The 71,709-nt window shown below is 42.2% G+C and overlaps 1 protein-coding gene across 1 annotated transcript; it reads left to right on the top strand.

The window, feature by feature from the left end:
- The first annotated feature begins 11,076 nt into the window (after window positions 1-11,076).
- Window positions 11,077-36,050, top strand: LOC140077254 (G-protein coupled receptor 143-like). Its single transcript, XM_072124256.1, has 9 exons — window positions 11,077-11,329; window positions 19,748-19,839; window positions 21,177-21,271; window positions 22,884-22,982; window positions 29,415-29,524; window positions 32,657-32,765; window positions 32,849-32,960; window positions 33,991-34,225; window positions 34,609-36,050. Exons 1-9 carry the CDS (start codon window positions 11,113-11,115, stop codon window positions 34,677-34,679), a joined length of 1,140 nt encoding a protein of 379 aa, XP_071980357.1. The 5' UTR covers window positions 11,077-11,112; the 3' UTR covers window positions 34,680-36,050.
- The last annotated feature ends 35,659 nt before the right edge of the window (window positions 36,051-71,709 follow it).

Here is a 71,709-nt window from a genome sequence, read left to right as displayed (position 1 = left end):
ATGGAGAGTCAGGCCAGTGAGGGGAGTGAATTGTTGCACGTTGGGACTCTGGCTGTCACAGTCTCAGGGGAATAGTCAGTGGACTCCCTGGACCACCGCGGGAGATAACAATACTAGCCACAACCCGGGAGCGGAGTCTAAGTGAACTCCTGGTCTTCGCCAGAGCCTGCCGCAAAGCTGCGGCAGGGAACCATCAGGTCGCTCTGTGGGGGCGACTAGTCCCGCGGCGGCATTCCAAAGTTGGGACATGGGGACCACGGGAAGGCAGGACCACAGATGGCAGGCAGGACCACGGATGGCTGGCAGGACCTCGGATGGCTGGCAGGATACCAGGACCACCACAGAATACCAGGACCGCCACAGGATACCAGGACCGCCACAGGAACACGGGAACAGCACGGAACACCACAGAGCACGGGAACAACACAGAACACGGGAATCACAGAATCCACGGAGACGTCTGGAAACTCTCGGGAACACGGAGGGCTTTCTATTCAGTAACAGGACATGAAGATCCGGCAGGGAATGCTGGAAGTCGCCAGGCTATATAGCAGAGTCTTGATGCCAGCACCAATAAGGAGGACACTGGCCCTTTAAGTTCCTGGAGAGTCTCGCGCGGGCGTCCTAGCAGCGGGAGTGCCCGTCCGGGTAGGAAGGAGGCGCACGGACCAAACGCCGGGACCCAAGCGGAGCAAGGGGCCTGGAGAGGTTAGTAAAGGCAAGGGGGAGAGGATCGTCCTCCCAAAAGGGGAAAGCTGGAGTGTTAACACTGCTGCACAGGTCATTCCCAGGGAAAGTGTTGCAAACCACGCACGATGCAGAGGGGAGGTGGGTTTGGCTGCAAATAGAGTACCAAGGGGAAATCTGGTCAGTCTACAATGTATACGGACCGAACACGAACAATAGACCCTTCTTTATAAAGATAACAGACTCCCTCTTGGGAGATGGAGAAAGCTTCATGATATTGGGAGGAGACTTGAACGCAGTAGTATCAGCTGAGGAAGTCCATAAAAAACAAAATGGACAGGCGCCATGCCAGGGTACTGGCACAGACAGGGATGAGGGACGGGTTGAGCGATACACACCCTGACGGGAGGGAGTATACACATTATTCGCACCCTCACAATAGCTGGTTGTGAATTGACTACCTCCTTCTATCAAATAAGGCAAGCCAAAGGTTGCTGGCATCAGAGATAGAGGAGCTGGCAATATCTGATATTGTTATGCTCCGGTAACAATCACATTGCATGATACACAACCCAAAAGAAATGACATCCTATCGCGGGACACTAGAGGGATGGTGGACAGAAAATGATTTTAAAAACGGGATAAACGGGGGGGACCCGACGACGTTCTGGACGTCCATTAAGACAGCAATAAGAGGACGACTAATGGCATATACATCCACACTATAAAAGAAAATAGAAAAACAATATAGACAGGCCAGTGACAACCTGCGTGTAGCTTACACGACATTCCTGAACACTTCTACACCCGCCTCAAAAACAGCATGGGACAAGGCCAGATCAAATTATGATCTCTGGCTAGAAAAAGAGGAACAGTACTGAAAGTCATATGAGGCAGAGCTTTTCCGCTTCGGAAACAAGTCAGGAAAATTATTAGCCAGATTAGCAAAGGGTAGATTTAAACCAAACCACATTCCAGCGGTCCGGAATGGCTCAGGGAGGGTGCTCTCTTCCCCCAAAGAGGTGAACGAGGCCTTCAAAGAATACTACACCGCACTATACAAAGATGATAAGCGAGGGACAGGTGAAGCTGAAAATTTCCTAGCTACCGTCAAATTACCCACACTTAGGCAAGACCAGCTAGACGAGCTGAATCAAGACATCACAGAGGAAGAAGTAGGCAGGGTGATTAACACACTAAAAAATGGAATGGCCCGATGGGTACACCTCAGAATTTTACAGGCACTAAAAAAACAAATAATCCCCATATTGGTGCCATATTTTAACAGAATTCTCCAGCACGGTAAACTCCCTCTACACTCTAAGACGGCTTATATAAAATTAATACCCAAAGATGTTAAAGATCCTCTAGATTCTAATCACACTTTACAAACCTTGGAAGGAGTCTGGGGTAGGGAAGGTGGGAGACCTCATTCATGAAACAGAACCCAGATGGTGTTCAGTGGAAGAGCTCAAGACAAAATTCTCCATAAACAGAAATATTGGGGCAGATTTACTTACCCGGCCCATTCGCGATCCAGCGGCGCGTTCTCTGCGCTGGATTCGGGTCCGGCCAGGATTTATTAAGGTAGCTCCTCCGCCGTCCACCAGGTGGCGCTGCTGCGCTGAAGAGCATCGAAACGCACTGGAATACAACGAGCCGGGCTGAGTGAAGGTAAATGCAATTTTCGCTACAAATTTTTTTTTTTAAATGCGGCGGTTTTTCCGATTCCATCCATTTTCGTTCGGCCATGCCCCCCGATTTCTGTTGCGTGCATGCCGGCGCCGATGTGCCACAATCCGATCGCGTGCACCAAAATCCCGGGGCAATTCAGGGGAAATCGGCGCAAATCGGAAATATTCGGGTAACACGTAGGGAAAACGCGAATCGGGCCCTTAGTAAATGACCCCCATTGAGTTCACATATCACCAAATACACAACTTTCTAAGATCAAGGTCGGGAGACATCTCAAAGGAGGCATCTGACAGTGCTTTCAACTCACTCCTGGGCACAGCTCAGAGTATTCGCAATATCACCATACTATATGCGGATATAAAAAGTCATATGTTAAAAGGGACACAGAGTAAGGTGGGGAAATGTTGGGTCAAGCGATTCCCGGAGAGATTTATGAGGGACTTATGCAAGGGTGGGCCAAAGGTAGACAGTGCGTGATAAGTGAACAGTGGAGGGAAACATATTTCAGGATAATGCATCATGCCTATTATGGCTTTAACCTACCCAGAACAACGAATATGCCAAATAGAATGGTCGCCTGTCCAGGTGCAAACAACCTAACACTGACGTATGGCATGGGATTTGTTTATGCGACACTATACAAACCTTTTGGAACCAAATAAGGGATCACATTAGATTACATTGGAACAAAAACCTACCCTTAGACCCGCTGCTCTTAATTTTTCAAATAATAGAAGGGGATGAAGATCAAGAAGAGATCCCGCTGATTAGACTAGACATCCACGCTCTCTTACTAGTGGCCAAAAGATGTATTATGAACCACTGGATAAAAGACTCCTCCACTACAACTGTGGAGGTAGTTGCACAGGTGAAACACTTGATCTGACTAGATAGGCTACAAACACTTAGACATAAGGAAAAACAAACTAAGGGATTCATCAGCAAGTGGAAACAATTTATTGTCTCACATATGACAAGACAAGAGATAATAGATTTAGTTACTCCTTTCAAACTAACAACATGGTATAAACCTGGAGTTCTGAAAGGAACCCTAGGAGAGTTACAGGTTTGAGGGCCACGACAGAGGGAAGAGCCAAACGATGGAGATAGCATCCCCCAGCGAACCGAGCAGCAGTCGCAAAAGTCGCTAGGAACAAGGTGATACAGGCCACCCCTCCTGTGCACTAGAAACATGAGGAAACTGGATAACATAGCCTATATGTAATCACTATGTATCATGTACAATATATCTTGGCAAACTGTTAAAATTATAATTTTTTCAAAGTAAACGCTTCTGGCCCCCAGGTCCATTTTGGGTGGGGAGGAGCCGAGAGGCAGGGGCTTGGACAGGCGAAAGCTCGCCTGGCAGCGGACCGCCAGCTCCATCCCAAGATCCAACTAACATAGTTTGAACTGCAGCAACCTTCAACCCACAACCTATAACCTTTAACCTCTAAAATCTATCTTTTCACTCCTCTTTTCTCACCTCCTTACATTCACTTCGGGTGCCATAACCATCCCCATTGCCTCCACACGTCGTCTATATAGCAGCCTCCACACGCCGTCTTCATAGCTGCCTCCACACGTTGTCTCCATAGCAGCCTCCACATGTTGTCTCCATAGCTTCCTCCACACGTTGTCTTCATAGCAGCCTCCACATGTCATCTCCAAAGCTGCCACCACACGTGGTCTCCATAGCTGCCTCCACATGTCGTCCCCTTAGCAAACGAGCTGTGTTTTCGGGTGTTTCACCAGATATGTTATGGAACTTGGTCACTCTGTCGCCGCCATGCTGTGTTATCGACTAAATATACGGTCAACCTTTTGTTCACATAGGAAATCATTTCAGCGCTTCTTGCTCACCTCCTTTGGTTTCTCTTTGTGGCCATAACCAGGCCAAATACTGATACATACAGTGCTACACGTTATCCTCGCCAAAAGGAATTTTTTAAATTGGTTTGAAGCCTGAGTCCATTTGGGGTATGTCGCCATGCCACTCTCTAGTCTGCCGCTGCTGCCGCTGCCTCTAGTGTTAGGGTCAATTATTGGGTGTTTAGATGCTATTTCACCTCACTCTGTAATCACCATGCTGTTGCCCATAATTTTGGCATAATGGTGCGATTAAGCAGCCTCAGAGGCATCCATGCATGCTGCTCCCGGTGCTGTTTCCTGTCCATTTCCGTGGTGTTTCCATCCTTTTCTGAGGTTCCCAGGTGTTTGGCCAAGCTTCCCTATGCAGAGCCTTGGTCCCCTTGAAAAATGCTCGAGTCTCCCATTTACTTCAATGGGGCTCGTTATTCGAGACGAGCACTCGAGCATCGGGAAAAGTTTGTCTTGATTAACGAGCACCCGAGCATTTTAGTGCTCGCTCATCTCTAAGATCAACCTCTCCTCAGCTATTGTAATGCATTTTAAATGCAATGAAAATGCAACCAAAGCGCATCGTATGAAGCGCCCTCAGGGTGAAGACACACATGGCGTTTTTGGGGCGTTTTTGGGCCGTTTTTACGGCGTTTTTGTCCGTTTTTCATTGCGCAATTTCGGAAAAACGGACAAAAACGCATGTGTTTTTAACAATCTGAAAACGCACTTAGTAAAAACGGCCCCAAAACGGCCCAAAAACGCCACGTGTGTCTTCACCCTCAGGGTGGTGACACATGTGGCGTTTTTAGGCCATTATTAGTTGTGCTTTTCCAGATCGTAAAAAACGCATGCGTTTTTGACACGTTTGACCAATTATCTTAATTCAAACTGTGCCTTTTTTACAATCTGAAAAAAGCACAACTAAAAATGGCCCCAAAACGGAAAACGCATCCATTTTTGACCAGTTTTAATTAATATAATCGGAAAAACCTGTCAAATGCAGATGCATTTTCAAAACCCATGCGTTTTTTAACGGACTGCTTAAAAACAGACCAAAAACGGGTTCAAAGCGCCATGTGATGCCACATATAGCGTTTTGAAATTGCATCAGTTTTTGACAGGTTTTACCAATTATCTTAATTAAAACGGATGCAATTTCAAAACGGGTTCAAAACGCCATGTGTGGCATCACATGACGTTTTGAACCCGTTTATGGTCCGTTTTTAAGCAGTCCGTTAAAAACCGGAGCCAGCCAAATGCATGGTAAATATAGCGTGTGGTCACAAGTTGCGTTTTGGTTGCGTTTTCATTGCGTTTTGGAGTTGATTTGCCTAATTACATTACTATTTACATTTGTTAATGCAATGTTAACACATATGTTAACATATTGTTAATCCACATGTTAACATTGTGTTTACAATGCGTTTTGTAATGTAATTAGGCAAATCACTTCACCTGTGTTAACACATTGCTAATTCATGTGTTAACATTGTGTTTACAATTCGTTTTGTAATGTAATTAGGCAAATCACCTCACCTCAGCTGTTATAGAAGACCAAAGGGTGTAGCACAGCCCAAGTATATGTGAGCCGAATGCACAAAAGACAAAGTCAAACCAAAACATAAGAAAAAGAGTGCATCCAAAAGGCTCATGGGGTAATGCAAAATCAAACATCAAATTTTATTAGTACAAGACAGACAATCAACAACACTCTTAAAAACATTTAAAATACATAATGTACATACCAAAACAATGTACAGTGACCTAGTGTAGGTACACCGTAATTGCCCACTGTCAATCACTAAGGGTGAAGACACACATGGTGTTTTTGGGCCGTTTTTGGGCCGTTTTTACTAAGTGCGTTTTCAGATCGTTAAAAAATGATGCGTTAAAAAACGCATCCGTTTTTTTAAAACGCATGCGTTTTTGTCAGTTTTTCCGAAATTGCGCAATGAAAAACGGACAAAAACGGATGCATTTTTTAACGCATGCGTTTTTAACGATCTGAAAACGCACTTAGTAAAAACGCCCCAAAAACGGCCCAAAAACGCCATGTGTGTCTTCACCCTAAGGCCGCGGTCACACGATCCGCTAGGCGTCCGTTCATAACACGACGCTAGCGCACAGGGGGCGGTCCTCGGCCCGAACGCACATGCGTTAACAGGGAAACGCATGCGATCGGCTTATCAATCGCATGCGTTTCCCTGTTAACGCATGTGCGGTCGGGCCGAGGACCGCCCCCTGTGCGCTAGTGTCGCGTTATGAACGGACACCTAGCGGATCGTGTGACCGCGGCCTAAGTAGTGATATTATACCTCCCAAGAAATTCTCAGCCTGATCATAACACATGAATAAAGTGCCAAAAGTGCTACATGCATAAGAAAATCAATAGTACTCTATGTCTACAAAGCTAGAGAATACCCACTGTCGTAGCATGAATAAGTCTGAAAGGAGCCAATTCAATGGTAAACGTGACAATTGTCAAGGGGAAAAATGAAAAAATGACGAGTTACCACAGAAAGACCTGCATGCAGTGGAAGGAGGTAAGTCAGGACAGAGGCAATGGGGGACATTTACTTAGAGTGTCGGTGTCTGCATTGGCTTTGTTACCGACCTGCTCTCGGAAAGAAGACACACATTTAATATTGTAGAGCTGTGCAGAGACATTTCTGTCCCCGAACCCATTTTCTGTCCCCGAGCCCATTTTCTGTCCCTGGGACCAAAATCTGTCCCAAGCACCAGAAATGTGTCCAACAGTCCCTGCTAGACCAGTTTTCTTTTGGTCTACTTTCCGCCAGTTTACAGCGCCCAAAAATGGCTGTGACACATATTAATTCTGTCTGAGTTTCCACTCCGCCAAAGCCACGCCCCTTTTCGGAGAAGAGTCGGAGCAGACGGAAAAAGTCATTTTTTCTGTCCCCGACAGCTAATAAATAGGTAGGAGAGCAGAACATGTGGTGAGAGCGCCACAAAACTGGCGGAAACGCCATAGTAAATGTCCCCCAATGGGCTCCCCACCTCAGCTGTTGTAATGTGCAATGAAAACGCACCCAAAGCGCAACGTGTGAACCTGCCTTGAGGCCTTTAGCATGTGCCAAAAATGCATCAAAAAACACAACGCAACGCATGAATGCGCCTTCCAACTTCTAAAATCCATAACTTTTTCAGTGTACACAGCTGTGTAAGGGCTTATATTTTGTGTAACAAATTCTTCTTCTCAGGGCGCGTTCCCACTTTGCGTTTTGACCTGCGTTTTCATTGCGTTTGAAACGCATATACACCAGCTGAGGAGAGGTGATTTGCCTAATTACATCACTTTTAATATTTCCTTTTACAAAACGCATTGTAAATGCGATGTCAACGCATGGGTTAACAAATGTAAATGGTAATGTTATTAGGCAAATTACCTCTCAACAGCTGTTGTAATGCGTTTCAAACGCAATGAAAATGCAACCAAAACGCACGTTGAGTTTTTGTCCTGCGTTTTCATTGCGTTTGAAATGCATTACAACAGCTGAGAAGAGGTGATTTGCCTAATAACATTACTGTTTATGTTTGTTAACACAATGTTAACACACGTGTTAACAAAACGAATGTGTTAACATTGCATTTACAATGCGTTTTGTAATTGGAAACGTTAACAGTAATGTAATTAGGCAAATTACCTCCTCTCAGCCATTGTACTGCGTTTTAAAACGCTATGAAAACGCAACCAAAGCACATCGTGTGAACGCGCCCTCAGTGATGTAATTTAATATTCAATGTCATGTACTGGGAACCTGGAAAATTCCAAATGTCTTGAAAATTTTGGCATTTCTTGCAAAATTAGCTGACATTTTCATTTTCAGTACAATGCACCGTTTTGATCACTTTTAACAACAATTGTGATGTGATGGAAAATGGTGTAAAAGTCGTGTTTCAGACATTACTGTTAACATTTGAGTTTACAAAACACATATTTACACATGTGTTAACACAGCATTTACATGTATTGTTAACATACTGTTAACATATACATTAACATCGTGTTTACATTGTGTTTTGTAAACACACAAATTAACAGTAATGTGATTAGGCAAATCATCTCTTCTCAGCTGTTGTAATGCATTTCAAGGCGCAATCAAAACGTACCACATGAACGTTACCTAAATTGCATTGATCTTCTCACTGTTTTTTTTTTTTTTACAAGTAATGCGTTTCAAAACACAAACCACATGCGCATTTGTTTTCAAAAACGCGATGAAAAAGCACCTCAGGGCGCGTTCACACGTTGCGTTTTGGTCGCGTTTTCATTGCATTTGAAACGAATATACATATCATGAGAGGTGATTTGAATAATACGTTTGTAAACACAATGTTAACGCATATGTTAACAAAACACATGCGTTAACGCGTTGATAATGCATATGTTAACATCTCGTTTACGATGCGTTTTGTAAACAGAAATGTTAACAGTGATGTAATTAGGAAAATCACCCCTCCTCAGCTGTTGTATATGCATTTCAAACGCGATGAAAACGCAGGTCAAAACGCAACGTGTGAGCGCGCCCTCAAAAACGCAGCCACAAAAACCACAGGGGAGAAAATACTTTAACCTCTTAACGCTCAGCGTCCGATATATCGGACGCTGAGCGCAGTGACTTAGCGCTCAGCGTCCGATATATCGGACGCTGAGCTGATGCCGGTTCAGCTCAAGATCTGAGCCGAACCGGCATCGGGAAAGACGGGGTGCCGGCTGTGACTGATAGCCGGCACCCCAGTGTAACACCCGCGATCGGAGTTGTCTCCGATCGCGGGTGCTTAACCCGTTAAATGCCGCGGTCAGCGCGACCGCGGCATCTAACATGTATCTGGGGGATCTTTCCCCCACGATCGGCCCCCCCGAACCGTTTTCGGGGTGCGCCGATCGTTGCTATAGTAACTCTGGGGTCCGATCTGGACCCCAGAGTTACCTGCAAGAATTGCCAGTAAGATGGCGTCTGTGACGTCATCTTACTGGCACAGTGCCAGCCTATGCAAGTGTATAGGCTGACACTGATAATACTCTGCAATACATGAGTATTGCAGAATATTATCATGAAGAAGCAATCAGATGATTGCTTCTTCATGTCCCATGGTATACAAGTGAAAAAGTAAAAAAAAAAGTTATTCAATAAAAAAATAAAGTCATAAATCACTAAAAATGCCCCAAACCCCCAAAACATATAAAGAGACATATAACTCAAAAAAAAGTCTAAATCATAACACAAACCCCACATATATAGTATCACCGCGTCCGTAACAACCCGTAGAATAAAAGTAAATCATTATTGAACCCCCACGATAAACGCCGTAAAAAAAAACTGTTATAAACCCTCCAAAAATTATGATTTTTACCTTTTCAATCCCACAAAAAATGCTATAAAATGTGATCAAAAAACCATATGTACTGCGACATGATACTGGTGCAAAGTACAACATGTCCCGCAAAAAACAAGCCATCAACCAGCTCCGTAGCCAAAAACGTAACAAAGTTATGCCACTTGGAAGACGGCAATACATAAATGATAGATTTTTCCCCACATTAGGGTTTTGTTTGACAAATTTAGTAAAACGTAAGAAAATATATTCATGTTTGGTATCCCCGTAATCGTATCGACCCATAGAATAAAGATAACATGATTATTAGTCTATACGGTGAACACCAAAAAAAAAAGAGTAAAAAATCCAGTACAGAATTGATGCTTTTCTACTCCTGTCCTCAAAAAACGTTCCTAAATTTTCAACAATAGGTGATACAAACCCCAAAATGGTAACATTGGAAAAAGCATCTCATCCCGCAAAAAAAATGGCATCACATGGCCCCAATAACGAAAAAGCGAAAATTTTATAGCCTTCAAAAGGGGCCAATGAGGAAACTAAAATCCTGGCAGCTGCAGCGCCCACCTTCCCTTCTGCGCCTCGCTGTGCCCCCATAACACAAGTCACAGCCACATGTGGGGGGTCTTTGTACTCAGGAGAAATTGCAGAACAAATTGTATGGTGGGTTTTCTCTTTTTATCTTTTGGAAATGTGTAAATTTTAGGGCTAAATGAACGTATAAGGGAACAATTTGACCATTCTAAATTTCACCTCCATTTTGATTCAATTACTATGAAGATCTCAAGGGGTTAACAATCTTCGTAAAAGCTGTTTCTGATAGCTTGAGGGGTGCAGATTTGAAAATGGGTTGGTTATATAGGGGGTTTTGATGCTAAATATGTAAAATTTCATTCCAAACTGTATTTATCCCCAAAATAGTCAATTCTGAAAATCCGGAAAAGCGATATTCTATTTGCAAGCCGCGTGACATCAAAATAAATTATCCAGACATTTCAGAAATTATGAAAATGTAAAGTAGACAAATGGGAAATGTTATTCAGCAACTTATTTAGGTGGTAAATCGATCTGCCTGAAAACGCAATGATTTTGAATTTCGAAAATGGCAAATTTTTCCAAAAATTTATCATATTTTCTTTTTTTTTGTAAATAAATGCAAAACTTATCTGCCAAAATTTACCACTAAAATGAAGTACAACATGTGGGGAAAAAACAATCTCAGAATCGCTTTGATAAGTAACAGTGTTCAAAAGTTATAACCGTATAAAGAGACGCAAGTCAGAATCCAAAAAATCGGGCTGAGCCTTAAGCTACAAAATGGCTGCGTCCTTAAGGGGTTAACCAAAAACCCATTGAAAACAGACCAATAACACACCATGTGATAGCACCCTGCTCCTAGCTTAGCTTTGGAGCATCATGTGTTGAAATGACTGGGCAATGACAGAGCACCTGTGCTCAGTGATCTCCATAAAAGTTCCCCACGCCCTTTTTCTCCGGTTGTTCTAGTCAATGGCATCTTTGCGGCTTCCCCGGCTTTGCTGTCCGGAGTGGGATGCTGGTACTGACCTGGTGCTTGGGTCGGAGATCTACCATGCAGTATGCGGAGGCAGCTCTTTCTTGGGACTCATCGGTTTGGCCATTTGTTACAGCTGCAGTAAGAGAAGAAAGAGCCAGGCGATCAGGATGGGTTGGAGAGTTCTTCTGGCCAGCTCCTTGGTTACTGCAGGTGTGGCGAGAAATATTATAAGAATAACTGTATAATATTAAAGTACCTCAACAAGGGAAGACTTTCTTTTTCAGGACAGTATTGACTTAAAGGGTGATGCCGTTTGTGGACCGTTTTAAAGCACGCGTTTTCATTCGTTTTAAAAATGTACTGAAAGCGCATGCTTTAAAACTGTCCAAAAACCGGAACCCAAAGGGGTTTTCCCACAAACTTTAGTTAGGCCAGTGGATAGGGCCTAACTTGCTGATCGGTGGGGGTTCCCAGTGATGAGACCCCACAGATCACGAAAACTAGAGGTTCGATGGAGTCCCACGTACCTGACGGAGGTACGGGGAGCCCATCTGACCATAAAAAACCGCATGAGCATGATGCCCAAACCTGTAATGGAGTAAAAGAGGAAGGCCTCCCCCTGTGACCTAGCATCGCGTTATGACGGACGCCTAGCAGTACGTGTGACCGCAGCCTAAGGGTGAAGACACACATGGCGTTTTTAGGCCGTTTTTGAAAACGCATCCGTTTTTTGAAAACTCCTGTGTTTTTGTCCGTTTTTAATTGCACAGATGCGTTTTTAAAAACGGATGCGTTTTTTAACGGACTGCTCAAAAACGGCCCAAAAACGTGTTCAAAACGCCATGTGTGGCACCAGCCTTACCGATAACATGTTTCCATGCGTTTGTTAACGCAGTGGTTGTAGTACATGTGACCGCACCGTAAAATGCCACACATTTCAGATTTTTCATCTATTGCAGATTGAAAATCTGAAGTGGATGACGTTTTCCAAGTGGAACAGGTGTGTCATATGTGTGAGATTGGAAACAAGTTATTAATATGAATGGTATGGTAAAAGGATTCATCTGCATTCACCTTGAATTCAAGTTCACACGTTGCATTATGAGACGCCTGTCTTGAGATGTCTTTTTCCTTAAAAAGATAAGTTATGGTGGTGGCACACGTGGCGTTTTGAACCCGTTTTTGGGCTACATTCACACTGCCGTTGCCTGCCGTACCTTAGCACTGTGGGCACACGGCAGTGCCGGGGAGAGGAGGAGGGGAAGAGCGCCGCGAACCCCCACCCCTCTACAGGAATATATGGCGCACGGTGCCGTATTCTGGAGAGTGGTTGAACATGTCCTATCTTTCTACAGGGTACGGAGCAGTACACTGCCACACCGTACCGCTCCTGTTTGGCGCCGTGCGCCCAGTGCTGTCTATGGGGGACGTATATTGGCCGTATATACATCGGCCTATATATGTCCCCCATACTACAGTGTGAATGTAGCCTTAGTCAGTCAAGCGTTTTCAGTTCATTAAAAAATGCACATGTTTAAAAAACGCACGTGTTTCTGTCCGGTTTTCCCAATTTAAAAACTGACAAAAATGCATGCTGTTTTTTTTTTAAAAAAAACCACATGACTAAAAACTGGTTCAAAAAGTCACGCGAGCCCCCTTTTAGTTTCCTCATTGGCCCCTTTTGTAAGCTTTACAATTTTAGCTTTTTTTGTTATTAGGGCCATGTGAAGGTATTTTTTTTGCAGGATGAGATGCTTTTTCCAGTGTTGCCATTTTGGGGTTGGTATCCCCTATTGTTGGAAATATTTAGGAACAGTTAACCCAATCAACATTTTCTTCATAGCTATCTGGGGAATAATGGACTCTAGACCTGCCCATATCTGATTGTGGGCCTTGTACTCATCTTGGACCCCCTTGGTGCTCCCACTGTATCTATATAAACATTCTCATCTAGGTGCTTCTCTCTTTGACCTCCAGAATCCCTTGGGATTCTCTACCTTTTCTTTGTGTCTGATCAAACATCCTTGGAGATGACAAGGAAGGAATGCACAAGTTTTATCACAGTACACTCCCCTTCCCAGCCTCTAGGCTTGACCTGACTCTTCTATCTCCGTCGGACATTCCGTATCTGCCCCGTCAGTGGGACGAGTAAGTAAATGTGCCCCACTGTCTTGTTGCACCAACCGTAGGTAAAGTGTCCTACCCTGGGGGCATCCTGGTCAGCCCTATAGTGAATAGTCATGGTTGGGGTGTCCCTGAGCATACAGTCACCCCCTATAGATACAGTGATAGTCATGGTTGGGGTGTCCCTGAGCATACAGTCAGTCAGAAGAGACCAGTTAGCAAGAAGAATAAGTTTGCAATAGAAAGCATGGAAGCATGCTAACTTCCCTCTAGCTTCAGACATGGTGCTGGTCAGCAGGACTTGGAAAGGACCGTCGTAGCAAGGCTCCAGACTCTCTCTGATGTCTCTTTACCACCACGTAGTCTCCAGGCTTCAGGTTATGCATCCTGAGGTCTCTGTCTGGATCTGAAAAGGAATAAGAAACACTTTTGCTGGCCTTTTTCAAGGCCTGGCTCAGCTGTATGGTATATTCCACCTGGTTCCCTGCCATCAGCTATAAGGTCTGTAGGAAGTAGAGGCCTAGTCTGGGTGCACAGCCAAAAGGTACTTCAAAGGGGGACAATCCCAACTTTCTGTTAAGGGTGGTCCTGACTGAATAGAGGGCAGCAGGAAGGCACCCAGCTCAGGGTTTCTGTTACTTCCATGGCCTTCTGGATCTCTAACTTAAGAGTGCCATTTTGTCTTTCAACCCTACCACTAACTTGGGAAGGGTAAGGGGTGTGGAAGGCCTGCTCTACAGCCAGAAGGGACAAGGTTTCGGTCTTTACCTGTGAAGTGGGTTCTGCGACCGGACTCTGTCTCTGGAAGTCCAAACCAGCTCTGGTAGTAGCCTTGGTCATGTGAAAAGCTTCTGGCCACCCTGGAAAGAGATCAATGCACAAAAGCACGTATTCCTATATACCACTTTTTTGGTAGTTGGATAAAATCCATCTGCAGTCTCTGGAAGGGATACAGCTGCTTGGGTGTCACCTTCTGTTGGGTCTTTGCCACCTTACCCGGTTTGTGGCGGGCACAGACTATACAGGCTTTCACTAGTCTAGTGACAGGGGTAGTAATGCCCGGGGCAAACCACTTGTAGTTTATAAGCACTAGCATAGCCATTTTGGATGTGTGTGTGTGCGTGGGCTACTTGACTTGCTGTCGGGTGCAGTGCTCTGGGCAGGGGCACCCTCTCTCCCACCATCCAGGTCCCATCAGCATCTGGGCTCCAGCTTTCCTCCATACTTCCTTCTCTTCTGATGACGCTCGGCCCACCAGGGACTGGAACACCTGTGGATCAAACTTTTTAGCTCAGAACTCACCATTGAGACTTCAGGACAGTCTCTGGGTTCCATCTGTACACCTGCCTTCGCCACCCTGTCAGCCACATCCTTGCCCTTGGCTCATGTGGAAGTAAGAGAGCATCCATGAGCTCTTTAATTAGTGTGCCATGCTTAAAGGGGGTCCCTGCAGAGGTTAGGAAATCTCAAGCCTTCCATATCGGTTCAGAGTCGTGTTTGGACCCCAGAACTATACCTTGAGTATCAACATTTTGCCCTTTTTACCTTCCACAGTTGTAGCGCTTCCTTGAGTCTTGAGTGCCATTACTCCACCTTCTGCACTGACCTGTGTGGAGGGAGTGGTTCTGCTTGTACTACCTCATGTGCGCCACTGACCACTGTATATCCAGTGTAGAACCGTCTGTCTTCTCCTGCAGACCTGGAGCCATCTACGAGAAAAAAACTCAACATCTGGGTTAAAAACCGCCCCCCCCCCTCCTTCCTCTGAATCCTGTAAGACTGGTGACAAAACGGCAGGATTTAGGGCTGTGACGTTTGGGGGCATCAGGGGTACACACTGGAGTCTGAGCTGTCTGGCCTTTGCTCGAATGCTTGGGCTGTACTGTGGGGTTTACACAGTAACTGAGTGATCTAGGATCAACTCACTGGCCTTGCTGAGCAGATTGCTGGCTGCAGCTACTGACACATGAGGGGCTCCCCTCATGACTGAGTCTAACTGGGCTTAATATTGGGCCACTGGGGAGGCCACCACGTTCCTGGGCTAGGACACCTGTGGGGTGGCCTAGATACTCAGTGCAAAACAAAAGGTTTGGTCCAGTGTGCCTAGAACCGGGGCAGACATGATTTGCAGCTTAAGGCTGTGGAATGCATAAATTGCCTCCTGACTAAGGGCAAATGGGGAAGAGGCAATGCAGCCAGAAAGGGGCAGCACCAGGCTGGAGGCAGCAGACCTTATCCCAGGCCTGCAGGAGCTGGCCAGTACTAGAAACATGTTTAGAGGCTTAGGGCATATTCTTAGGGGCATATTCTGGACTTCCAGCTTTATTTCCTCTGTCAGGTTTCTGCCTGTAGCAGAGAAGCAGTGGCCTAGGAAGACAACCTTCTCCTGGCAGTACTGAATTTTTTGTCTGGTCCTGCTTCATGGGGATCTCAGCAGTGCCTCCAACTGTTAGGGGAGGATTTATGATATCCTCTTTTAGTGTGTATCAGTCGTGTGTTCCAAATCAATAAAACGTGTGCACGTTGCAAGGAATGACTCGGACAACTGCCGATTCAAGTCTCACTCATGCTACCATCGCACTGAGCAAATCAGCACCGCGCAAGTTTATTTGGTTTCACAAGTCTACAAGACAGGCTGTGAAAGATGGCATCAGACGTCTGAAGGTATGTATAAGATTAATGCGTAGCCACAGTCTGCTGAGGTCTATGTGGATTAACTGAGATCATCCAGCATGGTGGAGGAGGCTGAAATTCGTTCCCTAACCCTGGGCTCTGTAAGTAGGACGGCTGGCTGAACGCCTTTTGTTCCAGAGGAAACAAAGATCTGGGACAATATACCTAAGGTAGATATTCCTATTGCCTATGGAAGTGAAAGACTGATCCACCGTTTGAAGATTCCACTCAGCTGAAAGATGCCATGGATAGGAAATCGGATTGTTTGTTTGCTTATAAAAGCCTGGGAATCCTCAATGACGACTCTAAAAATGAATGCAACCGCTCTTCTCTTCTGGTTAAGACAGCTTGAAGATCATCTTAGAGAGGGTACATCTAGAGAAGAAATTTTAGACTCCATTCCATTACTAAAATCAACTATGGCCTTCCTAGCAGATGCATCAGCAGAGACCATCCGTTTCTCAGCAAGGGAAGCAGCATTATGAAATGCGACTAGGAGAGCACTCTAGCTAAGACAATGGTCTGGGGATGTACCTTCTAAATTGAAGTTATGTAGCCTTCCATTTTCTGGTGAATTTCTTTTTGGATCAGAATTGGATGAAATCTTGGACAAAGAGACAGGTAAAAAGGGATTTCCTGAAGCTAGGCAATAACCTAAGAAACAGCTTTTTCGTAACTTCCAATCATCCAAAGAACAGTCTAAGGTAAAAAATAAACTGACCTGTAAACAGGGATTCTGGAATGCATCTAGGAGGGAAAAGCAAGCCTTTCCTTTATTCCTCAAACAAGTAATAGAAAAGACAATGACAGTGGGGGCAGATCGAAAAATACTCCCACAATGGGAAAATATAACAACAAACAGGTGGGTACTCTCTATAATCAAAAATGGTTATTTTATAGAGTTTGTCTCGCCTCCTCCTCCTCATTTTATTTTATCCAGGCAATCATCGAGCAGGTTAACATATCACCTTTGGAAGGAAGTATCCGACTTGTTGAAACCAAAACGTGCTCTTTCCAGTCCATCCAGAAGAGAAAGGTACGAGTCATTATTCTCCTTTATTTTTGATTTAAAAAAACAAAACAAATGGAGCCTTCAGATTAATTACAAATTTGAAATATCTGAACAGATGGGTAACACATGTCAAATTCTAAATGGAATCAGTAAAATCTGCTGCTTCATTGATATCTCACAAAGCCTTTTTATGTACCTTGGATCTCAAGGATGCATATTATCATCTGCCCATTCACCCAGAGTCACAAAATTACTTAAAATTTGCAGTATTATCTCCTTTTAGGAGAAGAGTTTCATTTTCAGTTCACAGCATTGCCCTTTGGTCTCTCTTCAGCTCCTCGGATCTTCACCAAGATGGCAGAAGTTGTGAAATACCTTCGAACAGAAGAAGTCTTTGTTGTCCCATACTTGGACAACATCCTACTAATTGGAGACTCTGTAAGGCACTTGGGAAGTCCAAAGGAAACAACCATAGAAGTGCTACAATCTCTGGGATGGATCATAAATTTAGGAAAATCAGATCTTATTCCAAATCACATAAGAGTTCTTAGGGGTGTCATTGAATTCTGTAACACAAAGCTCCTCTTCCACAGGCAAAGATGGACAAGCTGCAATCCTGGATTCTCTCGAAACAGGACAGAAATCATCATCACTTACATCGTCGTTTAGTGATTCCCTCAAGAGTAAAAATGTCATTGAATTGGTGGAAGAATCCCAGAAACCTACAGAAGAGAGCAGACTGGGTTCAATGACCATTAATTCAAATTCAAACGGATGCCAGCAGCTCCGGACGGGGACTCTCCTGCCAGGGAAATATGTCTCGGAAAACGGGACAAATCTCTTCCAATGAAAGAGAATTGGGGGCAGTCCTGAATACATTAGAATCCTGCACCAACAATCTGAAGGGGAAGCACTTGAAAATCCTGTCAGACAATACCACTACAGTTGCCTATCTAAAAAGACAAAGAGGAACCAGATTGCGGAAGCTACTAAAAATTTCACAAAAAAAAATATTTTTGTGGGCAGAGGAAAAAATCTGGTCAATTTTGGCCCTCCATTTGAAAGTCTTGGAGAATGTGGTGGCAGATTACCTCAGCAGGACTCTGGTCCTTCCCCACGAATGGCGCCTGAACAAGGAGGTCTTCCAGGAGGTCTTCCCATCGACTGTTTGCTTCAAGAAACAACTGCAAGGGGGAAAAGTTTTATTCTCTGAATCCAAGAGAAGGATAAAGGATCTTTTTAGGATTCAAAGATCACCGGTTTTTCTCCCATATAGGTCCCCGAGAACCGGTGCATGGCGTGTATAATAAAATGTTTTTATTTACAACATCTATATAAAAACAATAAACTGGTAGATGACGAGACTCCTTTCGAATCCGAACAGGATTCTTCCTCAGTCGTGTATAAACGTGTTTGTATATGGGTGGTATTTAAACTGAAGATTTTGGCGCCCAGCAGTGTCGGTACCGGGTCGCTGCAGGATTAGTAATGGATGACAGAGTGGAAACCAAATATCAGAATACTATAAATATATATATACACATATGGTAAGTATAATGAATGTAGCATATATAAAATGACTTTGACTTGTATAAAATATGAATATACAATTAATTCCCTTATATAAAACATGCATTCATGGAGCTGTACTTTTCCGTTCAATATGAACGGTATTCGCCGTGAAAACTACAATAAAGATGGCCGGGGATGGAGGAAACTACAACTACGGAGGCTCAAGGGCTGCGCTATGGAACACTGACTACGGAAGCTCAAGAGGACCAAAAAGGGAATCTAGTTCGGTACGGTGTTTCCATGACTGGTGTGGAGGCATCTAGGTAACCGGGCAACAAAGATAGTGGTGATGACTTAATCAAATTCGGGATGTGAAGTTCGATAGAGGGAGGACTGGTGCCGGGTATGGCTGGGTTCATTTAGGTGAGGAAATGGACATGTCAATGTGTATATTATTCTCTATAGGGACATGGGGGACCCAGAAAAAGGGCTCCTGATGACAGGTTCCCTTTAAACAATGCCCTAGTTTCAGTGGAAATGCATCTACATTTGGGCCACTGTCTGAAACCGCATTCACATGTGGCGATAACACATGTGTCTTAAAACGCAATAGAACAGATGAGGAGATTAGCATATTTACATTGCTGTTAACAGTTGTATTTACAAAATGCTATGTTTACATAGGTGTTAACATTGTAACTGCTACATTCTGAAAACGCAAATGTTAACAGCATTGTAATTGGGCAAATCTCATCTACTCGGTTTTTATGTTGTATTTCAAAACACGTGTGATTGCAGTCTAAAATGCTTTGCAATGCATTTATCAAGTGTCCATTGTGTGTCCACTTTAGAAACTAGTACAGAGGGCTATGGTCTTGCACCAAAAAGTCTTTGCTCCTAAAACTAAGTCAGTATAACAAAATTTGTTGCAGTAGACTTACCAGACCAATAGATGGTGCCAGGGCCACGTTAAAGGGGGTCCCCACTGGCAATGTCTGGCAGTCAGACTTCTACAAATAAAAACAGATTCAAACCAGCCAAACGCCTGGTAAACATGCAAAAATAGCAAATGCACCAAGAACTGACGAGGAACATTGCAATGATTTGGTGGGCCAACTTCAAGAAACTAGAAAAAGTGGCAGCCGAAAAACTGATACATGTGTCCCCATGACTCAGTACAATCGCTGATCTGTGAAGGTGCTGGGTATTGGACTCCCACTCATCTGATAATGATGCCAATCATAAAGGGTATCATGTTGTTAATTATGATTGGAAAATCAAATGTTAATATCTGCATTTCATTTTAGGGTTACTCCTGCACTCGGTACTGTGGCTCATCGCTCCCTATTTCTTGTCCCATCAGTCTTGGTTCCCGCACTTTGCTTGTGTTTTCATCTCAGTAAGTCTTCAGTCTACAGTTTTAAAAGTCCTAGTATTCCTCTCGTTGGGTTAAATGTTTGATTGAAGGAAATCTGTAGAAACCGCCATGACTTGCTAAACCTGACCTTAACATATGTTTTGTAGGAGAGGAAATGATTCTGCTAAATAAATCAGACTCTGGATGATTCTTCCATCTCTAAAGCCCCTTTCACACTTGCGAGAGTGTTGTGCTGAACTCGCATCATACTCGCAGTATGTGCTGCCTGGATCCCGAATGCTGTTTGGGCCAGGAGATCCAGGCAGCACATACTGCGAGTATGATGCCAGTTCAGCAGAACACACTCGTGTGGAAGGGGCCTTTTATCTTGTATCTGCAACACCCCTGCCAATACATGGGCAGGCTGGTAGTTGCGAATAGTGCCCTCTCCAGGGTAGGAGCTGTTAGGGGGAGTCACAAACCCTCTATTAAGGTTCCGGAACCTGGTCATTGTGTAATAGCAGCTGTAGCCTCTGCCTGGAAAGACAATAGTTAAATGGGTGTAAGATGTTATCCAAATATGTGGCTGTATTGTAAACTAGAGTGTGATTAGAGAGGTGCTACCACCTGACCAGGGGCAGTATAAAACCACTGTGCAGCGGCAGTATAAAACCCCTGTGCTGGGAGAGCACATGGTCATAGCTGGTCTGTTCTTCGACAGAGCGAACAGAGAGACAGTTCACAGCACACCTCTAGTGCTGTCACAGAAACCAATCTCAAGAACTGAGTCCGGAGACTCTAATGAAGAGCTGCATCTTCCACAGTTTGGACACAGCTACATCTCTATTATACCAGCCTGCATCTACTATCAGGCTTATCCTGCAGACCACTCTCCACAACCACTCCAGAATCCAAATCTGCTCTCTGACCGTTTTGGCTCGTTGCCTGCTACCTGTTGTTGAATAAGGAACTAGGAGTTGATTTGCACAACATTGCTTCCGTCTGATGCCTGGATACGGCTGTCTACCACCACGGGCTTCCCCATCCATTATCCAGGGACTATCTTAAAGACGCTCAAGGGTTGCCCCAGGGAGAACCAGTACATCAGGCTCCCCCTCCATATTTCTTGCACACACCACCTGCTGAAGACCTGCCAGGCTGTGAGTCAGCCCTCAGCTCCCCATACCAAGCACCGTGACATCAGCGTACCCTAGGCCGCGATCGCCAGCCACTCTCTGGTATTCTGGGCTCCTGGCCCCAAGAAAGGGCTAGGCCCTAGGGATGTTGCATATGTATATTGAAATAATTACACTATACATTGCTGTATTTAGTTAATGCTCTCTACCCATAAACATTTTCTATTGTCATTGAAACTACAGACATGGATCCACTTCTTCTGTTCAGTGATGTTCTGGGCATTTTTTTGTTACTCTTTGGAGATTGATCACCACTTCAAAGCAAATGCATCAGAAAGGTAAGGAGAAGACTCAAGCCGCTTTCACAACAGTGAGTGTGACTAGTTTAAGCAGCCCTGAATGACTGGCCTGATTCATTGTCTCAGGTTATTCAGATCCTGTGGTTTTGGGGTTGGATGGTAAGAGTCCTTGTGGCCGCAGTCACACATTAGGCTAGCATTGCGTTCATAACACAGCACTAGCGCATGGGGGGGGGGGGGGTTGTCAACCACATTCCACTGCCAATGACACTGGTTAGAAATAGAAAAACAGGCAGGAGGCCTTAATGTGGCCCTTCAGAAAGAAGTTGCATGGTGTTGGATCTGTCGATTGTGGAGATCAAGAGTTGGAATAGTGTTTCATTCAGGTGTTCTCAAACATCCAAATGTGCACCATCCTGCTTGTTGACTATGTTTGTTTCTTCTGGTGTCTTCTGATTAATTTTTACCTTTTGATCTGTAGTCTCCAATCATTTACCACTGATGTTCTACAGACCTCATTTTCATTCTCCTATTTGAACCATCTTATAACTGAAAAGCACATCCGGATTTACTCCTAATACACCTCAGAAACTACTCTCACACCATAGTTGGAAGGGGCTTTCCCTTTCTCTGGCTGAATGAGCAACTGCATAGGCTACATGTCCTCTCTTGGGTCTCGTCACTTGCTAAAGTATTGAAGATATTATTGATTCTCTTGCCGCTCACAGTGTCCATTTGTATATGCAGAGACCTGTTCTATCAATATCCATGAAAAATCTAGCATCTACCATGATAAACCAGTGACACTTATAGCTCCAGGCACTGTGACTGTGGTAATCGTCTTATATTTTGTTATCCATAGCCTCCTTCCTTCTAAAATCAACTATTAAAATTATTCTGATGACCGTGAGGGCTCATGTTGGTGTAAACAGAGCCCCTCTATGCTCTTGCTTTATAGGATGTACCATTTTCTCCCCTGCCCCTCTGATCCCTCATCACTGCTTGATGTAATCTCACTGCAGCAGAGGACATTTCAGCACTCGGTGAGAGAGAACGGTTTCTTGCACACTGTAGCAGCCTGTAAATCTGTAGCAAGGAGGGGTGTGCTGACACCCCTTCAGGTTCTCTAGCATACCTTTATATTTAATGGGGTTGTCTGAGCGAGACCGCATTGAAGAAAAGGAGGGGCGTGAGGGGGCTGCTTAAATAAACCTTTACGGACCTCCGGGGTCCCTCTTGGCGTCCCCCCTGTTATCTCTCCGGTATGTGCCCCTGTAAATAGACAGGGGCAGGGAAGCTAAATTGCATTTAGCTTCCAGCTAGCCGTGGTGGCCGGCCGGAAGCTGAACGCATTGCAGCTTCAGTGCCCCTGTTTGGGTTTTTTTAAGAAGCATAATTATAAAAGTTGATTTTAAAAGTAAGTAGGGCATGTATAACAAAAACAATACAAAATACAAAGCTTACCACAGTCATGGTCCCTGGTTTATCTTGCTTGCTTTAGATGGTTTAGATTCCCTTTTATATGTGACACATGATATTTATTTATTTTCTGTTAATGTTAGGAAGAGAAAGAGATTATTGTTCCCAAAATGAGAAATGCAGGAAAACTGAAATTGAGGGTTTCTATTAATTATTTTTCTTTCCCTTTCAGATTTGGCTTATTGTACTCTGTGTTGTGCTGGGGAGCTTCGAGCCTCATGGGTCTACATGGTCTTCTTATGTTGGTGATTCCTTCTACATATCAAAACAGGTAGCAAGTTATACTCTAACCATCAAAATAAAATATATAAAAACTTGCTATTTGTTATCTGGATGTGTGAGTGGGTATAAAATGGTTACAGATGTAAAGCTTCACTGCATACATTGCATTTTCTCAAGGTTTAAAATTTGCCAGTAGATGGCACTACATAAGTGTGGAGAAGCCAATTAGATTATACAAAGACCTCTTCACTAGTAAACCCCCCTATTAATATAGTTCGAGGTGATTGTAATATACACTGTATTTGATGGTCCTAAACACCCTCTGGTCATACGATACAAAGCAAACTAAACCTATTGAATGGCTAAATATTTGGAGGCTATGCTTGGTGTTGCAGGTAAAGCTTATTTACTAGATTGAGACTGAGCTGAGAGAGGGACAAGTGACAATGAATGTGACAACAGATGTCTTGGATTGCCCCCTTAGGTGGACAGATTTTTTTTTTGACAGATTTCATACATCCACATGTAGGTGGCATTAGGGGGAGTGTGCCGGGAATTCAGGGTTGTATGCCAAAAAACTGGCGCGCAAGCCATGATAAATGTTCCCCTTAATTTTTCTTGGAACTGTCAATATCACTAAAGCTGAAGGGGAAAAAAAAATCATGCCAGATGCAAATTCTCATGCAATGTCAGTGATGCTTCTAGTGTAACGGAAACTGTGGGTAAATTCTTGTTAACTGTATTACCCATTGTGTCTGACTTTCTGCTGGAAATATTGCAGTCATTTTTTGTGTAGGCTGCTTCCTTCAGACATTAGCCAAAAACTAAGCTGGTCAAGTAGAATTCTCATGTTTCCTTTCTCTCCTTCTGTTATTCTTGGGGCAGGAGGAAGACCCCTAACTATATACACAAATAACAAATGTCACACATCTGACCCAATCTCTAAATACGTTTTCAAATGGAGGAATCCAGAACACCATTTTATTCCCCCAACGTTGCCAGGACTGTATATGATGTGTAAATGTAAATAAAATGGTGTTGGATCCATGGTTGCATGCTGTATGTTAAAGGTCCACCCAAAAAAAAAATGGTGCACACTTCCAGGGCAGTGCAGGGTGCGCCTGATAATTGAAGACTGTGCGCCACTTTAGGTGCACAGTTTTCTAAAGTGTTGGAAAAAGTGCAACTGTGACACAAGTGGCACAAAAACTTAAAGCGGGTTTCCCATAAAAGAAAATTCACCAATTTCAATCCCCTAGTAGTGATAACACAATTTAACCCTTTACTTCACAATTATACTCAATTTCATTGCTATTTTAGCTCCTATCACTATAATGGTCAGTGTAAGATTCCAGAGTGTGGAGTCTCTAAGCAGACACCTTATGATCCATCTAGTTCTGTGTGCTGACAATGTGGTTAGATAATAAGGGTACAGGTTTATATACACTTTCTTTTAGCTTTCCTGCTATGTCTTCCTGCTGTTACTCCTCAGATAAAGAAGTTGTATTTCTCCTCATGCTGCTGTCGGAAGGAACTCAGATTCTGTGCAGCAGTCTGCATCAGTTAGTGAGTTCCATCCTGGACTGCAGGCGGGGGGGCTAGAGTGCAGGGAGCAGAGAGAGAGAGACCGAAATCTCAGCTCCATGGCTGTCACACATAAATCCAAGATGGCGACCCCCCCCCAAGTGAGAAGTTACAGGGTTGTATCTAGGAGCAACTGAAATTGTGTACACCAGGACACAGGTTGGAATTATCTGTGAAATGCTGTATTTTTGTTAATAACATTGAATTAGAGAATATGTTATTTGGTTATTCTAAGTACATTTTAAGAAACGTGTCTTTTGTGGACATACTCCTTTTAATAAACATTTGTGTCAATACATATTTATCTGATGGTGTGGGATGGCAAACTGTAATTGAGTCAGGGATGGGGGGAGGGCACAAATTTGCTTGTATGGGACCCCAAAATACTTGAATACAAGATGTGAACGTGGCCAAAGCTTATAATGATAATGCCATGGTATAGGACAGTGATAGCGAACCTTTTAGAGTGGCTATATTACAACCAAAACCATTTATTTATCGCAAAGTGCCAACACAGCAATTAGAGCAGCTCCATAGATTAACCGCCACTGTCCATACCTTCTCACTCTTTTACAGTCTGAAGAAGCCAAGGACGTGTTGTTTAAAAATAATGCTGAGGGTAGCATATACATTGCCTGTGACAGCAGGTGAATTCTTTGATTAATGTCTGGTGAACACTCTGCTGGGGAAATGTGGCCTGGGTGCCCACAGAGGGCTCTGAGTGCCACCTCTGGTGCTCGTGCCAGAGGTTCGCCACCGCTGGTATAGGATATACTTGGATTATACTTGGGGAATACCCCCCCTCCCCCTAATGCACTTCTGCGTGTGTAAAACAATTTAAATGTCCCCAAATGCCTGATCTATAAAAAAAAAAAAAAATTAAAAACATAATAAAGCCAGACCTTTTATACAGAACTCTATAAAGGTCTGCTTTCTGTATGTGGAAAAATTAAAAAGTCATGAAAGGGCGAAAAATGGAAACAAAAAAAAAACTAAAAAGGGCTGTGTACCTAAAGAGGACCTTTTACCATATCACACGAGTGGAGATTAGCATACCATTCTGTAGAGGCTGCTACACAGATCAAGAATACTTAGAATTTTCTGACCATTGTAATCTGTGTTTGGTCGTGGAGGAGGAGCTGGGGCTGGACCTGGAGGCTTGTGTTATGCTAATCTAATAGTAGTGAGCTGTGATTGTTTTTTTTTTTCTATGTTCATCTATAGACTGTGTGTTCACACACATTCCGCTAATATACTGTTGACATTGCGTTTACACTGCATTTACATTATCACAATGTTACGAAATCGTATTTACCTTGCATATACATTCAGTTTACATTGCAAATGAGTTGTGAAAGCAAATGTGATGTTACCACAAACGCTTTTACGTGGAATGTGTGTGAACATAACCTTTGGATGAATAAAGACAAAAAAAAAATCGCAGCTCACTACTGACAGTATGAGAGAAGATTAGAATGGTCAGTTACTGGGACTGATATCTCAGAATTTTCTTTATAGCCTACACAGTTGCAAAATCCCCCTTAAATCTGTGTAGCAGCCCCTACAGAATGGCGTGTTCATCTCCACATGTGAAGTGGTGAAAGGTCCTCTTTACATGGGTTAATCTTGAATTTGTCTGACGCCGATAAGATTCTCATACTTTGTACGGTGTACAGACCTTCATAATGTAAGGTGTGGGACAAGATGATGACTTTTTTTTTTTTTTTTTTTTTTTTTTCCTACCATTTTTGAGACCATATGACCATTTGGTTACCTTTTTATGCAAATTTATATGTGTTGTGAAATGGCAAAAAAAGTGGCGATTCAGAAATTTGGGTGCTATTTTCAGTTCTGGTGTTCATCGCCGAGACTGTTTTAAAATTTATTGCCACATCCCAAAATGCCATCTCTAACATATTTGTGTGTTTATTTTTATTTGTGTTATAAGGAAAGAGGGGTGATTTTGAACTTTCATTTTTTTTTCTGCATTTCTGATAAAAAATATACAATATACTGCAATATTGGGGTCCTGGCTGTCAACCAGCAAACTCCCACAATGACATTGATCGGGGGGCCCATGCGGTGCCATCACTAAAGTGCTGCTATTGCATTTGATGGCAGCAGTTAGGGAGTTAACACCCACCACCGTTGCCAGCTAACAACCACTATGTATGTATGTGGTGGCTCAGTCTGTGAGTCCACTCCATACATCCTTAGACATGTGACCTACAGATATGTCACAAGTAGTTAAAGGGGTTTGCCCATGAAAGAAAATTCTCAAATATCATACCCCTAGTGATGTTTACACAATAAAGATCATTTTAAGCCCTTACTTTACAATTTTACTCAGTTTTATTGCTGTTTTAGCTCCAATAACTGACCATAAGTGATGATTAGTATAAAATTCCAGGTTGTGGGCGGACACATTATGACCCATCTAGTTTTGTGTGGTGACAATGTGGCTAGATTATAAGGGTACATGTTTTTATACACTTTCATTTACCTTCAGAGCATTGCACTAGTATCTGACGCCAAGCTTGCCGGCAGGAAGTCAGTGTGTGTCTGTGTGAGCTTGTCCTGGAATGTAAGGTTGGGGGCAACGGGCAGGGAGAAGCTCAGAGTGAGATAGAAAAACAAGATGTTGGACTTATATCTGTGAAATGCTGCATTTTTCTTAATAACAGTGAATCAGAGAATGTGTTTATTTTGTTATCCGGAGTACATTTAAGAACTAGAATAAAGCAGCTAATAAACAAACATATGTCTGCAATCATGTTGCAATTTATTGGTAAATTTTCTTTAAAGGAAACCTATCACGCCAATAACCTAGCACGGCGGGCACACAGCAGCGCGCGGGGAGAGGAGGAGGAGGGGGAGAGCGCTGCTCACCCCCGCCCCTCTCCATAGGAATACATGGCGCACGGCGCCATATGCCGTGGAAAAATAGGACATGTCCGCACATGTGCTGCACCGTACCGCTCCCGTAGGGCGCCGCACGTCCGTTGCCGTCTATGGAGGATGTATATCGGCCGTATATACGTCCCCCTTGCGTTAGTGTGAATGCAGCCTTAGCATGTTTCTCTTGTTGGTTGAAGGTAGAAAACAGTAAGTTATATTCTTGCTGGTAATCTTTATTCTACAGTTGTCGTGGTGGGCAGTTGAATGATGGTCAAGCTGTCCCCCCTCTATATGCCTCCCACACTCTGGGTGATTGCAGCAATGTAACTGAGCAGCTACTTGATCAGGTGCGCATGCACGTCTTATATTCCGTGGCACTAGTGATGCATTGGGATACATTACTTCCAGCCTCTGTGATACAAGGTGTACTGCTATCGCTGCTCTGGCTGAGCAAGGGCTCAGTAGCCACACTTGTATTTACCACTTGGCATACTTATTGGTAATCAGTATCCACACCATCCAATTTATAAGTATAGCCTCTATAGCTGACACTAACCTTATATGTGTGTCTGTCTGCACATTCTGTACGTTTCATAGGATGAAATGGTGAAAATCTGAATAACATGCACAAGCCTTTAGCATTTTCCAGCTCTCAAATGCATGGAAATGTCAGTAAAATCCTATGCTTGTGTCTTTAACCTCTCAAGTATCATTACTAAGTAGGTATCCCATCACATCAGTAAATAGATTTCTCTACCCTTGGTTGCCAAGGATTTCTTAAACAGTTGCAACTCGAGGATGAATAGATCTGTAAAGATATAAGTGACCTATTTTCAAGGTGAGAGTTGGCACGCTCTATAACAAAAAGCAGATTCTTAAAAATCTTCTCTTCCCTGGAGCGCATCTATATTTTGGGGAAACTGTATGCCAGTTTCTATGTATATACACCTATACTATCATAGTCTTTCATTTAATCTCATGTATGTATATGCTGGAATCTATCTACTAATGATACCTGTATTTTCAAGTTCTCAATATTCATACATTTTATTTATTTTCAGTTTTCACTTGTTTGAATTCCACTAATGTGAATTTCTTAGAAGCCATAATTTACACTATTTACACTTTGGCTTTTCATCTCTATATTCAATACATTCACAAGAAAAATCAAATATATGGCTTCAGAAATTAACCGTATGGCAGCATTAAAACTCTGTGAAATTAGATTTTCTCTAAATTATCCTTTTTGAAATCTATATTCTTCAACTGTAGAAGGACTGATGAGCAAGAAGAAAAGTAATTTATAGATGCCCAGAGTATAATTTGATAAATTTGATACCACATGTGTAAAAAAAAAAAAAATCTTGGAGACCTTTGGAGTGTTGAAACAATTCTTCAACTGAAAATCAAATGGTATTTATCATAATATAAGCCGACACCACTTAATATTAGCAATGTTAAAAATTCTGCAGTACTGTCTTCTAAATAAATTCTTAAATGGCCACAAAATTTGCAACAATGCATAAATAATAAAGGCATGTTCATACAGGAATATCTATAATGTATCTTTTCAGAGCAGTGATTTTTTTTTAATTTTTTTTTTTCGCCTCCTGATAAAATGAGTTTCTTTCTGGAATCGCTGTTGTTTCATCTTGCTAACAAGACCTAAAAAGAACTAAAACAATGTTAAATTACATAGAAGTTCTATGTAGAAGTCATAGTAACAGGACTCCCTAACCATTGTTAATCCCCTGCTAAAATCCACGTACCGTAAATATGCATGTCCAGAGCAGTGTACATAGCACTGCTTATTAATTTTTTTTCTAGGCTTGTGCTTTCATTATTTTTTTTTTTTTTTTTTTTTTTTTTTAATCTGAAAAAAATGTTAAAGTCTTCTGCCATTTGACTTTGATTTTGTTTTAATTACTGCAAATGCAATACTAAGAAAGAGAGGAGGTAATGTTTCTTGCCAATTCTGTACTTTGCTTTCTCCGCCTAGGTGTGACTCTAACAATGGCCTGGTCCTGTTCCATGATGTACTGCTATATGTTCCGTTATTACTGGCCCTATTTGGAAGCCCTTTTCTGCTGAGAAGAGCTATTGTTGGAGGTATGAAAAAATTTCAGTTCTTTTATATATTCAATATTGATGTTTGTAGCCATTTTTAAAAGGTTTTACAAGCTTCCTACACCTGACCTTGGCTACCCAACCGTACTTTAAATATATTACAAAAAAACATGAAAAATATTTTTACAATGGATATTTACTTTAAATATCCGTACCATCATTGTCTTCTGTCCACAGAATGTGACTTAGAAGGTGTAGATTTTCCTCTGTGTTTTGTGTGTGTGAATTATGGCAAAGGTTGCTCCTGTATTGTGACTGATTAAACCACCCCTTGCTGGTTTCACTAGCCTCCGGATTCTTTTGTCTATTCCTGCTTGCTATTGCCTTGCTTTGCTGTGTATCCGACCTCTGCTTCCTTGATTGACCATTCTCCTTGTTATACGATTCTGTGCTTCACCGTCATCTTGGATTTGACCCGATTCTGTATGACTTTGCTTGTCTGTCTGTTATCTGTCGCTTTGTGTTTGGCCTTCCCTGTGAACTTAACAAGCCTAGCAAACCCTTAGGGACTTCTGGTTTTGTAGGTGACAGCAGTTGTGGGTGAGTCCAAGGGCTGCACCCCTTTCTTTACCCTGATTTTACTTTTATTTACTCTTTATACATTGTTGACATTTCCTTTTTGGATATATCTTTAACAACATACCAACGCGTGATGTACGTCATGCGTCGGCTGCGGGTGAATGGAGAGGGCTCACAGGCTGGGCATATTGCAGCAAACTCTTACTGGTAACCTATCCATCGCTGCCGGTAGCTTCAATAATATCTTGGTGAAGATTGCCGAAAACCATGACGCCACCGGAGGGGCAGCGATCGGTTGCCATGACAACCTCGCTTCTTCCGAGGCTGTCTGATTTTAACCTATTCAATATAATGTGTGATTCAGGTTGAAAATCCCCATATACTGCCATACTGTAGTATAATAGTAACTGGTAGGTACAATCAGGGGGTCTGAAAAATAGTAAAAAAAAAAGATTAAAAAAAGATTAAAAAAAAATTCTATTTAAAAAAAATAAATTCTATTTGCCCCCCCCCCTTTCACTAGAACTCATATAAATAGTAAAGTACAGTAAAAGTCATAAAAAAATTGGGTATCGCCGTGTCCCCAAATGCCCGATCTATCAAAATATAATAGCGTTTTCACGGAAGGTAACAGAAAATAGTGCCCAAAGTAGAAAATGGCACTTCATTGAATTTTTTAAATATTTTTCAAAATGGCAAAAAAGTGATCAAAAGGCTGTACAGTATTAAAAATAGAAGCATTGAAAATGTCATCAATTGTATTTTTTTTTGTGCAGGATATTTAAATTTTTGTAAATGCATGAAAACATAAAAAAAAAAAAAAAACTATACAAATTTGGTATCTCCGTGATCGTACTGGAAACCAAAAATAAAGACATGTCATTTGGGAGCTCACAGTGAAACCGTAAAATCCAAGAAAACGGTGCAAATGTTTTGTTTTGTTTTTCTTTTTTCCTACCAATTTTACTGCATTTGGAATTTTTTTTTTTATCTCGATTCCCAGTACATGGCATGGAATATTAAATACCGTCCCTATGAAGTGCAATTTGTTACACAGAAAACAAGCCCTCCCCACACCTCTCTACTTGTGGGAAAATAAAATAGGTTATAGATTTTTGAAAGTGGGGAGTGAAAAAAGGAAATGCAAAAAACGAAAAAGGGCCTCAGCGTTAAGGGGTTAAACCTTTTTAAAATGGAGTGGGAATGTCCCTTAGGCTATATTCACACTGCCGTTGCCCGCCCGTACCGTAGCGTAGCGGGCAACGGCAGTGTACGGGGAGAGGAGGAGGAGGTGAGCGCAGCTCACCCCCGCCCCTCTCCATAGCAACCTATGGCGCACGGCCCCGTATTACGGGAAAAGATAGGACAGGTCCTATCTTTTTCCCGGGTACGGTGCCGCACGTGTGCTGCACCGTACCGCTCCCGTAGGGTGCCGTGCGCCCATAGAAGTGTATGGGGGACGTATATCGGCCGTATATACGTCGGCCGTATATACGTCCTCCATACGTTCGTGTGAATGTAGCCTTAGGAGTGTTCTATAGCATAATAGGGGACATACTGGGTAACTAAAATGGTCTACAATCTACATATCTACACAATAGTAATTGTGATTGTTATTTTGGTGTCAATTTGTAAATTGAAAATTTTTTTAATTTGTAATATTTAGCACAAATTAACAATAGATGTCAATTATTAACTAGCCATATGTGTCATGAAAAAAATACAAATATTTTCTAGATAACTCACTAAATAAAATGGTTAGGGCATTAAACCAGAATATTCTCAAAAACTCTGAAAGCTAAAGGGGTTGTAGCAAGTTTGATTATTATCCCCTATGATGTGTATAGGTGATAATAATCTGATTAATAGGGTTCCAACTACTGGGACCCATGAAACAGACTATGTCAGTGGTGGCGAACCTATGGCACGGGTGCCAGAGGTGGCACTCAGAGCCCTCTCTATAGGCACCCAAGCCATCAACCCACCGCAGAGTTCGCCAGACAGGACTCAAGGCCGTCTGCAGTCCCAGGCAGCCCAGGACTCTAGAAAGAAGCAACAATAATAACCAAAGCTTTTTATCCTTCTTTCTACTGTATTGGTGTCCTCAGGTGCTTATACAATTTAAACATGTGACAAAGCAGGGAGTATTAAGCTACTGTTTAAATTGTTGCATCGGCACTTTGTGAAAAATATGTGGGTTTTGGATGTAGTTTGGGCACTCGGCGTCTAAAAGGTTTGCCATCACTGGACTATGTCATTCTCCCAAATGTATTGAGCAGGCAGGCCTCTCCACTGAATACTGTGGGAATGGTGGAACTTGCCAAGCACTGACACTCCCATAGACCTTGCCCAATTAGACACTCTTATCAGTTAGTGAAAATGGGGCCCCTCACTTTGTGATTGGAGGAGTACCCAGCTTTGGGACCCCCACAGTAAAGGGGATAGCAGTCAAACTTGGTACAACCCCTGTAAAACCTTTTCAGGCCATTAACGCGTTAATTTGCAACTTTTGCATTTAACATGAAAATGTTGTGAAAAGTCAAAACTGATTTCTGTTATTTCTTTTGCTATCTGCCTGCATTTTGTGTCTGGCAGTGCCTGCGGCCCTTAAGATGCAGTGTGGGGTGTATACGTGCTGTGAGCGCTATAAGAAGCACAACTTGTGTAGGAGACTATTCCAGATCAGTGGTACATTTATTGCCTGGTAAGTTCCTGCACCTATAATATGGTTGTAGAACTGGTTCTCTTGGTGCTTTATTCTTTGTCATTCTGTTTGCTCTACCACAGCTGGTTTGGAAATGTACTTTGTGACTTTATGCTGCTTTTTGTTGAAGTATTGGAGACATCGGGGACCCCTCGGCAGTTAAAGGTGGCTGCTCTCACCACTTTTGTGCTTATGGTAAGGGAACTCTTCTGCTCTCAATGTTCACATTTAAAGTTCTCCAGTGAAAATGTATATCATAATGATATGATATTGATGATGTCTTAAGATGGGACATCAGATCACTGAGGTCAATATCAACTGATATTGTTGACCTATTGTATGGAGGTCATCATTCTTTATATTAGAAACCTCCTTCTGTCTCTGTCTGTGTGAGGAAGCTTTTAGTGATTCTCTTCTTGTTTTCTTTGCAAGTGTTAAATCATTCTCATGTGTTTGTACAGCAGGATAGTGAAGCTGCTCTTGCCCTCGCCAGTCTTCTGCAGGGTAGCTTCCCTGTATTGATTTATAGTTCAAAAAGTGACTCTTCTCAGTTCATTTGCATATGGCTTTGGAGCCCATTTTTTAAATACTGTAGTTAAGTTTTAACATAAAATAGGGAATGTTAGAAGGTATATTTCATACCTGATGGGGTATTAGATTAATGGTGTTAAACTGCCATGGTCCCCAGCTTTAAGTCGCTGTGTCCTGATGCTAAATGTATACCAGGACACCTCCTATAATGTATAGTTTATAGTAGGTTTATTCATATAGGGCAGAAATCAAAAACTCAGGCTAGAGCCTATCAAGAAGCTAAGAGGCTGTACTTTATTACAGTCTGTACTCCTCTTAACTATTCTCTACAAACTTTTTACACGGCTACGAATGTGGGTTTATACTGAAGGCCATGTTTTACTACAGTTGTGTTAAAAAGCATATAGGTGAAGTAACAATGTTCCAGCATATACCTGCCAAAGTAAACTTAGGTCTATGTAACACATATGTTCATATTGGCATGTTGGCTATGTACCCTTGGGTGCATTTGTTTACGCTATAATGTAGATCAATCTTCTTAGAGTGATCCTTCCCTATCATATGTGTATGTAGTTATACAGTATTATGTGGTAGTTTTTCTTTCTTTATGGTATGTTACTAGCTAGTAACGTCTGCAGTGCTATGGTTGTGTTGGTGGTTTAAAGATGGTACATTGATGATCTTTGTTTTTCAGGGTATTTTGAATCCAATGTTTTGTTGTGTGCATTGCCTGGCATTTTTTGGCTGGAGGAGTTCTGATGCCTGTGTGACCCCAAGCAGTGTCGCAGCACAAACGCCTTCAGTCCCCAGTCTAGATGGGGAGGATTCAGAACTAGAAGAAGAGGCAAATCTCTTATTAAGGCCAGAATCGCAACAGACCACAAGGAAACTATCCTTCCCAAATATGATGGACTCCTGCTCCTCTGTAGGTAAGCATAGAAATAAGGCCCATACATACTGCATCTTGCTAAATTATGAAACTGTGAGATACAGTAGTGTTTTAACACCTGCAACTTTCCATTCTTGCAAATTTGGAACACAGACAAATTATGCTGTCATGGGGAAAATTTGGAAAAATAGTATTTTTCTGTTAATTAATTACATTGTAAAAATATTGTAAAAGTAATGCAATTATGGAGTTCCAATTAATAATCCATGAGGTGGTGAATGTAGTGATGGTAGAATTGATGATATTATTATTCTTTATTATTACTTTTATTAATTAATATAATAAAAGTGAATGTAATTACAGTTGTATTGCTTTTCTTAACTTTATTCTTATTTTGAGTAATCTATTTCTGCTTTTCTCTAGAAGTCTCTTGTTCTGCTTTGGAAATAAATGCCGTACGCCTTCTAGGGATTTCGGATTCTTTAGCAGCGTAGCCAACTGGTTCCAAATTCTGATCACATGATGAACGCCTCAACCTTCAAACAATAGCACTGATCCATCTCACATAACACTCAATGCACAAAAATCTGACCATCTTTGCTGTGTTTACATTGATTTCTCTCTTTTTTTTGTTATCATTGTTCTGCTCCTTTTAAGACAATGCTCACAAAGTAAGCACTTTTTATGATGCTTTGTTCCATGTGGCAGACTACTCCATTTTTTTAGTGAAAACCGCAACATAGTTTTCAACAGGCTTTGTGCATCCTTCCAACACAGAAGCTTTAGACTAGAAGGATTTCTCCAAGACAATTATTTAGGTTAGATCACCAGTGTGTGGGTCCAACATGGTCATGGGATGATATGCAATACCACTGCAGAGTGACCCTACACATAGAAAAGTACATTTTTAACTTTCCGTAAGGAATAGAGTCAACACGGCTGTTGCTCTCTGTTCTTCTCTGGATGCACCTGTTGTTTACTTATCTCCCCCATCGGGTCGATTCTACAGTGCTAACTTCTTCAGGTAGCCCTGAATTTAGGGTCTTTTAAGGTCTTTTGTGTGGTATAAATTCAAATCTAAAGTCTGAGTCTATAGACTTAGGTCTACAAACAGAATTATCAGCTCTACAGAAATGTGAAGATAAGTCATGAAAAGCAAGGCAAGATCACATGTACAACAGTGCAGCCCACAGAATCCCAGGCAAGCCTTTGTTAAATCTGTTTCTGGGCCTTGGGTCACAATTCATTTTCCTGCTGCTGGCTGAGTATATATAATGTATAAATATTTGTGTGTCTATTATGTATGGCCTCTGCTAGCTCCTTCATCATAGACTCTGTTCTGTGGTGGACTGGACGCATTTTACCAGACACGACTTATTGTAAATGTTTGTGCTGGGTGGAAAACTGGTAGCGCTTGTATAATAAATGTGATCACTACAGCATCAAACAGGGTGGCCATTCTTCTTCTTTGGGAATAAAACTAATATCTTATAAAACTCTGCTATCAGTACAGTACTGGTTCATACTTCCATCATGCTTCACTATTAAAGTAATGAGCGTGTTTCAGTGTTTGCAAAATTGAACCAGTGCATATCTCATAGTAGTTATGGAATATGCTACTACTTCATAGTTAGGGCAGTGTAACACACTGCATGTTATGTACCCATTGTGACACTTAACCAGTTAGATGAAGGCCATTGCAGTAGCCAAAGTGACTCCAGTGAGTTTCTACCTAACCCCTATACAGGGATCTGGTCTTAGTTGTGACATGATCACCGGGTATTATGTTTTGGCGTTGTCCCAGCATAGGTGCGCCTAAGCATTTTGGCTTCCATTTTTCAGTTTCCTTTTTCTTCTTGTATTTTAAATATCTGGATGGATACATTAATGGCCAGGTATCAGATGTATATAAAGGGGTTTTCCTGTGAAAGAAAATTCTCACATTTCAAACCCCTAGTGATGTTAACACAATAAAGATCATTTTAATCCTTTACTTTAAAATTTTATCAGGGTACATGTGTATATGCACTTTGATCTCGCGTCTGACGTTGTACTAACACACATAGAAAGAGAGATGAGACAGATCAGAGATGCATGAGATGATTACTCAGGGGCTGACAGACTATTACACTGTGAGCTCTGCTACATCTCAGACATATGCCTGCCTCCCCCTTCCCCTGGATCAGTTATCTCTTTGTAGTTTGCAGTCTCTCTCAATGCTCACCTTGGGGGACATTAATCATAGTTTTTTAGACTTTTCTGGCACTTAGTGGTTTTGAGTTCCTGCGCCTTATCTGACATAGTGAGTGCCAGCTACACAGATGTTTGCACAGGATCTATCACATTTTTGTGCCTAAAACATTGCAAAAAAGGCACAAAAATGCACCTACTCTGAGCAGGTGCACTTAAAAAAAAAAAAACTTCACTTTTCATCACTAAAAACATAGGTTTTTGCTTCACAAATGAAAAATTTCAGCTCAGTTTTAAAATGTAAAATTTCTCAAGTAATGACTTCATCATTTTCCATAGGATCATCTGTGAGTGATTATTGTCATATTGTACAGATCTGAAAATATTATCAGACTCCATTCCCTGTACATTATAATAAAAAAGGCAAATACTCATTTGAGCAAACATTTATTTTTTTTTTGCATCATAATGATACTTTTTTTTTTTTTTTTTTTGCGCAAAAATGAAGCCCTGAAGGTTCTTTCACCTTTTCTCAGTCTCCTTTCATTATTGGTCACAAATGAGATCTAATAATTTGACACAAATTTGGCGCAAATGAATTGGACATACAACAATTCCAAAATGCATTTACTAAGGCAAAACAAGATCCATCATAGCTCACAAGCCAAAATAAAGAACAAACCAAAATAGGCGAACCTGAGACCCACTATGATTAATGTCCCCCCATCTGCTGACAGAATATGTTCAGTGAGTATTTCTGAGCTCCATGCAGGCGGCGGGGCTACAGTCTCAGAGCAGAGACGGACCAAAATCTCCTGCACAATCTCATCCAAGATGGCGGCCCAACCCCAAATCAGAAGTTACTGGGTCCTGTCTAGGGGCAACTGAAATTATGTAGCAGGACTGATAGACCGGTTGGACTTATACCTGTGATGTGCTGCATTTTTGTTAATAGTAAATTGGAGAATGTGCTAGTTTGTTATCCTGAGTACATATTAGAAACTTGTCTTCGTGGGAATACCCCTTCTTATGAATGCCTTTAGGGATCCATTTAAATGAATGGATATCTTGCTTTCCTTAAGTTTCACATTATTGTGCAGCCATCTGATTTTTAATTTTTTTTTTATTCCTACTTACTGTTCAAATAACGGTATATAAAATTATTGAAACTAATGGGCTCCATTGCAATTGATTTCAATATAAATAGGAAAACAGATCCATTTTTAAACAGAAGCCAAAACGCAGGTGGGAACTGGCACTAACTTGGGTGGGTAAAGAGATGCCAGCACAATGCAGCAGGGGGGCAGTCAGACTCAAGTTGAAGTCTTCATGGGTAGCAGCAAGGACATCAATATTTGTAAAGGAAGGAAAAAATATATTGCACACAATGGGGGATCCAGCATCCAAAAAGTATCAATCAGGAAAAACTGTTAAGACATGGTCAAAAATTTAATATTTCCAGGTTAAAAATTACACATGATTAAAAAATGCATGGACACAAAAAAACAAAAAAAAACCCGAGACAAAAAATAAATGACAGCGGTGACGCGTTTCGGGCTATCGCATTGTCTTAGCCCTTAGTCATACCTAGCTTGCTGCTTAGTGCTACCAAAGTTAAATAGTAATGGATCTAGTATCCTGTAGCAGATTTCCGGCGTGGGGTGAATACGCCCATTGAAAGGTGTGTTCAGAGATTGCTGACGTGGGTATACCAGGTGTATTGGGAAGAAAATCAATTCTATGCTTCTATAAAAGTACAACTAATCTTGCTTAAAATTTAATCCCTTCAGGAATCTAGTATCCAAACTAAGGATCCAAAAGGCTTCCTTGGATAATAGTAATTTTTTTCAGTCCCCACCTCTGGTCGGGCGGGGACATGTTCCACCACTATTACCTGCATACCATTCATAGAGCCAGCATGCACTTTTTTGAAGTGCTTTGATATCCCCGATAAGTTACGGGTGCTGGACAGTGTATTGGGGTTAGCACCTGTGATGTGGTCACTAATCCTATCTTTTAATTTGCGCATGGTGCACAACACATACTGTAATAAGCATTTTGTACATTGTGCCAAATACACCACATGGGAGTATTCACAATTCATGTACATTTTTATGTAAAATGTTATGTTCGTATTGAAAGAGACAAAAGAGATTTTCTTGGGCATAAATTTACATATGTTGCAGCGAATACCGCCGCAACAATAACACCCTTTGGTTTGTAACCACGTGCCTCTGGATTTGTTTGGTGACAAAATATCACCCAGTGTTCTGGCCCTACTTGACACAAATGAGATTCCTTCTGATATAATATTTTTTAGAATGGGCTCATAATTCAGGATCAGCAGATGTTTCTTTATGATGTCGGTAATTGCATAAAATTGAGCACTATATTGGGTGCTAAACGTAAGTTTGGATTTTTGTTGTGTGTATTTGGGTTAAGATTCCAAATATGCTGAGCGTGGTTTGCTGTTAACAATACCAATGGCTCTCTTGCAAGAATTTTTAGTATAGCCCCTCGATCTGAGCCTACGTGTGATGGTTTTGCATTCTTGCATGTAATGGGAGTCTAATGTGCACAATCTCCTAGCTCTTATATATTCCCCAATTGGGAGATTTTTGATGGTGTGTGGAGCATGGCAACTGGTTGCATGTAATAAAGTGTTGCCACATGTTTTCTTGCGAAATAGAGAAGTTTGCACTTTGTGGTCAATTGTGTCGCCAGTTAACATGATGACAAGAAAAGCAATTTGCTCCCTATTGTATTCATAGGTAAATTTAAGATTAAAGGGGTTGGCATTAATGTATTCAATGAAGGAGACGACTGCCTCCTTGTCTGAATTCCAGACCAGGAGACGGTCATCTATATATCTTCCATACCAAGAGATGTTAGATACATGTGGGTTGTCAGGATTAAATAAGAATTGCTCTTCCCATAGTGCCATATACAAATTTGCTAGGGAGGGAGAGAAACTAGCCCCCATGGGACACCGTAGTTTTTGAATGTAAAATTTGCTGTTGAACATAAAATAGTTACTAGACAGTAAATAAGAAAGAACCGAAATAATGTAATCCTGTAATATAACATGATAATTACTGTATTTTTGTAAGTGGTGTCGTAATGCCACGCATGCTAGGTTATGGGGGATGGAGGTATATAATGCGGTGACATCGCATGTTAGCCACCCAGAACTGTCTAGCCAGTCCAAATCTTGCAAAGTATTAAGTACAGATTTGGAATCCTGGATAAAGCCCGGTAATCTGTGGACTAGTGGCTGTAGGTGTTTATATAACCATCCACCCAACTCCTCATTCAAAGATCCAACACTGGATACAATTGGTCTAAATGGAGGAGGGAATCCCTTCTTATGTGATTTAGGAGTGCATAAAAAGAAGGTATAACCGAGTCAGTAGGAAAAAGGTATTCTGCTGTATGATTATCAAGTATGCCTAGATGTATACCCTCATTCAAAAGTGACTTAAGACACAGCAATTTTTTCCGTGGGATCCTTAGAAAGTTTATGGTATACATTGTCGTCATTCAACATTCTTTCCACTTCTTGTTGGTACAGTTCTTTATCGAGGACAATAACCGACCCTCCTTTGTCGGCCTGGCGTATGTAGATGTTCGGATTTCTTTTAAGTTGTGCAATGGCCCTTTGTTCAAATTTGGTTAAGTTGTGCGTTGTGGATGTATTGGAGGATTGTATTTTTAATTATTCCTCGACCGTTTCTTGGAATATATCCATTTCATTTGTACGGGCACTCATGGGATAAAAGGAGGGATTTTGTGTGGAGACAAGATGAGAAGTATTAAGTATGGTTCTTGATTTGCTGTGTCTAAATCCAAGAGGTTAAGAAGAGTGGAATGTTCCCTAAGAGAATTCTTGGAACTGAATTCCTCTTGTCCTCTACTGTTAACCAGAGAAATGGAAAGATGTGTATCCGATATTGGTTCATCGAGTTGTTCCTTGAAAAAATGCTTTTTGACAGTCAAGAGTCTTATGAATTTATTTACATCCTTGATTGTCTGGTATAAATCCATATTGTTGGTCGGAGAGAAGCTTAACCCTTTACTAAGTACTTGTATTTGGTCTCGTGTCAGTATGCTCGCAGATAAATTAATGACACTAAAATGGTTGATAGCGGATGTGATTGCCGTTGGTTCAAATGCACAACTGGCTTCATTGGTAGATGAGAGCTCCTGGTTTGGACCTTGTGCTAGTGTTGCAGAAAATTTTATTTCCTTGTTTGACGAGTGGTATAAGTTCTCGTCTGTTTGTCGTTTTTGCTGGCGTTTTTTGCTGGCTTTTTCACCTTCGCTTTGTCGTTTTTTGAAGGTTTGTGATTGTTTGTATAGTTGGTAGTTTCTATATCTGTTGAATTCCGAGTCCCCCTCTGATGAGGAAAATGTTACTTTTGACTTGGACCTTCTTCATCTGTATTTCTTTTTTAAGATGGATTTGAACCTTGACTGGCTTTGTTTGGTATAGACTTGGTTTGTCGCATAGTCTTCTAGGTCGTGATAAAATTTTTCTTTCTTGGTATTAGTTATCTGGGTTTCCAGTGTATCAATTTTCTCCTGTATTTTTTGTTGTGTTTGTAAAAAATAATCGGATGTAGCGAAGGGTTGAAGTTGTATTTGAAGCTGATTTATTTCTTCCTGTAACTTGTTTAGTTGTTCTTGTTCTGTTTTCACGATAAGTTCCATTAATTGTAGTGAACATGTTGATAAAATTTTATTCCATTCTTGTTCAAATTCACTAGTTTGAGGAGTTGATGGAAACTTGCGTATGCGAAGGCCCCTTGGGATGTCTTTAGTTATATAATTTTGAAGAGTGGTACAGTCCCACCATAGTCTCAGCTGATTGATTAGTAGGTCATCCAACTTGTGCAGAAAACCGCGCATTTGAACTTCTGAATCATCTGAAAAATCAGTTAGAGAGAAGAGTGTTTGGGCCTTATTCAAACGAGCCGGGTTATCCAGAGGAAATAGCGTCATGGCAATCTGAGAACTAGATGTTGTTGGATCCATGATATTAGGATAGAATTTTGTATGTAAGTAAAAAAAAAACAGTATCCTATTTAGAGTCCAGAACAATACAAAAATGATTTGTGAATATGATATGGTAGTCTTTTATACACATAAATATCCTTTTGTGCATTAATACATTAATACATTAATATATATCCCCGCACCAATGCCCACATACCTCTAAAATATTAACAAGATTGCAGTAATGAATACACCACAATATTTACCCCCTGGGCCGCGATCCCAATGCCCCAGTAAGAAATTGAGCCAAGTTGCAATTCTGCTCACTATCCATAGGATAGTGTCCTCACTGAAGCACCTAAATACTTCCACATTGTAGCTCTAAAGATTTCTTTATGGGTGTTTGGGCACATTGACCTTGTAAATGTCACTGGCAACCTAGCAGGGACCCATGCGTACTGTCACAAGGTGCCAACGGCATAGGCAGCATGAACCTGCTGACTATTTCTCTTTGTTATCAACGTGATGATACGTGTTGTTTTTCTATAAGACATGGTTCTCAGAGGTAGTATTCAGCATTGGGTTGTATTATAGATAGCATCAGCTAGCAAAACACAAGGTCTAGTCACTCATTGCTCCGACTAAATCTCCCTTATTATAGTGTAGATATATGAAGCTAATAATTGCTCTCACAAATCCTTCTGTTCACTGTGACTTGATCAAAGGTTGGGTGGGGTCAGATAAGAAAAAGGCCTCCATTCTGAAATTGGGCTCTGTCTTTTTACCTTTGGGTGCACTTTTAAAACAAACTAGAGTGACCTTGTGCTCTTCAACTATTTTTATACAATGCCAATACTCAGTTTTATATTTTTTAACAATAATAAGACCTTTATTTTAGGCTACTTGCAGATGAACAACAGACACATAGGGGTAGATTTATTATCAGGCAGGACGTTGTCTATGTGTTAGACTGGCAGGCTTCCAACAGTCGGATTTATAGTCTGGTGTATGTGCGGTGTTAAATGCCTTCTGATGTGAGTATCAGCTGTGTGGGAATAGACTGCACCAGCCACATGTTTGTGTAACATCTGCTCAATTTCTGCCTTTTTGCAATGTTTTTGCACAGGAAATTCGCAGATATCGCACAATTTTAAAGTTTTTGCTCAAATTTTGAAATTTGTCTGCCTTGAGCTTGGTTTCCTCCATTGCGCTACATCTATCTTCCTGTCTGTTGCTTTTTCCTTGTGTTCACCTGATTTATTTTTAGTGTTTTTTTTTTTAAACTTACGCGCGCTAAAATATACCTACTCTAAGCTGCTTACAGAGCACCTTACCTGCTGCAAACATTACTTTGACAATGAGCATGTCCCCCTCCCCCTTGGCAACGAGCATGTCACACTTGCCCTATGGCAACGAGCAATTTTTGGTGTGGGTTTGTATTCTTTGTCCTACAAACTTCTCAAACTGGTGTAGACTACTTCCGATTCAAAGGATTACATCATATTTTTTTTTTTTTTTTCTTTGCGACACTCTTCATAGTTTACCGTAGTGGTGCTGTCTAGATGACGATGGTCATTACTAGGGGCTGGCCTAAGGCTGCGGTCACAGGTGGCGTTTTGAACCCGTTTTTAAGCAGTCCGTTAAACAAGGCATTTTTTGTAAACGCATCTGTTTTTTACTGGTTTTAATTAGAATAATTGGGAAAAAGGGACAAAAATGTATGCGCTTGACAAAAAATGCATGCATTTTTAATGGACTGCTTAAAAACAAGCCCGCTCAGACGTTCAGGGTTATGGGGAAGAGACACTTGTTTAAGTTGGACTTGGTGAACCTCTTTTTCCAGCCTTATACACAACCTGCATCAATTCAACTATTGCATCCTTTAACCCCTTAACGCTCTGCGTCGTAGCTCTACGTCGCAGAGGTATAAGGGATGTATGAAGAGGGCTCACGGGCTGAGTCCTCTTCATACAGAGGTGGGGGTTGTTGCATATTGCAGCAAACCCCCACCGCTAATAACCGCGGTCGGTGCTTGCCAGTGGCTCATTGTAATGAATGTGCTGCAAAAATGCCATATATTACAATACAGAAGTATTGCAGTATATGGTAGGAGCGATCTGACTATGTAGGGTTAATGTACCCTAGATGGTCTAAAAAATAGTGAAAAAAAGAAAAAAAAAGTTTAAAAAATAAAAAAAATTAATAAAATATTAAAAGTTCAAATCACCCCCCTTTCCCTAGAACGGATATAAAACATAATAAACAGTAAAAATCACAAACATATTAGGTATCCCCGCGTCCCAAAATGCCCGATCTATCAAAATATAAAAACGGATCCGGGCGGCGGCGACCTCCGAGGCAGGAAATGGCGCCCAAATGTCCGAAATGCGACTTTTACACCTTTTTACATAACATAAAAAATGAAATATAAAATGATCAAAATGTCGCACAGACCTCAAAATGGTAGCAATGAAAATGTCGGCTCATTTCGCAAAAAATTACACCTCACACATCTCCGTGCGCCAAAGTATGAAAAAGTTATTAGCGTCAGAAGATGGCAAAGAAATTTTTTTTCTTTTTTTGTACACATTTGTTTAATTTTTGAAAATGTATTAAAACACAATAAAACCTATATAAATTTGGTATCACCGCGATCGCACCGAACCAAAGAATAAAGTAGGTATGTTATTTGGAGCGAAGAGTGAAAGTCGTAAAAACTGAGCCCACAAGAACGTGAGCCCACAATTTTTCCACATTTGGAATTTTTTTTCGGCTTCGCAGTACACGGCATGTTAAAATAAATAACATTATGGGAAATTAAAATTTGTTACGCACAAAATAAGCCCTCTCACAGGTCTGTACACATAAAAATGAAAAAGTTATGGATTTTTGAATTTGGAGAGCGAGAAATGAGCCGAAAAACCCTGTGTCCTTAAGGGGTTAAAAAGGGAGACTACTGATTTGCACAGTTGGATATTTTTTGTCCCTGTTTCTGAGCAATCAGTTTTGGCACACAATGGGGCTCATTTTCTAAGCGTCTGCAGAGCACATTTTCGTCGGGTTTCCTGACGATTTCCGTTTTGCGCCGCATTGTCCCAGGTTTTTGCCCCACACGATCGGATTTTGCTGTATCGGCCCCGGCTTGCACGCGACAGAAATTCGGGCGGACGTGGCCGTCGGACAACCCGACTGATTCGGACAATGCGCAAGATTTGACATTTTAGAATTGTGTTGCAAGACACACACTTACAAGCACCGGGAAGAAGGTGAACTCCGGCGGACCTTGGCGGGGAAGCGACGGATGCAGGAACTCGGGCGCATGATCTGCATGAATCGCTCCGGACTTCATCCTCGTCGGACCGTCCGAATCGGGGATCACGACAGGACCAGGTAAGTAAATTTGCCCCAATGTGCTTATTAGGTCATCTACAGTCAGGTAGGTGGAATATGTTCTCTGCTCTAGCCTAGGGCTGCCATTCTGAATAAAGACTAATGAGCATATCAGGTGCTGAAACTGCACTGATTACTAGATCATGGCGAGGGCTAAAAGAAATACGAAATGTGCCAGAATTAATGGAGTAAAACCTATTTAAGGATAGTGTGTGCAGTGTCTTAAGTGTGACTTAGGTTTAAGGGACTTAAGTTTGAGGGGCTTTAGCAGGTAACTGCTGTGTGTTGTGTTACTCTGACTGTAGATTCTTCTTTCTGTGCATATTTCTATTGTAATCCCCATTAGAATAATGGACTCCATAAGTGGCATTGCTACACAGTGTACATCCTGTGCCATGCATGCTTTCCTTGAACAGCCATTCGAGGGGGAATACTGCTGTGTGGGGTGTGTGAAAATTGCTCACCTGGAAGCCCAGATTCTGGATCTAAATGAGCAAGTTTCAAGGCTGCGGGCAATTGATAATATGGAACGAAGTTTGCTGCTCCTGGAGCACAAACTCTCTGGGGAAGATGGGTGTGGGGATGGAAGTATGGAGGTGCAGAGTGAGGGGGCAGCTAGTTGGGTAACATGTAGAAGGCGGGGTAGAGGGAAGAGTTGTAGGGAGTCTAGTCCTGATCTGGTGCACCCCAATAAGTTTGCGAGGCTGGCGGATGAGGGGGATATCAGCTCTAGGGTAGCAATGCTGCAGAAAGACATGGCCTCTAGCAACTAGGGGACTCTCTGCTCCAGTAAGAAGGGTAATGGGAGCACAGGCAAGGTCAGACAGGTGCTGGTAGTGGGAGATTCCATTATTAGGGGAACACACAGGGCAATCAACAGTGTGTTGTTTGCCGGGTGCTCGGGTTCAGCATGTTGCGGATCGGGTTGACGGATTACTGGGAGGGGCTGGTGAGGAACCAGCGGTCATGGTCCACATTGGCACTAATGACAAAGTAAGAGGTAGGTGGAAGGTCCTTAAAAATGATTTCAGGGATTTAGGCCATAAGCTCAGGGCAAGGACCTCAAAGGTAATTTTCTCCGAAATACTGCCTGTACCACGTGCCACACCAGAAAGGCAGCGGAAGGTCAAGGAGGTAAATAAGTGGCTCAAAAGTTGGTGTAGGAAGGAGGGTTTTGGGTTCATGGAGAACTGGACTGACTTTTCTGTTGGCTACAGGCTCTACAGTAGGGATGGGCTGCACCTCAATGCGGAGGGTGCAGCTGTTTTGGGGGAAAAAATGGCTAGAAGGTTGGAGGAGTGTTTAAACTAGAGACTTGGGGGGAGGGCAACTACACTTGTGCAGGGCAAATAGACAGTGTACATAGAGAGCTGGGAAGAGTCATAGTCCATGGGGGAGGAAGGGGGGCTGGAATGAGATTGGGGAATAAGGACAAAAGGAATACGGAGAGGGAAAACCATATAAAGTGTATGTACACAAATGCCAGAAGCCTCACAAACAAAATGGAGGAACTGGAACTCTTGATGTTGGAGCGGAAATATGATATAGTGGGTATCAGCGAGACATGGCTGGACAGTAGCTATGACTGGGCTGTTACTATAGATGGTTATAGTCTTTTTAGAAAGGATCGTATAAATAAAAAAGGTGGAGGGGTTTGTTTATATGTGAATTCTTGCCTCAAGCCCATCCTGCGAGATGACATCAGTAACGCAAATGTGGAGTCCCTATGGGTGGAGATAAGAGGAGGGAAAAAGAATAATAAAATATTACTAGGGGTTTGTTATAAGGCTCCAAATATAATGGAGGCAGCAAAGGAAATGCTGATAAGTGAAATGAATGCGGCTTCAAAGCAAGGTGAAGTACTTATCATGGGGGACTTCAATTACCCAGATATTGACTGGGGGGCAGAAACCTGCAGGTCCTTCAAAGGCAGCAGGTTCTTGTCAACAACAAAAGACAATTACCTGTCGCAACTAGTCCTGGAGCAAACAAGAGGGGGGGGGCACTGCTGGACCTTATCCTTACCAACAGACCTGATAGGGTATCAAAACTACAGGTTGGGGGGAACCTGGGGAATAGTGATCATAATATCATTGATTTTGTATTACGCTTTACTAAGAGCGTTAGTGAAGGGGCAACCAACACTCTAAACTTCAGGAGGGCAAATTTTCAACAACTAAGGGACCTTAAAGGCATAGGCTGGGATAATGTTCTCAAAGACAAAAGCCCCCCCCAAAAATGGGACTTTTTCTCATATATTCTGAAAAAGTCCTGTGAGAAACACATACCTTATGGGAAAAAGCATAAAAGGAACAAGAAAAACCTAACTAGTGGCTAACTAGTCTTGTAAGGAAAGCAATAAGCGAGAAAGATAAAGCGTTTAAGGTGCTAAAACGTGAAGGTAGTGATGAGGCATTACTGGATTATAGAGAGAAAAATAAATCCTGTAAAAAGCAGATAAAGGCCGCAAAAATAGAGACTGAGAGAAATATTGCCAGGGAGAGCAAAAATAATCCCAAATTATTTTTCAAGTATATAAATGATAAGAAACTAAAAACAGAGAGTGTGGGTCCCCTTAGAAATAACATGGGGGTCATGGTGGAAGGAGATGAGGAAAGGGCCAATCTACTGAATGTCGCCTTCTCAACTGTCTTTACCCAGGAAAATCCCCTGGTGGAAGACACAATGAGGAATAATGTAAATTCTTTTTATAATGTCAACAGTTTAACCCAGGAAGAGGTACGGCGCCGCCTCGCAACTACTAAGATAGATAAATCACCTGGGCCAGATGGCATACACCCCCGGGTTCTGCATGAATTGTGTACAGTGATAGACAGACCGTTATTTTTAATATTTGAAGATTCACTGAGGACTGGTTATGTTCCACAGGAATGGCGCATAGCAAATGTGGTACCAATATACAAAAAAGGATCAAATAGCGATCCTGGAAACTACAGACCCGTAAGTCTAACTGCTGTGGTGGGGAAAATATTTGAGGGGTTTATTAGAGATGCTATACTGGAGTATCTCACTGTGCACAACCTTATAACCCAGCGTCAGCATGGGTTTATGAGAGATGGGTCCTGTCAGACTAATCTGATTGGTTTCTACGAGGAGGTAAGTTCAAGACTGGATCTGGGGGACGCTGTGGATGTTGTATATCTGGACTTCTCAAAGGCATTTGACACCGTGCCACATAAAAGGTTGGTATATAAAATGAGACTGCTGGGAATAGGAGAAAATCTGTGTATTTGGGTAAGTAATTGGCTTAGTGATAGAAAACAGAGGGTGGTCATTAATGGCACATTCTCAGATTGGGTTGATGTTACCAGTGGAGTGCCACAGGGGTCAGTATTGGGGCCACTTCTTTTTAATATTTTTATTAATGACCTTGTAGTGGGTTTACACAGTCAAGTTTCAATATTTGCAGATGATACTAAGCTGTGTAAAGTAATAAATACTGAGGTCGATAGTTTAGCTTGAGGGATGGGCAGAGAAATGGTTGATGAGGTTTAATGTAGATAAATGTAAAGTTATGCACTTGGGCCATGGAAACAAAAAGTATAATTATGTTCTAAACGGTCATTTACTTAGTAAAACTGAAGCTGAAAAGGACTTGGGGGTATTGGTGGATGGTAAACTTAATTTTAGTGACCAGAGCCAGGCGGCTGCTGCTAAAGCAAATAAAATTATGGGATGTATCAAGAGAGGAATAGATTCTCATGATAAAGACATAGTTTTGCCCTTATACAAATCCCTGGTCAGACCACACATGGAATATTGTGTACAGTTTTGGGCACCAGTTTTTTAAAAAGGATATAGTAGAGCTGGAACGGGTGCAGAGGAGAGCAACCAGGATTATTAGGGGAATGGGGGGACTAGAATACAATGACAGATTAAAAAATTTGGGATTATTCAGTTTAGAAAAAAGACGACTGAGGGGAGACCTCATTACAATGTACAAATACCTGAACGGACAGTACAAGGATCTCTCCAAAGATCTTTTTATACCTCGGCCTGTGACCAGGACAAGGGGCATCCTCTACACCTAGAGGAGATGCGATTCTACCATCAACATAGACAAAGGTTCTTTACTGTAAGAGCAGTGAGACTGTGGAACTCTCTGCCGCAGGAGGTTGTTATGGCGGACTCTATGTACATGTTCAAGAGAGGCCTGGATACCTTTCTGGAGAGAAAAAATATCATGGGTTATGGGGATAAAACATTTATTTAATTCTTAAAGGTTGGACTTGATGGACTTCTCCTTCCAGCCTTATATACTATGATACTATGATGCAAAGAGATTGAATTGGGAATGAAAGGTTTTATGTATGTCTAAATTCTTATTCACAAAGCAGTGATGTGTGCATTGAATGGCAAGGCAAAATATCACATATTTGGGAACTTCTGTATGCTTCCATATTATCCGACATAAGTAGAGCCATTAGACACAGCATGCAATATTTTTTTCCTCATGTAATGTCTAAAATAAGAGGCACACAGATATAACCATGACTTACAGTAAGTAATCTTTGGTAGCATTCCCTGTATAACTGGTTTCATATTTATGAATAATTGTATGTATTACTATTTATTACATAGTTACATAATATATTGTGTAAGTATTGTGTAAGTTTCATTATAATTTGAATTACAATGTGTATGTGATTTCAACAAAAATAGGGTTGTCTAACAAAAAATTTAATCTCTATGCAAAAAGAATGCATCATAGATCACAATATTTCTCCTTGTAGCCATGACCCACCCATTATCGGCTCTCCCTTCTGATATCTTAAATATGTGGCCTTGGTCATACGCCCTGACTAATAGATTTCAAATTAGCTAAATAAATGCACTTTGAAATGCTATGAATTTATAAGAAATATTGTACTTTGCATTTCTCTGTGGTAACATATGATCATTATAATGAACAGGTACAACCCATGACTTATCAAGTAAGGAATCGGTAGAGAAACAGAACTGTGACCCAACTGAGTCACTTCAGTGATTGTAGGTTTGGCCCTTTATATCTGGCATTTGCACTGAGCTAGTTTGTTGGAATGGCTAGAACAGTCTTCTAAGAAGCCGTGAGCATATGGGTACAAAGACAAGTGTAAGGAACACTAAGAGAATAGATGAGGTAGATGCTCCGAGACTGGCAACCACAGGACTGGTGCATACATAAAGTATAAGCAAAAGTTATTAGCTGTGCAAACTCATAATAGGGCACTGGTGGGCATGTTTCCCAATGCACGTTTTAGCCCTAGCCTTTGTCTGGGGGTGGCACACAACCAGCTTTTTGGCAGCCTTCTCAAGTCTCTTCTACACATTCTCAATGGTGGTGCAATACAGCAGGTAATACTCTGCAATACTGATGTATTGCAGGGTATTAGCAGTGGCAGCCTATGCACATGCTTAGGCTGACACTCTGCCTGTAAGATAAACTGGATGGTAAACTTAATTTTAGTGACCAGAGCCAGGCGGCTGCTGCTAAAGCAATTAAAATCATAGGATGCATCAAGAGAGGAATAGATTCCCATGATAAAGACATAGTTTTGCCCTTATACAAATCCCTGGTCAGACCACACATGGAATATTGTGTACAGTTTTGGGCACCAGTGTATAAAAAGGACATAGTAGAGCTGGAGAGGAGAGCAACCAAGATTATTATGGGAATGGGGGGATTAGAATACAATGAAAGATTACAAAATTTGGGATTATTCACTTTAGAAAAAAGACGACTGAGGGGAGACCTCATTACAATGTACAAATACCTGAATGGACGGTACAAGGATCTCTCCAAAGATCTTTTTATACCTAGGCCTGTGACCAGGACAAGGGGGCATCCTCTACGCCTAGAGGAGAGGCGATTCTACCATCACCATAGACAAAAGTTCTTTACTGTAAGAGCAGTGAGACTATGGAACTCTCTGCCGCAGGAGGTTGTTATGGCGGACTCTATGTACATGGTCAAGAGAGGCCTGGATGACTTTCTGGAGAGCAAAAATATCACGGGTTATGGGGATAAAACATTTATTTAATTCTTAAAGGTTGGATTTGATGGACTTGTGTCTTTTTCCGGCCTTCTATATTATGATACTATGATAACGTCATAGATGCCATTTTAATGGCACTGCCTGCCAGCAGGACCCCAGGACTGCCATAGCAACAATTGGCGTCCCCCCCCCCGCCCCCAAGAGGTTGCATGGGGGCCAATTGTGAGGTAAAGACCCCCTAATGGCAAGTTAAAATGCTGACCGCACATATAACGGGTTACACTCTGACCTCGGTGTTATGCGGGGATGTCAGCGGGTAGATTACCGCTGACACCCCGCGACTCCCAATGCCAATTCGGCCCCGGTGCAGAGACTGACCGGCATTGGCTCAGCGCTGTAATAGTACGGCGCTTAGCGCTAAACGCTGGAGCTTCGGCAGTACTAGTACGTCGTTGAGCACTAAGGGGTTAAAGGACATCTACCACCAGGATGAAAGGTTGTAAACCAAATGCAAACAAATGAACAGACCAATATTTTTTTACATTTTGAAAATGCTTGGGGTCCAAAATTTGTTTTCCTCTGCCTGAGAACCATTCGTTGTACTCATTTCTAAAGTTGGTTTTCAGCAATGTCAACATATTTGCTAATGTGTTACCCATATCTTGCTAAGGTTATCTTCACTAATTTCCACTGATTAGGCTTGTTTCATAGAAACTTAGAAACAGGTGCACTGAATGTACACATTAAAGCTGCCCTTTGGTTACAATAATTTTTTTTTTATCTTCAAACCAATAACTGCATGATATTAAAGGCCTGGCATCGTTTCAGTTAAATATCTTGCATTACTTGCCCTTTGATAGATCCTCTTTCAAGACAACTGCCTTGTTAGTTTCTATGATTTGTATATTAAATGTAAAATACATTTTACTACAGACAATTTTTTTCTACGGTTATAATGTTGTGCTTTCCTGAACTATTATTTTTTATGTACAGCTTTTTCTACCCTTTTTCTACACTACAATTAGTACTTCACAGCAATCAAGTAAGTTGGGGCACATTTACAAACAACAGTGCAAACTTCACTAAATGCAGTTTTCCTTTGTATAATGCAGGGTGCACCAGATTCAGGATTTCTGGTGTCAGTTCTTCATGAATCTGGTGCCACCTGCACTGCTCCGACAGAGTGCACCCCTTTTTTCTGGTGCACCTCTAACATGGGACGTAAGACACAATTCTGTCTGACTTTGCAGGTTAAATCTGGCACAAGGTCCGACTGAGCACCAGAACGCCCCCTAATTTGTGTTGCATGATGCCTAGTGCAGCTGCGCAGGCACTCCTTAAATACCTGTGCAAGCAGTGTGCACTAAAAGGAACGTGCCAAGTCCGATAGAAAACTGGAGCAAGGCCTTTATTAAATGTGCCCCCTTGTGCTTTCCTCTTTAATATTACATCACTCTGATGGTTCAGAGATTGTCATCGCAGCCAGGTGTGATCTAAATTATACATTGGGGGGGGGGGGACCTGAAAAATGCTCAATTCATATGGACACAAAGGTAGCCCCATCGATCCCTTGACTATAATAAGGCACTTTCATTTTTCTGTATTCTGTCTTCACTTGAATTCTGTCTTAAAAAATATGAATAATAATTTTTTCACCAGTATTGTATATAACAGACACCAGGCTACATTCACATGTGGGTTATATTGTTATCTACTTGAAAAATACAAAGTTAATTTGGCCAAACCAGAATTAACTATCTGGATTTAGAGGAGAAGTAATGACAAAAACACATTCCATACGGAGGTGTTTTTTCCCACTTTATTGATCCACTCTGTAGAGTTGCTGTTTGCACGACCTGCAAAGTTCATATTCTGGCTTATTTGGCCACAGTGTTTTTGTTGTCTTACGTGCATATCCTCACGCTGTTTGAAGTAACATAGCAGTTCTGGTTCCCTCCTCCACAATCACAACATTGCAATTTTGGTTCCAGGTGCATTGGAACACCAAACCACAGTGGCGTAACTAGAAGCTGATAGGCCCCAGTGCAAAGTCTGTGCCAGGGCCCCAACTATAATGTATGGTTTATAGAAATAGTATGGTTTATAAAAAGGTGTGACTCTATAGTGAGATAAGCTTTTGGGACCATTGTGGCTGACTATACAGGCAGTCCCCGGGTTACATACAAGATAGGGTCTGTAGGTTTGTTCTTAAGTTGAATTTGTATGTAAGTCGGAACTGTATATTTTATCATTGTAATCCCAGCCAGAACTTTTTTGGTCTCTGTGACAATTTGGATTTTAAAAGTGTTGGGTTGTCATAAGAATCAATATTAACACTAACACTTCATTACAGATACATTTGATAACTGTTACAGCTGTTTATTGTAGCCTGGGACTAAAGTACAGGAAATTACCAATATCCAGAGGTCCGTTTGTAACTAGGGGTCGTATGTAAGTCGAGTGTTCTTAAGTAGGGGACCGCCTGTACTTAGTTTCCCCCTTATGACTCACATCAAGGTTGGCTGTGGTCTTCATTTTTTATATAAATTGTTCAATTTTATTCCTCCTTCTCACAGTATTGTAAACAATAGGCAAAAACCATGTTGTTGCCATAGATTTTAAATAACCTAGCTCAAGATCGTTTAATATTTTAGTCCATAGGCTGCCACTTAAATATGTTGTAAAGCCCAAAAAGCTTCTGAACTATTTTGTCCAAAATATACTGTATAAGCCGAGTTTTTAAGCACAAAAATTGCTTATACTGGGTCAATGTTAAAAAATTAACACTGTACCCACCTTTCCGCCCCAACCCCCCCCCCCCACCCCCTTCCGCTCCTCTTCCGCTCCTCTTTGGCTATTCTTTAAGTCTTTGGATCCCCTCACAATGGCAGCGGCTCACAAAGAATGATTTCGGCAAACAGCTGTCGTCATTGTGTATGCTGGCCATGTGCGAAGACCTGAAGAGGAGCAGAAGGACCTGAAGAGGCTCTGGAACATCCGAAGCAAGAAGAGGTCCTGCAGGTGGCGTCTAAAAGGTAAGTTTAGTGTGACTTTTTTTTTTTTTTTTACTAAAAGCTTGGCATACTCAGGACAGGGGCTGGCCGGCTATATACTGGCAGGATGGGCTGGTTATATACTGCAGGGGCTGGCAGGCTATATACTGCAGGGGCTGGCAGGCTATATACTGCGGGGGCAGGGGATGGCAGGCTATATACTAGGGGATATGGGCAGGACAGTTTATATACTGGTTTGAAGCTGTGACCAATGCATTTCCCACCCTCATTGTTTTGCTTGTTCCTTGGTGATTACACAATTGAGTATGCAAAAAAAAAAATAATACAGGGCATTTCATATTGCGCAAACGGGTTGAATAATTGTGGTTTGATCATAACTCTAGTGCTTATAAAATGTTCAGACAATTGTGTTCTCACCTAGACGTTTTGGCATGACTTGCAATCCAATGACACATACTAATGATTATAACATTAAGCTTATCTATAAGTATTGGCTATTTGTTTAGTACAAGCCCTTGAGTAGTACCAAGTAAGGCGTTGACCCGAGTCTGAGTCAATCACATCCGAGGAACTGATTCATTGATGGTAAGGATTGTTCTTATAAATTATGTGTAAATAAGTGTAAGAAATATACACCTTGGTTGTATGCTATGAAATTATATATGGGTACGGATACTAAAAGTCTGGGGTGAATTCTATAACTATATCAAATAATAAATCAGTTTATATGGGACACAGAACTTAATGTTGATTGCTGATTTTCTACAATTGTTTAGTGGTACATTATCTCTCATAAGAAAGAATCTGCTAATAGAGAGATGAGAATAGTTTATGTATTAACTATCTCTATACCAACAGGCAGCGTTGGCCTTAGGCACTACACTTAGACGTGACACGTCACATCACTACTCATAGTCACAGTATGTGCAGCAGCAGACCCATGTGGGTTTAGAAATGTTAGTGTGAAGTTTTAGGCAGTGAAAGGCCCAGATCAGTGCAGGTGCTGCTGAGAATCCAATCGTGGGTCAAGCTGGAGTTGTAACAGGTCAGTAATAATTCAGAAACGCAACCCACTTGTAGAGAACAGTGGGAGTCAGGGCTGCATCTACCATGAGGCGGAGTAATGTTCCCGCCTCAGGTGGCAGATTGTGGACCCATGTGGTGGGCCGCAAATTGCTAATAGTATGGACTTTCCAAATACTGGCATGTCTGAACTACCTGAAAAATTACCGATCTAATTTACAAGCCAGTGCAGCACAGACCCACCTGAGTGCAATGCTTTGCAGGATACAGACCAGCCTGCATACTGATGCCGGCCTGTGCCCCTTCACAGACTACATGGCATCTGGCTGAAAAAAAGGATGAGACATTGTGGCAGGGGAGCACTGGGGCTGGAGCCTGAGGGTAAGTATTGGGGTTATAATTTTTTGGGCAGTGCCTTATGGCTCGATATACTGGGGGGGCAGCATTTTCAATTTTCGCCTCAGGAAACAAAAAGGCCAGAATCCGGGCTGGTGGGAGTTGGTCAGGAAATAGGGAACATAATGCTTAGGCAACTTCCTATGCCCTTTATCAGCCCTTTATTGGAAGCTTGGTATGTGCACTGGCACTTTTAAGAAGTAGTAAGAGAAACCAATAATCCCAATCACTGATGATAATTCATAGTATATGGCATTGGTACATGTCCCCCTATGTTAAACTGAAAGTGAGCAGATAACCTTATCTTCAACTAGATTCCTTGATGCCCTTCGTTTTAGAAAAGCCCAAACGCAGATGTGAACTGGGCTTTAGAGAGACTGTATTAAATAAGTACCATCTTTCTGTAACTGCCAAGCCTTGCACTTATTTCTTGATGCACCACAGCCTTGGCACTTCCACTCTTCCAGTTTGACCCTCCAACACCTTTCACTCCACCTTGAGTTTCTGTACTCGGCCTTTGCAATTAGGTACGAGTTGGTCATGACCACACTGCACCAAAATTGGAATGTTCATAAAAATAAAAATGAAGATTTCTCAGTAAATAACAGGAGGAGGGTTGTGGCCTACGTTGCTCAAAATGTGCACCAAACTTTGTCCCCTTAAAGACATTGATAGATTATACATGACTCATCGATATGTATGCTTGTTACCACCCGCCCCTTTAGCGACCACCTATACAGGTGGTCCCCTACTTAAAGACACCCGACTTACAGACAACCCTTAGTTAACGATGGACCCATCTGCCCACTGTGACCTCTGTTGAAGTCTCTGGATGCTTTACTATAGTCCCAGACTGCAATAATCAGCTGTAAAGTGTCTGCAATGAAGCTTTATTGATAATCTTTGGTCCCATTACAGCAAAAAATTTAGAAACTCTGATTGTCACTGGGGCACAAAATAATTTGTCTGGATCTACAATTATAAAATATAGAGTTTCGACTTACATACAAATTCAACTTAAGAACAAACTATGGACCCTATCTTGTATGTTAACCGGCGACTGCCTGTACTGATCTTGTACTAACTCCATTATCAAGTTAATCCAAGCCTCCCTAATCCTTTTCCCCCACTTCTATGAGATCCCCCTGCAAGGGACATATGTTATGCCATGACCTTTAGTAAGGCACTCTTATGCTTTTACTTCACTTGAAACCAAATGTGCACCAAAATATGGCACCATTGGGTGTAATTTTTTTGTGGGGCACCAACTAATAGGAAGTACAAAGTTAGACTAGACAGTCTACTACACTAGCTTTATCATCCAGTATGAAATGCTTTGGTAAATCTTCCCCATTGTGTTTGAAATCCGGATATTTTTGTATTTCATATTTACACTTACCGGCCACTTTATTAGGTACACCATGCTAGTAACGGGTTGGACCCCCTTTTTGCCTTCAGAACTGCCTAAATTCTTCGTGGCATAGATTCAACAAGGTGCTGGAAGCATTCCTCAGAGATTTTGGTCCATATTGACATGATGGCATCAAACAGTTGCCGCAGATTTGTCGGCTGCACATCCATGATGCGAATCTCCCGTTCCACCACAACCCAAAGATGCTCTATTGGATTGAGATCTGGTGACTGTGGAGGCCATTTGAGTACAGTGAACTCATTGTCATGTTCAAGAAGCCAGTCTGAGATGATTCCAGCTTTATGGCGCATTATCCTGCTGAAAGTAGCCATCAGATGTTGGGTACATTGTGGTCATAAAGGGATGGACATGGTCAGCAACAATACTCAGGTAGGCTGTGGCGTTGCAACGATGCTCAATTGGTACCAAGGGGCCCAAAGAGTGCCAAGAAAATAATCCCCACACCATGACACCACCACCACCAGCCTGAACCTTTGATACAAGGCAGGATGGATCCATGCTTTCATGTTGTTGATGCCAAATTCTGACCCTACCATCCGAATGTCGCAGCAGAAATCGAGACTCATCAGACCAGGCAACGTTTTTTCCAATCTTCTACTGTCCAATTTCGATGAGCTTGTGCAAATTGTAGCCTCAGTTTCCTGTTCTTAGCTGAAAGGAGTGGCACCCGGTGTGGTCTTCTGCTGCTGTAGCCCATCTGCCTCAAAGTTCGACATACTGGGGCAGATTTACTTACCTGGCCCATTCGCGATCCAGCGGCGCGTTCTCTGAACAGGATTCGGGTCCGGACGGGATTTATGAAGGCAGTTCCTCCGCCGTCCACCAGGTGGCGCTGCTGCGCTGAAAATCACCTGAACGCGCCGGAATACACAGAGCTGGACCAGGTAAAGATAAGCGCGTCCCGAGCGACACATTTTCGTTTTTTAAATGCGGCGGTTTTTCCGAATATGTCGGGTTTTCGTTCGGCCACGCCCCCCGATTTCCGTCGCGTGCATGCCAGCGCCAATGCGCCACAATCCGATCGCGTGCGCCAAAATCCTGGGGCAATTCAGGTACAATCGGTGCAAATCGGAAATATTCGGGTAACACGTCGGGAAAACGCGAATCGGGCCCTTAGTAAATGGCCCCCACTGTGTGTTCAGAGATGCTCTTCTGCCTACCTTGGTTGTAACGGGTGGCGATTTGAGTCACTGTTGCCTTTCTATCAGCTCGAACCAGTCTGCCCATTCTCCTCTGATCTCTGGCATCAACAAGGCATTTCCGCCCAAAGAACTGCCGCTCACTGGATGTTTTTTCTTTTTCGAACCATTCTCTGTGAACCCCAGAGATGGTTGTGCGTGAAAATCCCAGTAGATCAGCAGTTTCTGAAATACTCAGACCAGCCCTTCTGGCACCAACAACCATGCCACGTTCAAAGGCCTCAAATCACCTTTCTTCCCCATACTGATGCTCAGTTTGAACTGCAGGAGATTGTCTTGACCATGTCTACATGCCTAAATGCACTGAGTTGCCGCCATGTGATTGGCTGATTAGAAATTAAGTGTTAACGAGCAGTTGGACAGGTGTACCTAATAAAGTGGCCGGTGAGTGTATATGTCTGAATGGATGTAACTTACTTGTCTAGTTCTGACACTGAGTGATATTTATACAGACTATGAAAAGCTTAGAATCCTGTTACAGCATAACCCTGTACCTGGAACCACAGCTAATTTACCTCCTAAGTACTGAAATCTTTACTCCGTTATCTTGACTCCTCCAAACCTAAATAGTCCACACCCCTAGTCCATGGCAAAGTTTCATTCCTAGAGCTAAACTTTTCCTCATATCACATTATACGTAGAATCGTGCATCACCACATCCCTCGTCACACCCACTGTGTCACTGCTTTTTCGTATAGCAATGCGTCATTTGCAGAGTATGTGTAGGAAGAAGTGAGGGGTGTGTATGACTGGTCAGTAATGAAACAAGGACTGGGGAAAGGATCAGTCTACACTGCCAAGTGGGATATGTCACATAAACTTGCTAATGGGTCAGACACGGCACTTCTTTGGGGTTTGGTCATTCAGAAAAGTGAGTTACTTATGGGGGTTGTATGAATGACTCATGTGACAAGTTTTGTAATTCACAAGCAATTCTGTAATCCATGACTATGAGATCTGGATGATTTTCACCCTGCTTTCCATTTTATAACAATGCATTAAGTGAATATTGCCATTACATTTCTAGTAAATGAATTGTGTTCTTACAAATAATTTTGGCATGAAAGTGCACATATTAAAGGTTCATATACTTTTTACCAACAAACAGGATCCAGTAACCCCTTAACAACTTGGCCCTTTGTTGTTTTTATGTCTCCGATCTTTGCTCCCCACCTTCAAATAAGTACAGGGGCGGACTGGGAATTTAAAATGGCCCTGGAAAAAAACTATAAAAACGGCCCCATTTTATGGGCGGAGTCAAGACAAGTGGGTGTGGTCGGGCAATGTGGGTGGAGTTATAATCAACAAATTGTTGGTACATATAGAATAACTCATTTAATCCTGCCTTCTATATACAAAATAAAACTACTAAAATACTTTCTCCCATATACAAGCTAACTTCTATAATCCTGTCCCCTACAGGAATATAGATACTATAATACTGCCTCCTATGTACCAGAATATAACTACTATAATACTGCCCCCTATGTACAAGAATATAACTACTATAATACTGCCTCCTATGTACCAGAATATAACTACTATAATACTGCCCCCTATGTACAAGTATATAACTACTATAATACTGGCCCCTGTGTACAAGAATATAACTACTATAATACTGCCCCCTATGTACAGGAATATAACTACTATAATACTGTCCCCTATGTACAAGAATATAACTACTATAATACTGCCCCCTATGTACAAGAATATAACTACTATAATACTGTCCCCTATGTACAGGAATATAACTACTATAATACTGCCCCCCTATGTACAAGAATATAACTACTATAATACTGCCCCTATGTACAGGAATATAACTACTATAATACTGTCCCCTATGTACAAGAATATAACTACTATAATACTGCCCCCTGTGTACAAGAATATAACTACTATAATACTGCCCCCTATGTACAAGAATATAACTACTATAATACTGCCCCCTATGTACAGGAATATAACTACTATAATACTGCCCCCCTATGAACAAGAATATAACTACTGTAATACTGCCCCTATGTACAGGAATATAACTACTATCATACTGCCCCCTATGTACAGGAATATAACTACTATAATACTGCCCCCTATGTACAAGAATATAACTACTATAATACTGCCCCCTATATACAGGAATATAACTACTATAATACTGTCCCCTATGTACAGGAATATAACTACTATAATACTGCCCCCTATGTACAGGAATATAACTACTATAATGCTACATATATACACAGAAGCGAAAATGAAAAAAATCAGTATTTATCATATACATCTACAGAAAACACATGAGATCCTCACCTATTGCATCCAGTGACATCAGGTGACGTATTCTCGGATTGTACTCGTTCCTTATCTTCTCCATTAGTTCCACCATCACCTTGTCTCTTCCTCCAGGTACACAGCATTCCTGCAGAGTTTACCACATAGACGTCTTATGTTCTGCACTTTCCTATTGTCACTTAACTGTCCCTTCTTCTGCTACCACCAATACTGTGCCCCAAATACCGTAATAGAGCCCCCTGAAATATTAGTACCACACAAATAGTGGCCCATAATGTAACATACTGTAATGGTAATGGCACCTGCCCACCTCAGACATGCAATTAGTAGCCCCAGCCCGCCCCGGACATGCAATTAGTAGCCCCAGCCCGCCCCGGACATGCAATTAATAGCCCCAGCCCGTCCGGACATACAATTAATAGCCCCAGCCCGCCCCGGACATTCAATTAATAGCCCCAGCCCACCCTAGATATACAATTAATAGCCCCAGCCTGCCCTAGATATACAATTAATAGCCCCAGCCCGCCCCAGATATACAATTAATAGCTCCAGCCCACCCGGACATACAATTAATAGCCCCAGCCCGCCCTAGATATACAATTAATAGCCCCAGCCTGCCCCAGATATACAATTAATAGCCCCAGCCCGCCCTAGATATACAATTAATAGCCCCAGCCTGCCCCAGATATACAATTAATAGCTCCAGCCCACCCCAGATATACAATTAATAGCTCCAGCCTGCCCCAGATATACAATTAATAGCTCCAGTCCGCCCCAGATATACAATTAATAGCTCCAGTCCGCCCCAGATATACAATTAATAGCCCCAGCCTGCCCCAGATATACAATTAATAGCTCCAGTCCGCCCCAGATATACAATTAATAGCCCCAGCCTGCCCCAGATATACAATTAATAGCTCCAGCCCGCCCAAGCAATAAAATGAATGCCCACAGCCATGAAGTGAATGCCCCTAGCCTGCCCAGATATAGAAATAATGTGCCCAGCTTGTCTTGTTTATATAATCACTTCCCCATTTATACAATGAATGCCTCCAGCCTATAATTAAAAAAAAAATCATAATACTCACCTCCTGTTCTTCGGAGGATGTTTCTTTCTGTCCCCGGTCTTCGGTGGCTTGGTGTAGAGGCACAGGATAGTGACGTCACTATCCTGCACCTCTTATAACCAGCAAGCCGCGGAGCTGCAGGTGGTCGGGAGAGCTGACGGCTGACACGTTACGTGTCAGCGCTCCTCCACGCTACACAGGTCGCGCAATGACATCAGTTGCGCGACCTGTGTAGCTGCATACAGTAACACACAGACGCAGAAGCAGAGGTGCTGCGCTGCGTTTGTGTAATAATCAATAGTACCTGCATCGTACGATCGTACGATGCAGGTACAATAGATTATGTTCAAATCTGTAGGGAGGGAGTGCGGACCGGCCCCGGAACCGCTCCGGACCGGCCCAGGACCAACCGGCCAACCGGGAAAATTCCCGGTGGGTACAATGGCCAGTCCGCCCCTGAATAAGTATAATTTTTAAATTTTTCCATGAACAAAACTGTGTGCTTGTTTTCTGCATAACAAATTGTACTTTCCAGTGTCAGTATTTAATATTCATTGCTGTATACTGGGAAGCAGTTAAAAAATAACTCCAAATGTGGTGAAATTGTCAGAAAAAACTAATTTGCGCCACTCTCATTTAGGCACTGTATTTACACCGGTCACTTTTCCAAATTCCAAGACAACTCCCCCTTATTCCTTGAGATGGTACTATGATGGTGATAGCAAATTTGTATAGGTATTAATATGGTATATTAGATCTTTAAAAATTCTAACCTTTTTGTATGAATTTTTTTAATTGATTTTGCTATCTTCTGATGCTAATAACTTTTGCATACTACAGTGCAGTGTACAGAACTGTGTATGGTCTCATTTTTTGAGGGACAATATGACGTTTTCATGGCTGCAACTCTAGCGATCACTTTTTATTAAAATTTTTATGAGTTGCGAATTGGCAAAAAAGTTGTCATTTCAGACATTTTCTGTAACAGGGTCCAAAGCCGTGAATAACCGTTTTATATTTTTATAGATTGAGCATTTTGGGATACAGAGATACCTTTTTTTGTTTTTTTTTTTGTTTTTTTTTGTTTATTTTTATATTAGATCTAGGGAAAGGGGGTGATTTAACCCATTAAGGATACAGCTCATTTTCACCTTTAAGACACAGCCTGATTTTTTTGTTTTTAAATCTACATGTGTCACGATATGCAGTTATAACTTTAAAACGCTTTATCTTACCGAGTTTATTTTCAGACAGTTTTTTTCATGACATGTTGCACTTCACATTAATGCTATATTTAAATTTTGTTCACTTATTTAAAAAAAAATGTAAATTTTTGGTAAAAATGTTGAAACCTTTTGAGATTTTCTGATTTCTAAATGTTATGCTTATCATACAGTTAGTCTAACCGCCCAAATTGGTTGCTAACTAACTTTGACCATATGTCTGCTTTATGTTGACATAACTTTTTATATGTTCATTTATTTTACCAGGACGTTAGGAGGCTTACAGTTCTAATAGCAATATTTCTAAATTTTTGAGTAAATTTCAGATTCACTTTTTTTAGAGGACGATCCATCTTCATAAAGGTTTTCATAGTTCTATTTATTAGAAACTCCCCACAAATTGCCCCATTTTAAAAACTGCACCCATCAAACTATTAAAAATAGCCTTTAGAAAGCTTGTTAACCCTTTGAGCATCTCATAAGAATTAAAACAAATGGAGGTTGTATTTGGAAATTTTGACCTAAAATATTCATGCTGGATCAAATGAGAAAACACATCTCAGATTTTGTTGTGTAGTTTCTTCTGAATACGGCAATACCCTACATGTGAATGTAAATTACTTTAGGGTCCACAGCAGAGCGGAGAACCGAAGGAGACATTGAGCTTTTAGAGGGCAGATTTTGATGACGTTGTCATTACACATTTGAAAAGTTTCTGCAAGAACAACGACCCCCCCATCTTATAAATGATCCTTTTTTGGAAACTACACCACCCACAGAATTTATAAAGGTTTATGTGGAGCTTTTTACCACCACTGATGTTTTATAGAAAATATTTAAATATTGGCTCGTGTATGTGAAAATCTTCTGCCAAAAAACCTTGCTTTGGCCCCTAAATTTTTAAATTTAGTAGGGGTTAAAGAAGTAAATGCACAGTGCGGCTCAGAAGGTAAGGAACATCTATTGGTGGTTATTGCTGGTACGAAAACAATTTTATTCTGTAATTGATTTTTATGGGTTTTTTGTGTTTTATACACCAAATACCATAGCTAACATGCTACTTACGTTCTATGGGTCAGTACGGCTGTCACTGGTGTCCCCGCGATCCGAGACTTCTCTGTCCCTCTCTGCTCCCTCTTACCTCTCCAAGATCCAGCTCCCATCCCAGCTAGGCCACGCACACGCACCCAAAGGCCTCCCCCTAGGGCACATGCGTGTGGTCTATCCGGGATGGGAGCCGCAAAATTTCAAAGGACCAGCGCACCTCTAACTGGTGCTGGCCATTTCCCAGGTTCCCATAAAGACCGGCAGCTCCCATCATTCCTTGCTGGATCTTTGAGCTCTTAGCCATTGTGATAGCCCTCCTGTGATATTCCTGTGTTCCTCCGTTCTGTTCCTGCGTTCCTGTCCCATGTTCCAGCTCCTGTATTCCTGCTCCCGTCTTCACGTGTTCCAGCTCCTGTGTTCCTGTTCATGGTTAAGAACCGCTACCCCTTGCCGTTGATAACAGAACTCTTTGATCGGGTGCACGGCTCCAGGGTGTTCCGGATCCGCAACACCCGTGATGGTCACTTTGAATATCTCGTGATGCCATTTGGACTATGTCTTCCAGGAGTTTGTGAATGACATTTTCAGGGATCTGTTGTACTCTTGTGTCATGGTTTAACTCAACAATATCATGGTCTTCTCTCCAGACCTCGAGACCCATCAGTCACACACATGGCAAGTTCTTGGCAGCCTCTGAGTCAAACGTCTCTATGCTAAGCTGGAAAAAAGTCAGTTTCACCAATGCAGCCTTCCATTCCTCGGCTATATAATTTCCGACAGAGGCCTCCAGATGGATAAGCTGTCCGCAGTTCTACAATGGGCACGCCCAGAAGGTCTACGAGCCATATAGAGGTTCCTGGGTTTCGCAAACTATTATCAGCAGTTTATTCCGCATTTTTCTCCTCTGGTCTTTCCCATCGTTGCACTTGCCAAGAAAGGTTCCAATCCCCGTACCTGGCCCCCTGCGGCCCCCTCTCCAGGTTGAAGTCCACTTTTGCCTCTGCTCCTGTTCTCACTAGGCCTGACACAGAGAAACCCTTTCATCTTGAGGTGGATGCATCCTCCGTTGGAGCTGGAACTGTGCTCATCCAGAAAGGGCCTAAGCGCCGAACTCTCACATGCGGCTTCTTTTCTAGGACTTTTTCTTCCACAGAGAGAAATTATTCTATTGGTGACAGAGAACTGTTAGCAATCAAGCTTGCTCTGGAGGAATTGCGGTATTTACTGTAGGGTGCTCTCCATCCCGTGTGTGTGTACACAGACTACAAAAACCTCTTGTACCTCCAGACAGCCCAGGGTCTGAATCCCAGGCAAGCCCATTAGTCCTTGTTTTTCTCACGCTTTAACCTGTTGATTCACTTCTGTCCTGCAGACAAGAATATCAAGGATGATGCATTGTCCCGTGCTTTGGATGTTGTTGATGCCAGTTCCATGGCATATCATTTCTCCTGAGCAGCTTGTTGTTGCAGCTCTGGTGGATCTTCAGTAGCTACCTCCCAGCAAGATGTATGTTGGACCTGCTTTCCGGAAGAGGATGTCTTGGGGACATTCTTCGCGTTTGGCTGGGCACCCAGGGGTTGCCACGTTCCGTGGCCCTCATCTCCCGCTGCTACTGGTGGCAAGATCTGGTCAAAGATATCCGGGATTTTGTGGGATCTTGCTCCTCCTGTGCCCGTAACAAAGCCTCTCGTCTCAAACCGGCTGGACTGTTACTTGCATTGCTAATACCCATTCGCTGGTGGTTCCATTTTGTTCCCCTTCCTTTGTTCCCCTTTTGCTCCTTGTGTAACCAGTTGCCTTGGCTTTTCTTCTGCCTACCACCCTCAGTCGAATGATCAAGTAGAAAGGGTGAACCAGACATTGGGCTGTTACCACCACCACTTCATCTCAGCTCGTCAAGATAATTGGGTTAACCTTCTGCCATGGGCTGACTTCTCCTACAACTCCTTGGGCTCTAGGTCTGCTGGCGCAACTCTGTTCTTTGTGGTTTACGGACGAATCCCTCATCCACTTCTCCCCCTGTCTACTTCCTCCAGTGTCCCTGCAGTAGAGGATCTAGTGCAAGACCTCAAATCTATTTGGGACCGATCTCCGAGCCACAGATCGCACCAAGACCCAGGCTGATAAGCGTCAAGCTCCTCCTGTCTTTTATCCGAGTGACAAGGTGTGGTTATCCTCCAGATACATCCGGCTGAAAATACCCAGCTACAAACTTGGTACCCGGTTCCTTGGTTCCTTTGAGGTAATAAAGCACATCAACCCAGTGGCCTACAAACTCCGCCTTCCTCCTTCGATGTGCATCCTGAACTCCTTCCATGTCTCCCTCCTGAAGCCTATTGTCTTGAACCGCTTCTCTCAGCAATCTCCTCCTCCTGTTCCTGAGGCTGACTCCCAAGATGTCTATGAAGTTAAGGAAGTTCTGTACATGAAGACCGTGAGAGGTAAGCGGTTCTTCCTTGTAGACTGGAGGGGTTGGGGCCTGAAGAGAGATCATGGGAGCCAGAGGAGAATATTCTGTATCGCAGCCTTCTTCAAAGGTTCCTTGGGACCAAAAATAAAAGGGGGAGGCCAATGGTGGGGGGGTACTGTCACTTGGTGTCCCCGCGAACCCGTTCCGGCCCAAACTTACCCCTCCACGATCAGGCTCCAATCCCGGCTAGGCCTCGCGCTCGTCCCTGCTCCTTAGGGTGCGTGCGCGTGCCGGCAACTTAAAGGGCCAGCGCACCGCTAATTGGCGCAGACCATTTCCGGGCTCCAATCATTCCCCGCCGGATCTTTGAGCTCTTAGCTATTGTGATAGTCCTCCTGTGATATTCCTGTGCTCCTGTCCCGTATTCCGGCTCCTCTGTTCCTGTTCCCCTGTTCCAGCTCCTGTGTTCCTGTTCCCGTGTTCCAGCTTCTGTGTTCCAGTTCCTATGTTCCTGCTCTCGTGTTCCCGTGTTCTAGCCCCTGTGTTCCTGTTCCCATGGTCTAGCTCCCGTGCTCCCATTCCCATCTGCCTGGACCTTTCCCGTTGCTGACCCCAGATTTGGATTCTGCTTCTCTGCCGCCTGCCCAGACCCTGTGCCTGAGCTGTACCACGAGACCGTCACCTCCTAAGGTACCTCGATCTAGGCTGCGACCGCGGGTCAACCTGGTGGCACCCTGCCGCAGTAAGACCATCCTGCTTTGCGGCTGGCTCTTGTGAAGACCAAGTACCACTTAGATTACGGTCCCAGGTGTCAGCTAGTACCACCTCCCAAGGTGGTCCAGAGGGGCCACAGATCCCGAACCCTCATAACGGTTACAGTGATATCCCATTTATATCATTTTTTTACTTCTTGTTATTGGGCGATACCCTATATGTGCTGTTTGTGTGGTGATTTTCACATTTTATTGTGTTTGGTTGTACGCTATATTGGCCATTTAGGGGACTTTTATTTTGTATTATACTTTCTGTAAAAATTTTTTACTTGTTTTACACTTATTTTTACCATGTTTGACCATGGCGTGTAAAGGGTTAAACAACCAGTATCACAGGCTTGGCTGTCGCATACACAGATCGCACGGGCTCTGCTTTTGAGCCTGTGTGATCAACATGACATTGGGGAACATCATGGTGGCCGAAACAGAAGCTCGCCATGAGGGTTCCCAATGTCATGGTGGCTTAAGGGGGATAAACTTATATATATAATTTTTATTTTTTTTCCTATTTTTTTTAAACACCTCCCCCTTGGGTTTCTGGTCACTTCTAGCATTCTACCATATACTTCAATACTGACTTAGAGGTCAGGCTGAATGACTCCCAGGCGTCCTCACTGGTTCTGCCTGTTAGTCTCTTACATCTCACTATTCCTGAAGTGCGCTGTACTGTTAAGGTGTTAAAGGGAAACTAACATTTGCGTGGTAGTGATTTAATCTAAATACATTTACCTGTCACTGTCTTCATGTAGAACTGGGAACATATCTTCATATCACAGCTATGCACACCTCTTGCGTGACATCACCAGGCTCTCCAACTGGGGAGAGAGCTAACTATAATAAGCAGCCATGACCAATTGTAACATACACTGAGCGCTCAAGGCTAATTAACATACTTTTAAAAAGTCTTTTGTAGAGACTAAGCTTCCTCTGTAATGCAGTGGTACTCTAGGGTTCCAGTATCATTTGATAGCATTTGGTACAGTATAACATAATTATTTATAAAAAAAAATGAATTTCCCTCCTTCAAAAACTTTTAATTAATTAAAAAAAAATGACAATCACTTCTGGCTTAATTTCAATTATTTGATGGATAGGATAATAGAGCGATAAATAAACATAATGGACCGTTAGATACATACTATAGACCGTCTCACATGTCCAGCTCTGCTTTATGCGCTCCCCCACCTTGAAGACACCAACCAGTGTTTCTGTTTTTTAAAAAAAACAACAACAACAACTGGAGAACAGGCTGTGTGGAGTTGTAAGCCACATGCGGATTTAAGCTTGCCATATACCAGAAGATTGGTCACATAGCACTGGTTGGACCAATTCATTGTAACAACCAGTGTACTGAAGTCTCTGCAGGAGTGATGCAATAAAATATAGCCCATAGTCAAGTGCAATTGCCTTTTGCCATCTTATGATGTTGTATTATGTTGTTATTCTCCTTTATCATCCTATCATTCTGGTAGAATAACTCCATACAGTGACACTTAGGCTGACCATACACCACTATTTCTCCTGCCCAACTTCTCTCCATACATGTTCATCCTCAGTTCAGCCAAGTGTGCATGTGTTTTCAGGAGGACAGAAAGCTGCCACACACAACTGAGAATAAAAGGACCTGGCATGTTTAAATTCAACTGTCTGTGCCCTCTTTTCCCCCGACATCTCATGTTGCAGGACGGTAGGTAGACCTGTATACACATTACCTATTGACAGGTTTGGTTGGTAATTATAATGTAATTTGAATGACCAACATTAAACTCTGTAAAACTACATAGATAAAGATCTTCATCTGGGATTGTGTGTGTGCCTGGTCATCATGAAAACTAGAAATGCAGGAATGTTCAACTAATGACTATGAGGGACAAGTGGAACGGGTTAACATCCTAATATCTCCTCCCCTCAATCTTTGTAATGGTAGAGAAAAGGGTAAAGTCCATATGAGGGGTTTAACTAATGTTATTTTGTTAATGTGTAAAATGACCAACCCCCCTCCTCAACCTGGTCGATCATCCACCTCACCCTTCATCCACATTTTTAATCCTGCTAACAACTGCAAACACGACGAATGATAAGAAAGTATTGACTAGGCTGCTACAAAAGACAAAAAGCAGTAAACTTTAATCCACTGAATCATTGAGTGGTAGGATAACCATCACACTCCGTATAGATGCATTCAACAGGGGAGACTTGGGAAGTACAATGCACTGATTAAATGCCCTTTGATGCCAACTCCAAGAGTGCAATTTGGAGTATGACTAATAGGTGAAGTAGATTGTACCCTTATGTCATCTGAATTTGAAGATAAATATTTATCTTACACACAAGCCTATGTGGGCACATCTAGTTCCACTGGCTCTGTGTTATGTACCAATAACCACTTCATAATCATGCTATGCAGTCTCCGGCCTTAAAATCAAGGTTGGATATCATGTGACCACCATGCCAATGCTGCAATAACTTTCACTTTATGTGAGTACAACAGCAAGTCAGAATATTTCTAGTTGCCTATGGCAACCAATCACGGGTTAGTTTTTATTTTACCAGGGGTACTGTGATTGGTTGCCATGGGCAACTAGAAAAATTCAGACTTTAAGACAACTTGATAAATCTGCCTCAATAGGTAGAATTGCCTATTGCAATTAGCAAGAGAACCCTATAAAGGAGTGGTTCTGTAGGTGGTGACCACAGATTATTTCTCTATTCTCATCTGTTTTGGCTGTTGCTTTACTCACTTTTTGCACTGCAGGTGTCATGGGCTTTTACAACCTGTCTTTAGTGAAAATGAGGTCCATGGTGACAGGTTCTCTTTAAGGATCACATCATTTATGTTTTTTGCATTTCCATTTTTCACTCCCCATCTTTAAAAACACTTAACTTTTTTATTCTCTTATTTACAGTGCTATGTGAGGGCTTCTTTTCTGCATAACAAATTGAACTTTTTAGTGTCAGCATTTCATATTCCATGCTGGTTACTGGGAAGCTGGACATAATTTCAATTGCAATGAAATATTAGAAAAAACGCACACCAATTTCTTCTGGATACAGCTTTTAATGCTTTCACTCTACGCTCAAAATGACACCTCTACTTTATTTCTTAGGTTAGTGCAATCATGGGGATACCAAATTTATATAGGTTTTATTATGTTTTAAATTTAAAAATTAAAACCATTTGTACAAAGGGTATACCAATAACTTTCTCATACACAGAGCTGTGCAAGGTTTCATTTTATGCGTGATGACATTTTCATTGCTAGCATTTTGGAGACTGTACGACGTTCTGATCACAGTGATCCCATTGGCACTGGAGAAGTCCCCAACCTCCTATCGTGGTGAGGTGGATTCAAGAATTCATATCAAGCTGTTGCGCAATTTAGGAATGTAAGGATTTAATAAACACTAGTAGTCTTGGTATTATAATGAACAAGCAAATAATTGCTTGTTCATATCTCATAGTGGGATTTCAGGATCAGAGCATGGTATTGTAATGAGCAAGCAAACAATCGCTTGTTCATGTCCCATAGTGGGATGTCAGGATCAGTGGCAGTGGACCCACTGTACCACCACTCCCGACACCTGGGAGCAGAATCTAAGTGGCACCCGGTTCTCACCAGAGTCCGCTGCAAAGCAGGATGGACCAGCTGCGGACCAGGATGGACCAGCTCCACAGTTGCAACTTTGCTCACAGAGGTGGCCGAGGCGAAGTCCAGAGTCGTAAGGCAGAGACGGAGTCATGGACAGCCAGCACGGGATCAGAGTCGGGGATGTAGTGGACAGGTGGCAAAGGATCAAGGTCAGGAACCTAGCAGGAGATCACAATGGGAATCACACAGGCAGAAGGGAACAGCTTTCTCTGAGGCATAGAGCACAAAGATCCGGCAGGGTTAGCAGGAAGAGAGAGGCTATTTATTACATCAAGGGAGGACCAGCGGCAATCATCATCAACAAGTAAGTCAGCCTGCTGCGGCCATGCTGGGGAACACAGAGGTGCACAGGTGCGCCTGCAACCCAGGACATGGGTCGCAGGAGCACCCGTGATGTGGGACATGTAAAAAAGTTTTTAAAAAATGTTTTTAAATAGAAATAAACTTATAAATTAATAAAAAGCCCCCAAAGTGAAAATCACCAAACAAACCCAACATACAAAGTATTGCTGTGCCTGTTATGACCCATACAATAAAACAAAATCATTATTCAACCCGCACAATAAATAGTGTAAAAAGAATAGAGTAAAAAAAAAACACCAAAAATTTGGATTTTTACCTATTTTGTCCCACATAAAATGCAATCAAAAGTAATCACAAAAAATGTGTGTGTTGATTTGCATTTTTCCTGTTATATTTTTAATGTGTTTTGATACCCAATGAAAACACCATGAGAGGACTTATCACAGGAGTACTTAGTCGTGATTTAGTTGCAATTCCCGTAGCAGAGCAGGGAATTGCGACTTCTCCTCCTTCAACGTCGGTTCGGCACAATTCTATGCCACGTCAGACCTGAGCCTGTTGATCCAGGAGCTGCCAGGGGTGGGGGCACCATCATACAATGATTGTATGAGCAATGTGCCCCACAGTGAGCGCTGCAAAAGGCTGCACAAGATGCTACTGAATTGTGTTTTGAGACACATTTCAAGTACACCTAGAATAACTCCTCCTTAAACACAGATATGTCTCGAACTAAACTGTAAGGTTTTTTTTTTACATTGGCAAAACAAGTCGCTACTTAATGAACACAAGTGTTTAGGTTTAAACACAACTGGAAGCAGCATAAACAGGACATAAAACAGGACCTTTTATTGAAGGCTATCTGTGGCCGCTTGTGACCCCTCTCATTTCCTCCTTCTTATTGACCACCACCCTCTCCTCTCCCCCTTCTTATTGTGGCCCCTCTGATCCCCCCTCATATTGTGACCCCTCTCATACTGAGGCCCCTCTTATATTTCCCTCATATTGAGGGCCCTCATCTCCACCTTATATTGTGGCCTCTTTAATCTCTCCATCATGTTGTGGGGAGATGAGGGTCCACAATATGGATGGGGGATCCCCATTGGAATCACTACTGCATCTGA

Source organism: Engystomops pustulosus, chromosome 9, assembly GCF_040894005.1.
Source record: "Engystomops pustulosus chromosome 9, aEngPut4.maternal, whole genome shotgun sequence".
Lineage (NCBI taxonomy): Eukaryota > Metazoa > Chordata > Amphibia > Anura > Leptodactylidae > Engystomops > Engystomops pustulosus.
Note: the sequence above shows the minus strand (reverse complement) of the source record. Positions and strands in the feature narration are given on the sequence as shown.

Excerpts from the sequence above, each read along its gene's own strand:
- LOC140077254 (XM_072124256.1), top strand. The coding sequence starts at position 11,113 with ATGGCATCTTTGCGGCTTCCCCGGCTTTGCTGTCCGGAGTGGGATGCT. Across the intron at positions 11,330-19,747 it reads CAGCTCCTTGGTTACTGCAG|GGTTACTCCTGCACTCGGTA; the intron begins GTGTGGCGAGAA and ends ATTTCATTTTAG. Across the intron at positions 32,961-33,990 it reads TCACCACTTTTGTGCTTATG|GGTATTTTGAATCCAATGTT; the intron begins GTAAGGGAACTC and ends TTTGTTTTTCAG.